The sequence below is a fragment of the Diadema antillarum genome, unplaced genomic scaffold, assembly GCF_040938485.1.
Source record: "Diadema antillarum isolate AM-2024a unplaced genomic scaffold, OU_Dant_1.0 seq00000097_RagTag, whole genome shotgun sequence".
In the NCBI taxonomy this organism is placed as follows: domain Eukaryota; kingdom Metazoa; phylum Echinodermata; class Echinoidea; order Diadematoida; family Diadematidae; genus Diadema; species Diadema antillarum.
Genome location: NW_027271186.1, coordinates 568,083 through 640,171, shown reverse-complemented (window position 1 = coordinate 640,171; position 72,089 = coordinate 568,083). Strand labels below are relative to the sequence as shown.

The 72,089-nt window shown below is 38.6% G+C and overlaps 2 protein-coding genes across 2 annotated transcripts in view; one reads left to right on the top strand and one right to left on the bottom strand.

Moving 5' to 3' along the window:
• The first annotated feature begins 33,129 nt into the window (after positions 1–33,129).
• Positions 33,130–53,058, top strand: LOC139726698 (uncharacterized). Its single transcript, XM_071637683.1, has 6 exons — positions 33,130–33,673; positions 34,211–34,281; positions 36,163–37,530; positions 38,302–38,455; positions 51,226–51,305; positions 52,070–53,058. The coding sequence occupies exons 1-6, from the start codon at positions 33,600–33,602 to the stop codon at positions 53,023–53,025; spliced, it is 2,703 nt and encodes a 900-aa protein (XP_071493784.1). The 5' UTR covers positions 33,130–33,599; the 3' UTR covers positions 53,026–53,058.
• Positions 53,059–63,873: 10,815 nt separating this feature from the next.
• Positions 63,874–72,089, bottom strand: part of LOC139726697 (peroxisomal membrane protein 11C-like) — a 9,556-nt gene continuing 1,340 nt past the window's right edge. Inside the window, exons 2-4 of the mRNA XM_071637682.1 lie at positions 70,833–71,011; positions 70,130–70,192; positions 63,874–67,239 (exon numbers count right to left, since the gene is read on the bottom strand). Coding sequence (XP_071493783.1) covers positions 67,020–67,239; positions 70,130–70,192; positions 70,833–71,011 — 462 coding nt within the window. The 3' untranslated portion in view covers positions 63,874–67,019. The remainder of the gene's footprint in view (positions 67,240–70,129; positions 70,193–70,832; positions 71,012–72,089) is intronic.

Genomic DNA, 72,089 nt, shown 5'->3' with positions numbered 1-72,089 from the left:
AATCAGTGTGTGTGTGTGTGTGTGTGTGTGTGTGTGTGTGTGTGTGTGTGTGTGTGTGTGTGATGTTGCATAGCTTTACAGTGCCTCCTCATTCCGAGCCAGAATGAATGGGGTTTACTGACACTGTTGCACACACACAGCGCACCTGGTAGTGGTGTGATAAAACCCCTTGATTGAGTTCAACTTGTGCTTGTGCCTGTGGAGTGGCGGAATCAAAACCAATCCACTCCGGCTCAGATCCATACCTTGACTGCTTGTTAACTGACTTGGATGATAGGATTTTCCTCATCTGAACAGTGAGTTGGAAAGTTTCATATGTTACCTTGCATCAGTTCTTCTGGGCTGTCTCCCCTTACAGTTACTGTATGCCATCTTGTGTCAAGTTGTGATGTTTGGTGTTTGTGTCAGAATCGGTATGGTCGGTCAGGCACTAACAGCAAGTGTGCAATACCCATAAGCCTATATGTTAGCCCAAGTAACTGAAAGGCTCTGTCAACACTGGGCAGGAGCTAGTTTAGTTAAACTTTATTCAGTAGGCTTACAGTTTTTGAGGTGAATGTTTTCTGTTCTGCAGGTTTTCAAACTTTTAACAGGAATTTGCTAACAGATGGAGTAGTCAATTTTTAAGATTAGCTTGTAAAACTCCTCTTGGTGTATGATGGAATGGTGATACCATAGTTGATGAGGAACAAGCAGGGATACCTAATGTAGAACTGATTCCTATCTTTTATGTGAGTTAGTTCAAGGTGAAGGCAAACCACAAACCTCGTTTAGAGTGTGGTAAAATGGTCATTGTGAGACGATGGACCATTTCAGAAGTCTTTTGTCAGATGATTATTCAAGGACACTTTAATATCGCTTATAGCATTGCTTATTGCTTGTGGGTTGCACAGTTGTACGTTGTGGTTCTGAGTGAGGTCCAACTTCATTTGCTCACTCATTAATATAGGGCCTATATGCCCTGTGCAGGATTTTACATACATGCCTTACAATTGCTGTGTAATTCATGTCAGTTTCTTTTGTATGTACCATTCTCTCAGTATTACTGTTGTCAAGGACAGTGCTCTTTTATTATCTCCCCCCCCCATGACTTTATAAAATTGTATTTTAGTTCCAGGCTATTATGAAATGAATGTTACAGAAAATTATACTGCCATAATAAGATAGCAACATAATATGATTACACATTATTCTCTACCTTCTCTTACCTTGTGTTTTCTTCCTCATCCTAGTTTTCTCCTTCTTGTACTATTCTTTATCTGAAATCACTGAAATAATACCTCAGGTTGTTGTCCACTTTAAAGAGGAAATCCACCCCCGGGATAAATGAAATTCAGAAGAAAGAGAAAGATATTCCCTACAGAACGATATAAAAATGACAAAAATCGAATAAGAAATAAGGCAGATAGGCATATATTGGGATGATGTTATTAGTGGTATTCCCCAGGGAAGTGTCCTTGGTCCCATGTTGTTTGTTATGTATATTAATGACCTTCCCGAGCAGGTAACTTCCAGTAGTATTTATTTGTTTGCTGATGACACAAAATTTTTAAGACACGTGTATGTTACTTCCAATAGCGATGCTGTGTTTCTGCAAAAAGATCTTGATTGTCTTATTTCTTGGTCGAACAAGTGGCTCCTTAGGTTTCATCCAAAAAAATGTTGTGTTCTCACGGTTTGCGGCAACCAGGGTAATATGTATGATTACACTATGAATATTGAAAACACTGTTCATCATCTTTCACACGTGGATTCATGCAAGGACCTAGGAGTCACAGTTGATTCTAAACTTAAGTTTGAACAACATTTTCAGGAACAAACAAAGCAAATAAAATTATGAATCTAATAAGACGCACATTTGTTCATCTAAATAAAGATAATTTTTTATTGTTATATAAAGCTTTGGTAAGACCTCATTTAGAATACGCCCATGCGGTATGGAGTCCTTATTTGAAAAAAACATATACTATAGAAATTTTAGAAAATGTCCAACGGAGGGCCACAAAATTAGTTTCTGAAATAAGATCTTCATCTTATGAACAAAGATTGAGGCACCTCGGACTTTCAACTCTAGCATACCGCATGGCAAGAGGTGACATGATCGAAGCCTTTAAATTATTTCATAAATATGATCAGGAAGTAGTGCCTGACTTGGGTTTAATAAAAAAATGCACAAGAGGACGTAGTAAAAAATTATATATTTTTCGATCACAAACCACTGCAAGAAGAAATTCATTTTACATGCGCATCAGGAAACCATGGAATAGTTTACCTAGAAATTTAATAGATGCACCCAGTGTCTTGGATTTGGATAAACTCTGGGAAAATGAACCCATAAAATTTAAGTTTGACGCCACGCCACCTGGTCACTACCCAGCTTATCTTAAGGACTGAACCTGGATCTAATACAGAGGCTCAGCCTGCGTTCAGAATCTTCCATAGGTAGGTAGGTAGGTATAACATTTTGAAATTTCAAATTTTTTCAGAAAACATTTCTTGACCAGTCCTTATGAATACTCAAATCAGCAAACTCTGTTCATGATGTCATGCTCTCACAAGTTCTTATTCATTTCATATACAGAAATGATAAAAATCTAATATTTCAAAACAAATGAAAACTCTTATATATCTAGGTATGGGAACATGCATTTACTTGTATTAGCTAAAAATATATATATATATATTTTTCCAAATTTCTTATATAGATACAACATATGAAAAATTGTGAGGGTGTGACATCATCAACTCGCTCATTTGAATATTCATAAGGACTGGTCAAGAAATGTTTCCCCAAACAATGTGAAATTTCAAAATGTCATATCTTCCTTATTTCTTATCCAATTGTCGTATTTGTATCATTCTGTAGGGAATATCTTTCTCTTTCTTTTGAAGTTTATTCATTTTGGGGTGGATTTCTTCTTTAAATGGAAAGCCATGTCGTGTTCATATGGCTTTTTGATAAAGTAAAGTCAGATGAGCAAAATGATAGGGTTCAATCAAAGTAGGACATAAAAAAAAAACTATGGAATTTTAAAGTTTCATGTATTTTGTTCAAATACCTTATGTAATTTGGAAGAGGTTTTGATGTTGTTGCATACCTGACAGCTCAAATTTATTTGTAGGCCTACACAAAAATATCAAAATACAATGTAATCTTTTATTGGTTGATGATTTCTTTAGCAACTCCAACCCTTTCCCCCAAAAAAGTAATTTTTGCTATGTTGTTACAAGACCACACTGATTTGATATGGAGCATCCTGTATACACCATATATTTCCAAGGTTTATAATCTTGTGAATTTCACAAGTCATATGCTATCCATGAATGTTAAACAATTGAAAGTATAGTTTACTTTTGATTCCGACGTGGATGTAACATGCATACATACATTTCTGCAAACATTACTGGACTCCATGATTGTGAATTCCACCACTCACAAAATTATTGGGAAGTCCAAATGTGCCAAAAATTAGACATGCAAAATATATGGGATATTACAGTACTGTAAATGTGGAAATTTTCACGGTACATTGATTTTCCCAAATTTTGCACTATTTTTGGCTGGCGTGAATTCTAAAACCCATGAAAATATCTTCACAATTAGGGCCTATATCTCCACATTTTGAATGGGCCGACAATGGCACAGTGTGAATTCAAGAACTCGCAGATATGTTTTGAGCCCCTCAGCTTGAAAAATTAAACCTGTGAAAATATCAACGTTTACAGTATAGGGCCTATAGGTCTATGTTGTTTGTCATATGAAAAAAAAAATGTGAAGATTTGTGTAGAAATCAGTGGAGGTTTGTGAGGTGAAGACAGCATCACCTCACTCATTGTGGTTGAGACTAATATCATTCTTTAAAAAAAAAAAAAACATGGAAAACTTTAGGATTCCATAACTATAATATTTTAGTCCCACTCCCAGTCTGTTCATATTATTTTCCCCTCTCCATAAAAGTTGAGGAATTGCAATTAGATGTAGTAATTTTTCTTCTTCCTAGAGAGATCATTTGCAACAAATTAATATATGAGAGACATATTGAAATGTTGTATTTAATATGCCCATGGATATAGTAAAAAAACACAGTTTTGTTTTAATACTATGCTTTTCTGTATTAGCAAATTGGTAAAATGCAGCCAAAATATTTTCTTAGGTTATAAACATTCTATTAAAGGATCTTGATACATGGGGTGGGGTGGGGGTTGTAGGGAACTGGTGCCATGGATATGTTGGGCTCTGTAGCTTTTAGAATAACAAAAACAAACACAACAAATATGTGGTGAGGACCCAATGGTCAATTTGTAGGCCAAGAGGTGGGCATGGAAAAATACTTAATGTCCTTGTACCACATTTCATTGCTGAATGAAAGTGACACATGCAACAGATGTGTACTGCCAACACCATTTTAAACAAACAGCAAAATTCTCACAGAATTCTCCCTATCGCATATAGCTCTCCGAATCTGAACGTGTGTGGCACTCTAATTTTTTTACCTGTACTTCTTGGGATATAAACTTCTGGTTATGAACGCGCGATGTGTAAATGTATGCTTAATGCACATTGAACGCCGAAGTACAAGTTGTACTAGCTGGTATTCATAGATCGTATCAAATTCTGTCTTATAATCTTGCAAATAACAGAGTTATTTTCTGTAATCTGTAGCTTCACATTTGATAAATTGGGATTCTTCTGCGAAGCAACCCAATGCTGGGCCGATGATGCCAAACGACAAAATTATGGAAAATATCCATAGATGAAGGATGTGACATGGGTGAAGTTCCCAGCAGACAAAGTTCAGCAGAGAGCGTGGAATAATCTGCTTCGCAGAAAAGACCACTTTAACCTGAAGTCAGACTCGTATATTCGTTCGAGACATTTCCAGAAAGGAATGTACGATCAAAGATCCTCAACTACTTAGGATCTTTGGTACGATTTTCCAGAACCACAAAACCAGAAGTATACGTCCCAAAAGCAATCGATCAGATATCGGGATCGTGAGGTAATATCGCTTGATGTCGGCTATGTGCAATAGGGAGAATTACTTCTTCCCCGACTTACAATGTACCATCAGAGTCTGTGATAATCACTTACCCCAAATACACAGGGCATTTAGAGCACTCGAGGAGCACCAGATCACGAACCCCTCTGAACTCTGTATGAAAAGACAATAGGGCTCAGGAGCACTCTAAACTTGCTGTAAAACCAGAAATATTCATGGCATGAAATTTTCACTAATTGGAGCCAATGGCCTTTTTGGCAGCATGAAATTTTTGCAAATTGGCATTCGATGCATATGGTATTGACAAGATCTTTCGCATGCATTGTAATTTCTTGAGCCTAGGCTGTCAGGGAATTCGCAAAATTAAAGTACAGTGGAAACTCGATATAACGAGATGGTCGGGACCGAGTCATTTTCCTCGTTATAGCCGATATCTCGTTATATCAGTAGGCATAAAAGAAGGCATAACATAAAAACATTAATTTGCACATGTGGGACTACCCATTATATTTCAATCAATACTGAACTTGATATTGTGTGTGAGGGAATTACTCACCTTTATGGGTAAGAAGATGTTTTTCGCCAAGGAAATCCAATATCAAGAATGTGTTTCTTATTAATTGTAGATGTTTGAATTTGTAAATTTATATAGCTTGCGATTGTATCAAGATCGTCTGTGGATCGGTATGTGGTTATCTTATGGGTTTGTGTTGTGTGGAAAGCTTGAATATGGTCTGCACAATGCTGTGTGTGTATGTGACACATTCTGTACGTACATTATGACTGCGTGTGTGTGAAGATGGGGAATTCCCTATGCAGAAGGCCAATCACAGCATCAGATTGCCTCACACCTGCTAAACGTCACGATTATGGCCGTCCCACAACATTTTCTGCATGTATCAGTGTGCACGCACACACACACTTATTATACACGTACAACATGCAGTGCTAGCTGGAGTGCACTGAAGAGAATGATTATGTGTGTACAAGACAGTTTTTGGCGCACACAAGCTTTACAATCTCGGAAGATGATAGCACAGGCGAAGTAAAGCCTTACCGAAGGCATTTTGCTTTACCTCGCTATCTAGCAGGTTTGATTGACTATGTTTTTCTTTGTTTGGAAGTCACAAAATTTATCTCGTTATAGCAGTTATTTCGTTATAGCCGATCTCGCTATAAGAGTAGCATTTTACATAGACTTGTGTGGAAGGAAATTTGGGACCGGGAAAATTTCCTCGTTATAACCGATATCTCGTTATAGCAGTGTTCGTTATACCGAGTTTCCCCTGTACATGTGAAAATGTCTAGTATGCCCCTCTCCAGCATAGGCTCAGGAGCAGTCCTTTGAAGCGCTTTAAATTCTTTATTTGATTTTAAATGGTCATCAGCATTTAAAGCACTCCAGAAGTGGAATGCAATGTGCACTGTGCATACAGTTTGTATGAATTAGAAGTTCCCGCGTGCACTCGAAGGTCACCATGACAGTTAAATGGCCCTCTCGGCCACTTTGCATGCAGTCTCAGCAAGCGGTTATTCTCTGTCCCCGCGTTCACATTGGTCCCCGCGCTCGGGGAAAGTCCCGAGCTGTGGGACTTTCTCCTCCAAAACCATAATGTGAACGCTCGCTGGGACTTGTCCTCTCATCCCAGCCAAGCAAGTCGGGTACAGGGACAAAATTTGGAGGGGAGAGTGAACTTGGGGCGAAATTGATAGCGTCCAGCTGTGGTCATCAAATGTGCGCATGCGCTATGCCTGGTTTCAAGTGGCAGAGCTCGTTCCAAGCCCCAAAATGCCCCCACAGCTCGGGGACAGATGAGATACCAGTGTGAACGGTCAGTCATAAAAAAGATAAGATCTCTCGTGGCTGTCCCCGCTCGCGGGGACCAATGTGAACGCGGGGTGTATGAACGGACTCAGAGGGGCATACTGTAAAGCAAAAAATGTTTTTGGCATGAAATTTTTTGTGAATTGGAGGTGATGACCATGTTCAGAGAATAACATTTTGGTGAATTGCCACTGGCATCCAGTGCATTATAGTGTAAACAAGAACTTTCGCGTGCTTTTTAATTTCACGAATCTTGGCTCTCATGAAATTAGTGAAATTAAAATGCACACCAACATTTCTGGTTGTAAAGCGCTTTAGGAGTGCTCCTAGGCCCAACTTTGTGTAAACATGGGATGACTTTTCACTTGTCTAGGACTACCAGACATACAATCAAACTGACTGTATGACATGTTGCCTTTTGGGACATTGTAGAAATATTTGTTACATTGGATGTTGCACCATTAAGATGCCAGGAACACACTTTATATACTGTAGGTCCTATATTAAATACGATATTATATATCCACAACATGTGGAATTAAATCCTCTGTAATCTTTTAAAGTTTTATTTTGAGATCCAAATTTCTGCAGTCTACTCGTGTCACAAATCACATTGCAGCAATTTGAGACATCCCGAAATAACATCCAAGTAGCGACACTAGCAAACAGATATCAAGGTTGCATGTTTGTGCCCACCAAGTTGTGTTCAAGCGGGGGTTTCAGAAATTCCAGCAGTCGAAAACAAAGAGAGGAACTCCGTACAGCATTCCGATAACGAGATTTTGTGGTAAGTTTGGGAGCCAAATGACAGGATATGATGGTTGACAGTTGAAACAGAGCAAAGGAGAGTTTTTATTTACAGAGTGGGTAGAGTATCACATTTATGACAATAATGGTGAGGCATCAGAGTGGAAACTATCCCTATTCAGCTTGGGAGACATAATCCACGGCCGTATCATGTGACGATTATCCGTTTACGTTACATGCTTATCACAATTTAGCCTTGGATTGTTTTCTGGTTATCACAGACCATTTTTCACATGGTCACAGGAGTGGAAGGTGTTTATCCACAAGGATTTGACTCCTATATAATGGATGTACTGTCTTGTTTGGGCTTGAACTACCAACTTTGCTGGCTGGTTTGAGTGTGCAAATTTGAAACTTGTGAGAAGAATACTGGGAGGTAAGAGGCATCATTTGTAAGTTTGTTGTTTTAAATAGTTAAGAAGAGCATTTTGGTATGAGAGCAACAACTTTTTTATGGCAGTAAACCAAAGCATAAGAGTTGATTAGAGAGTGTTTACTGACTTCCAAGTATCTGTTGGGTTGTTTTTCCCCTCTCATTTCAGTATCATTTGCTTTATATTGCATGATGCCACAGGATATCAAAAAAGTGGCTGTTTAGACCTATAGCTTAGAAGCATTCTGTAATTAATGCTCAACTAATTAGTGCAAGTAATAATGCCCTTCAGGCTACTTGTACATGTTCATGTGCTATGTAGATATATGTATATATTTTAATGTAGAAGTAAATGCAAATAATGAACTAATGGTTTGAATGTTTAAATTTTATTCCACTAACTTTTCTTAGCTAACCAGGGCTCAACATTAGCAGTTATCTGGTGGCCCGTTGGCCCTGGGCACTAAACATTGATGTCGAGCCACCAAATACCCAGAAATCTTATTTTTTAGTGGCCCAATTGGGCACTTATGATTCTAAATAGATTGCTTTGTTTCTATTTATTTTGGGACACTGCATTTCTTTTTCAGGCCACCAAAATTTCAGATTTAAAGATTTAAATGGCCCAAACGGCCCACCAGAGAAAAAAGTTAGTGTTGAGCCCTGACTAACAAAATACAGAACACCTTTAAATTGACAGTGTTTACTGTGGCCAGGTTTCAGTGGACTCACGTGTTCATACACTTGCTTTTGCCCCATCAGGGTGCCATTTACACTTTAACCTTGCATTGGAAAATGTTTGACGAGGGCAGTTATTTTTCCCAGCATTTGTCCTTTATACACCAGAGCCTGCAGCATTTATAATTTCATTCATTATATGTTTGGTGTTACCTTATACTGAGAAGACCTGTAGTTCTTTGACTGCTTTTGCTTGAATTTGGTAGTCAACTCCTTTTCACTGTTGTAAATACAATCACAGAATATGTCCTTATTATCCTTATCATATCTTTCAATGCAGATATCTTTTTTTTTTTTTTTGTACAGCACTGGGCTAGAGTACTCTATTATAATGGCAGATTGAAAACAAAATAACTCAAATGTGACAGCTTTACATCATTGTATTCACTAACTTAAAAAATGATTGTGAATGGAAACAAAAAAGTCTATCTGACAGGGTGTTAGACACAAAAAATTTATCCTAGATAATGGTATAGCTGTATGATGAATACGTCTGAATGCTAGCAGACGAAACAACGTATAACAAAATGACGTACCAAAATGATGGTCAGAGCATCGTTTCAAATTAGATCTCGATATTAAACGAATCAGCATTCCGTCATGTCCATATGCGTCTGAACATATGCCGACCATAGAGCAGTACTACGGGCGAGCGCACACAAAAGGTGACCCTATGAATCCTCTCACTAGCGATGACATCATGACCATAACAACATGTGCAGTAGGAATGTGCGGATCTATACAACGTTTTCCAGCCTGTCAGCTATACGATGATTGTTTACACATCGTTTCTTTATTGATTTTTGGTATAAACTGGCTTGCATCTGAACAGGGGGTGAGACGTTGGTATACTTCGCATCTAGTGCCCTACACTATTTTGTAGAAGTTAGAGTAACATTTGTAAAAATAGAGTAACATTAACTCACAAAAATTGTATTTTGACATCATTGTATGAACAGATCATATCTTTTATTACAGTTTCTCACACCTTTCCGACTTCACTGAAGCTTAAACATTGTCTAAGAGGATGTGACGTAAAAATGGAAGTTGCTGCAGAGAGAATGAAAGAAATAGTAGGAAGAATGTGAGAAGAAAAAGGGAGAGAGAGAGAGGAAGTTTGTAAGGAAATGGGGAAAATAAATAAAAAAACCTCAGTAGAGACTGCCATGTCAGCTGATAGTCATGGCCTTCAAATTGCCATGACAGCTTGAAACACAATGCTGTCAAGAAATTGAACATTTTGCCTGCCCGGTGGGAAGCTGATGTGCTTGACCTGATGGACTTGGAAAAATCGGGTGACTCAGTGCCAGAGATATTTTGGGGTTTGTTTTTAAAGGAAACCCAAAGAATTTCCGGGAATTCATCCTCTGAGATCCTAGATAATCAGTTCAAGGTGGGAAAACCTTCTCTAATTACTTGGTGCTTTCTTTTCGTGTATCATTCATCTGCAAACTGTAGAGTCTTATTGATGAGATTTAAAATCCTGAACAAACAGTCAAACGGGTATACTTGTAACTTCATTGATAGTTGCTGTTTTCCTTGTATGTGACACTTTAGTGCAGATGTCTTCATTGTGAGAAAAATTGTAAATAGCTAGTAATCTGACAGTAGGCCACAGCATGCATTATTTTTATGGCTGTAACGAATCAGTGGGAGTAATGCATTTTTGTGTCTTTCTTTTTATCTGTTTCTTTTTTATTTTTAAGGCAGTATCAGTCATTTATCAGTCTTTCTCCTGTGGATGTGAAGGACACCCACAGCATATCCTGAACAGCAGGATCTAAGGTCTGGGGTTAATTCCTCAAGATTTTAGAAAGTATCTGATTTACTGTGTGCTTTCATTGCATAATGCAGTACTTTGAATTCAGATTTAACAATTTTGAAAAGAGAGAGTGAGATAATACAAATCATTGATGAGAACCAGAAAGATGTCTACACAGTTCCAGCTTGTTATTCTGAAGGCCTCTTAATCAGAAAATTAAATAAAAAATATTAAGGTTCGTTAATCCCAAAAATGAAATCAGGTTCATTATAGTGAAGGCTTATTTCTTTGAAAAAAAAAAAAAAAAAAAAAAAAAAAACGTATGTGGTTTGTTATTCCAAAAGTTTGTTCGTCTGAAAATGAAATTTGTAATTCTGAAGGTTGGTTATAGTGTTTGCACCATCTTTACATTTGTTGATTAATGAACCTTCGGAAAATGAACCTTATTTCATTTTGGATGAGCATAGTAATAGCGAAACTTACTCCATTTTTAGATTAATGAATCATTGGAAAAATGAACCCCTATTTCATTTTCAGAATCTGATAAGCCAATATACTACTCTCTGAAATATGAGATGATTGTAATTGATGATGTGTGGCTCTTAAAAGAGGACCGTCAACTTTAAGAACCAATTATTTTTACACTGGAAGTGCATTCTTTTCAAATAACCAGAGTGCGAGACAAATATATCCATTTAACTCGTTCCATACGGGAACCTGGATGGCCTGTGTATTAAGTCTGTGAGGTTGTCAGAATTCAGTATGGAACGGGTTAAAATTCTGTATCAATTCAAAGAATCACAGCATTTACTATTCAAAGCAAGGACGAAGAGTACACTTGAGACTACACAATATGTGCTGGTTCTCCCAGGAGATGAGGTGTTGATATCTGCCAATCTGTCATTGTTGACGAACACGGAGGATGACAAGTGTCACATGATAACAATTAGATCACCAATGAGCATGTCCTGTCCAACTTTCGGTTGTGAGAGTGACCAAGTCTAGAAATAGCTGCAGGGCATGTGATGGGTCTGAGATTTTCTGATCTTTTAGATGCTTCATTTGTTTCTTGTGGGGGGGGGGGGGGGGAGGGGCAGGGAGTATGGTGGATTTTGGGACTTGAGAGAAATATGACAGTTTGGATTCTTAAAAAAATGCACCACATGGAAACTAAATATTGGTTGTTGGCATTTCTGTCATACTCTTTCTGTATACTTTTTCTGTCTCACAGTTCCCGTAAGTCTGGTTTGAGAGGAAATGATATCAAATATTTTCTCATTCTTGTTGGCAGGTGAATAAAGTTTAGAGAAGTTTCAAACATTTCCTTCCTTCCTTGTTGCTTGTGTTTATGTTTGGTGACATGGTCTTGAGAGGTCAACAGAGGCAGATATTGCACAGGCGAGTCCTACTTGAACTGTCGTAAGTGTTACATGTGATTCTGTTAATTTTTAGTGATATTTTTGAATCTTGGAGATATATGTGTGATATATAGTGTATCTGATTATTAGAGCTCAACACTACTTATTTTCTTGGTGGCCCATTTGGGCTACTAAAATCTTTGAATTTGAAATTTTGGTGGCCTGAAAAAGAAATGTAGTGGCCCGAAGTATAAGGTAATGGACAAAACTATTTTGAATTTAGCTGCCTGATTGGGCCAACCAAAAGATAGCCTTTATGGTATTTTGGTGCCCTAGGCCACTGGGCCACTGCTAATGTCAAACCAATGTCTCCTTCTTCGTATGACATAATCCCCAAATGCTTAAGCATCACATTATTGTAGGGACATGTGCAGTTGCCATTATGATTATGGATCCATCTTTTCCAGTTTTTTTTTTTAACATACTCTTGTTAAGAAAAGTTTCGATTATTTTCAGAGTCTATGAACATTTCTTTTTTATGCCTCCGCCACGAAGTGGTGCCGGAGGCATTATGTTTTCGGGTTGTCCGTCCGTCCGTCCGTCCGTCCGTCCTTCCGTCCGTCCGTCCGTCCTTCCGTCCGTCCGTAATGAATTTTGTGGACAGGGTAACTATCAAAACCTTTTGAGGTATCCTAATGAAACTTGGCATGTATGTGTACCAGGGGGTGAAGTTGTGCCTATCAACTTTTGGGTGCACATGCTCAAGGTCAAAGGTCAAAAGGTCAAGGTCAAATGCTTGAAATTTCACTATTTCCCGCATATCTATGCAATACCTGAAGATATTTTCTTGAAACTTAGTGTATACATGTAATACCCAATTAAGATTCTCTGGTGAAAGTTTGGGGTCATGAGGTCAAAAGGTCAAAGATCAAAAGGTCAAGTAAAATGTTAAAATTTCACTTTTTTCTCTGTATCTTGGAAATTGTTCAAGGTATCTTTATGGAACAAAGTATATGCATGTACTGACTGGCAGTAGTTATCTAGGGAATTTGGGGTTCATGTGGTCAAAGGTCAGGGGTCAAAGGTCAAGGGCAATACTTCAAAATTTTGCTATTTTCCTTGTATTTATGCAATGCCAGCAGGATTATTTTTTTTTTTAACTTGATGTATGCATGTATAACCCACTAGAGATTGTCTGGGATTTTTTTTTTTTTTTGCCAAGAAGGTCAAAGGTCAAAAGGTCAAAGATCAAGTGAAAGTGCTGAACTTACTTCTTTCTCCATATCTCGGAAGTGGCTCAAGTTATCTTTAAACTTAGTACATATTTATGTATGTTCTGCCTGACATTGATTCTCTTATGAATCAAAGGCCAGATGAGAATGATAACAATTTACTGTTCAATACAGAATTTGCACTTTTTCTCCATACCTTGACAATTTCTCAAGTGCGTAAACTTATGAAAGGGTCAAAGTCAAAGTTAAAGTTCTTAAATCCCCAAATACATGCTCTCCTATTCATCCAATTAAATATAGGTCAAGGAAGGTGAACATTCGATACATTTGTGACAAACATGTCATTTTAATATTTTGCCAATTTTGTGAAAATGTAATCACACATTGTCCACATGTACTATAGACCTATTAGGAGAATCATGCATTATGGCGGAGGCATATTTCTAGTTTTTTTATTCAGTTGTTTGCATCATCTCTATGTGAATGATAGGGGTACATGCATTTGTTAAAGGGGTATCAGCGAAGTTAAGGAATCCACAAATGTGGTCAACAACTTGCCTGCTGTGGATTGTTATTAGGACAGTATGTCTCCGTGAAGGGAGCATGGAGGGTTGAGAGGCAGTACCGCTGGGCTGTGCTCCAACATCGCTCCACGCTCTGGAACGTTTGTACCCTACACCACTCTGTTCCGATAAAGAGGTCAAAAGAGTATTTGTTGGGACAATAAAGCTATGGCCTAGGGGTCAGACCTTCCCTTCCCCCCCCCCCCCCCCCCCTCAACCAGGTTCACAGGCATGAGATATTGAATCCCTCCAGGCCAAAAACAATTGCTGGGCGGAGAATGTGAGAAGATATGTGGGGTAAGTGGATGGAAAGGGACTTCAGCATTGAGAAAGAATTATCATGTGGAAAGTTACCAGCAGACAAAGTTTACCCAGAATGTAAATATTGTGAATATGGGTTCCTGCCACTTGAAGATAAAATATCTGAGGTAGGACCTATATCCATTTTGCATGATGGAACAAAAAGTTATGGAAGTCCTTTCCTTTGAAGAAAAGATACTTTCATGACAGTTACATCTTTAAATTTCTTTCTGTCAGAGTCTTTAAAATATAAAAATATGTAGTCTAATTTTGTTCAATTACTTAGAAAAATACTTAGAAAGAAATCGCCACTGTATGCTGAAAGAAAATTCAGGAAAGAGTAAATAGGTCCAGCAGGTATCAAATGTTTTCATTGAAATTGGACAAATATTTGAAAATTGAAAAAAAATGAAAGTTTTCTACATTTTTTCCAAAGCAATTTCATTTCATTTCATTTCATTTCATTTCAATCATTTATTGTCCATATCATTGATCAATGATATTAGCTGTAATCACATTGCCTCAAAACTCTCCTATTGGTTTCTGTGTCTAATAGCATAAACTGATATTTTTTGGTCACTGTTTCAGCAACTACTAGTATAACCCCTTCCCCTTTAACCCGTTGATGATGAGTCCTGAGTATACTCAGGCAAAAATGCGTGCTGTGGCAAAATAAATCCGTCCTCATCAGGTTACTAAAGTAAAGTCATCATCAGTCAGTTTGATGTGAAGAATATGATTTCCTCTTGACTTCATGTCAAAAATGAAAGTTAGCCAAGATTTGTGTTTACTTGGATTAGAGACTTACGGTCTCATCTAATTTCCATATATGACTGAACTGGGAAAAGATGACACATAGTAAAACTCCATACCTGTCTAACACTGTTTTGTTTGACTTTAGTTTACAGTCAAGGTCAACTTGAGAATGGAGCAAATTTTCACTTTGAATTTGAAACAGTCTTGCTTTACAGTTGACTATAAGAGGTTATGTCAATATAATACTCAGACATGTAGGCATATAGACTTGCATCTCTTTGAAAGATGTAAAATTACTGGTAATATCGATGAAACCAAAGATAGCATCAATCAAATATTGTTGTTTTTTATGTAAATGTGGATGGATGCAGTATAGAAGATAATTGAAGATAAGTTCACATTGTGTTATCTTATCATGACATTATTGGTTATGATGTGTGTGCATGATTCCTATGTCTCACCTATATTACCTATGGTATTTGTCTGCCATTCTTTTTCTTACATTAGAAAGGTATCACATATTATGCTTGTCTCAATGCTCTCTTTTGGTGTATGTGTCACACTTTTCTTGATGCCATCTGAGCAGAGATGAAGTGCTGTAATACTATAAGGCAGCTCTCCCTGCGCTTTATGAGATATAATGCATTACCTAGAAACCTCTTATGTGATTAAAGTAAGAAATTGCATTACTTCACTGGCCCTATGCGGTAGGCTAACCTTATTTCAGCGTTCTCCTGGGCAGTGATGCAAGGAATTAACCCTGAAAGGAATAAAGCTGCTGGGATAATCCTATTAGACAAGGAGTGGAGGGATGTCTGAAAAGAAAATATGGTTCTTTTTTTTTTTCTTTTTCTCTTTTTGTTTACTTTTAAAGACTTTCTAGGTCTGTTCAGACTTTTAGGCTGTGTTTATACTTCCCCTTTTTGGGACAAAATCAGCGTTTTGACACACGTTTAGTTCAAAACATGGTTGTGTCCTTTCTCACTTTGATATAAATGTCGTTTCAAAACGCACAAATTTGTGCATATACGATCGGCGTTTCTGACTTACAAATGTATCACGTTTACAGGGGAAGCATAAATTCAAATCACATATGCATTTAAATGATGTCATTTCCATTGCCTTTCCGGTTCATGTGAAAATGCGCGCACCAGGCCAGCCGACATTTCGATTACTGCGCTACGCAATGTACAATCTGCAGGTGTTAATCCTTTGTGCTTACTGTCGGTTGGTACATTACTTTACTGTACGTACACAGACACGTTAACAGTATAATTTACCATTTGCAGATGAAACAAAAACCCAGCATCAGTGCATCAAAATAGTTCTAAAATGTGAGAGAGGGATGGAAACAACTAATGTAAAAATTTGAATCAGTATACTGGTAATCGATGTTAAGTATTGTCAAATAAATACAAAATGTGAACAATATTTACTGTATACGCTATAATTTTCGCGTACATAAATTTTCGCGAATTGCCGCTGTCACACATTTTCGCGAGTGGTTAAATTCGCGATTGGGGGACCAGAGAAAATACTCTATGAAGTGGCAAAGAAAGTGTGAATTTTCAACTTACTAGCAAATAAGAATGATACTAGTTATACACTGCATGAAAAAGACTTGCCAAACTCTGCGAACTAGTAAGTTAGAATTCAACATTTTTGAAGTGTTTAAGTCCATCGCACTAGATTTCTGACGAGTGGTCCCCTTGCGATAATGGATTGGCTCTCTACAGTATTCGTAAGTAGACATGGACGTGCGTAAACAAGCTTAGCCAGTATGGTCTGTTCGGTAAGCTGTGACATGGTATACTAGTACTGAAATGTTCGTATCATCAAGGCAAGGGATTCATTTTGGAAGGTATTATTTTCGCGTGTTGTTAATTTCGCGAATAGCTCCCGACTCGCGAAATTCGTGAAAATAAAACCCCCGCGAAATATATAGCGTATACAGTATAATAAAAATGTTTCCAGATTAAACCGTCTACAGTTACGGTTTATCAAGAAAAATACTGATATCTCCTTATATTTTATGCTTTATTGCAAAAATTGTAAATGGTAGGATGTTTTGTGATACAGCAGACCTACACATATGCATGAAATGTGATATCTTGAACATTTTTTAAATCACTGCTCCCAAAGATAAACTGGACCTTTAATGCATGAAGAGCTCACTACAATACAATCCGATTCTGTCAACAATTTGTAATAAATACCCATATTTCCTATCATTGTCTACAGTCCATACACGTGTGATAGAAATGGTATTAGACATGCTACCGAACGTGAGCAATGCACACACTCAGGCCAGAACTTCTGAAAAATTATTGTAGGTTAGGAGACAATGTTCATGATCTTTCATTGTTATGTGAACAGAAAGATCAAGCATTTATATATTGCAATAATTTTTCAATAAGAAGTTTCAGTTTTCTTTTCTAATGCAAATATCTGCTTCTTGATAACAGCTACCTTACTCACCCCCCTCCCTTTCCTTCCTTTGCTTTCAGTTTGGTGGTGGTGTGGTATATTGGGGGGGGGGGGGGGGGGTGGTAGGCAATAATTATGTCTGCAGGTGTACCCACCAATTAGCTGTTACATGCCACTGAATTGGGTGATTGACTCTGTCCTCACCTTGGCCCCACTCCACATCCAGTTTGAAAATTGCCCATTGAAACCAGCAGAGAGTGAGGTTGAACTCTTATAGAAAGGTAACCCTCTGGCCTGTCACAATGCTGGAAACGTGGATTCCCTTCCTCTTTCATCCCCTCCCCCAACATTCCCTGGACTTCTCCCTCACCATCACTACTCCCTCCTAAACCCTATTATCTTCCCATAGGAAAGGAGCAAGGGTGTAGGGAAGGGGTGCTAGAATTTGTGGTTGCCCTACTCCATGCAGGTACTGATTGAGTGCCATTGAAAGCATTGCCCTGTTTGTGTCTTATGCCAAACAAAGGATCCAGTAGAAAAAGGGGGGGGGGGGGGAGAGAAAGAGTGATGGATAGATAGAGGGGGGGGGGGGGGGGGGGGGGGGGACAAAAAAAGAGGGGGAAAATAGAGGGGGAGGTCATTGAGCAATGTTCCATCTAACCAGTGCAGGTAAGAGTAGAGAAACTATTGCAAAGTGCTCTTGTGGTGCAGACAACAATACATGTCACCTATGACTTAGCAGTCTGTGTGCAACACGCTGATTCCTGGTATTACAGAGTAAATAAAGTCATTGATCAGGTGTAGCATTCCAGGCGGGGAGCTGTTGCTAAGGGTAGGAAGAATATTGTGCTAAATAGGGGATGGATTTCCACTGCTTGAAATGATCAACAGGGGACTGTGATATGATGCTGGATTCACACTCGTATGGGAATGACTGCATGACTGCAGTTGCCAGCTTGTTCAAAGAACCAAAGCATTTTCATGGAGCCCACATGGTAACAGCATGCATTCTTGTGGTAAAGCTACGGTTAATACTTGAAACATCAAATGGAGGAAGCATATTGTGCATTTTCTCATGGGTAAAAGTTTTTTTTTAAAAAGGAATGCTTCTGTTTGTTTACACTATTGTTATTAGTCAAGTCAGGTATGCATCAACCTTATGAAGTAAATGGTGCATTATGCAGCTGTCATTTGTATGACGCACCTCTTGACCCCCGGGAAAGGTGCGTCATGGTCGCGTCAAGTACCACCAATTTGATGACGCGTGGTACCGTCATGGGAGCAAAATGTCCGTCACAATACCCATTATGTGCGTCATAGTCGGTCATTTAACCAGAGTGTGTCAAAAGGTTCGTTAATGGGACCGTCATGTAATTTTGCGAAGCTTCTTGCATGGTATCCCTCCGTAATAGAATAAAACAAACTCGCGATCGCGAGCCGGCCGAATTCAGCGGCTCCTGAAAACGCGAAAATGACACAATTTTCATTCAGTTTTATTATAACATACTGATACTCACTTCATTCTCGTATGTCTTCTTTTTCTATCTGATGTCAGACTTAAGGTCTTTTCAGAAGGTTTGAGCACAAATTTGCTCAAAAAACCACACTACCAAACACGATTTGTGATTAAAATCATCACATACAGCCCGCGGCATCGCGAAGCTCGCTATCCTTCAATCGCATTCACTGTTGTAGTGTACGTGTAGCATCGACCGTCGACCGTGAAATCTGCTGCAAAACCACGTGCGTGATGTGGACCATGTTGTACATGTATACAGTACAGGCGTACATACGTATACAGAAGACGAGGCATGGCAGAGCAGAGGCCAGGCCGCGATTATTTTTTCCGTAACCCTAACCTGCCGATCGACACACAAACGATTATGGAACTACTGAGAGTCTTATTCAAATTTATGAACAAAATATTTACGTCGATGTAGGGCAATTTGTCAATCAGTTGCAATACTGAGAGTCTATTATATTAACTTAAAATAGTAAATTCAATTCAAACACTAGCCATATAAACCATGTACCGTAAAGTTCCGTGTATAAGACGCACCCGTGTATAAGACGCACCCCTAATTTCGGACCTAGAATTAAAAAAAAAAAAAAAACGAAAATGTCCACGCAAATATTGCGTGTGTCATACATACTATTTCAGCTCAAAATTTCCCTAGAATGTAGCATGTATTTGCTCTATTTTTCGTTTCCTTTTATATTTTCTTTTAACGGTATTCATCGGACATCAACAAAATATGGAAGACGCAAAATGCGAGACTTGTCTCGGTACTCACTTGCTATTGTTTCGCCTTTCAATCGTGGTACATGTGTCATGCATATCGTACTCATGAGTGTACAGTACGATCTTTGCTGTCATACATAGCAGAGGGTGTCTCGCATATTGACACATGTCAGACTGGAAGGTTCATAACGAAAAATAAGAAAAACATCAACAAGTGTAGCAGAGGGATCATACGGCAAGACGTACGATGCGTACGGTAATTACCACTCATGCACTGTTACCAGTAACATGTGTGTCTCTTCAAGGAGCTTCAAACACACTCCTTGGTCTCTTGTACCATGCTTGTATGCACAGTGCTAGCCTTTTGCAAAAGGCAGCTCGCTATAATTTCAGCACACACACACAGAGAGCAATGGACTTGCACACACAGCGCGCAACGGGCAAGCGCGCTTCGATCCGATCGCTGTGTGCACGCGAGTCCATTGCAAAAAAGCCTCTCTGCAGCTGCTGCCTTTAGTACAGTGCAGTGTAGCTATGCTATCCTAGCTGGCCTCGCACTCGTGAAATGAAGAGCAAACGAACGACATGGATATGCATGCATGCTTCACACATCGTTCATATTTACGGTGACAGAGTGTCGATCCTACTCCGTATTTTACAGCTTTTGTCTATGGCCATATTGATACTAGTACATTGATAAGTTTTACGGTATCGGTAATTTAGTAATGATACCTGTACATCGCGTATTCCAGCTACTAGGTTGGCTGTTGGTAGCTTGGTAGACTGACATCGGTAGCATACAGCAGTGCTGTTACAGCTGTTGTCTATGGCCAGATTGATATATCGTTACTGCACAAGGCCAATGTAAGTTTATCTCGTATTTGCAGCTTTTGTGTGTGTCCAGATTGAAAGATCGCTCTTTTATCCGTAAGTTTTAGTGATTGCTTAATACCTTCCAAACGTCGATGGGCATACATGGCCCCAAGTTAGCCTTATAAAATTGAGTGTACATGACGGATTTTTTTCCGTGATTCGACTGTACCCGTGTATACGACGCACCCCCGATTTTCAACGTTTTTCAACGAAAAAATAGTGCGTCTTATACACGGAACTTTACGGTACCTAAGTTAGGGTTTAATAAGGTTCGTGTTTAAATATAGGCAGGGGCTTCAATCATGCTGTTTTCGAATCGGGGAAGGGGAGGCGGGAGGTTACGGAAAAAAATTACTGTGGCCAGGCCGTAGTTTCGCGAAACTAGATGTAGATAGTTCGAGGTCATGCCATAGCAACGTGTAGGCCTATATATCAAAACACGCGTTTCTATGGGATGTCCATGAACTAGGGAACGGTTTTGAGAAATTCGAAGTCATTCGAAGTTGAAGTGGTCTTTTCCTATGCATTTTTAGGTGATCCGAGTATCCTCTCGGATCACCTTCTGTATCTGTACGGATTCTTTCTTTCTTTCTTTCTTCTTCTTCTCCTTCTTCTTCTTTCTTTATTTCTCCCCAAAGTTGTGCAGAGGTTAGCTCAGAAAGTGCTATGCCTATCAAGTTCATACTTATACCATGTATGTATCGTGTCCCAAAGACGACAGATCTAGTTATTTTTTGTTGTTGTTCATATCTCAAAAAGTCGATTTCTTATTTTTTTTCAACTGGTATTTGGGAGTCTTGTAATATATTTAAAATGTTGATAGAAATTTCTGAATATATTCAGAAAGTACGCCTAGGCGCCTACTGTTTGGATAAACGGTAAACATGCAGTCTACGTTCGATACGAAGAAATCATTACGTCTTTCACTAGGAAAAACATACAAAACAAACAAACAAAAAACACGTACGAACGAATGTTGATAACCAAAACTTTGATAAGTAATAAGCAGTTATGATGAGCGTGAACTGAAATTGATTGTCATGATTTTGCTGTCTAACCAGGTGATGACTGCATCTCATTGAACCTACTCGTAGTGAATTTCTCTGGGCATACGAGACCTTTTTATTTCTGTGATTGCATTTTTAATTGACTGATTAATCGATCTTTTTTTTTTTAGTGTTCAGGGAACATAAGATATTCGATCAAGTACACTATATTCGACTGTTTGATGTTTCCTACTATGCGCCAAAAGAAAGGCTATAGAATCACGATATCTTTGCAATGATTCCTTTAATTCAACTAATGAGCTGGCTCTTCGATCGATATTTCCAGGATATTTACACGCTGTTTATTCCAGCGCGCGCATTCTTTCGTCTGGCACGCACCTGGGTGTGGCACCTGCTTTTGTGGAAATTTCCACAAGGGGAGAGAGGTGGGGTGTCAAGTTTCTTCGAGCCGAAGAGACTGCATTGTAACACTATCTCTTCGCTCTGATTTATTGTCATTCGTGCTTTCCCCTTATTCTTTGCTGATGTTGAACATTTAGATTTAACTTTACGAAGGTTGGTAGCACGTGGTTCTTTTTTGTTGTGAGGTGTATGTAATTTCTTTTTTTATCATTCTTGGGAGGGAAAAGAAGAGTAAGGGGGAAAGAAGAATAAGAAGGAAAGTGAAATAAAACAAACGGCACATACGCTCAGCATTCACAGTAAGCCGTCTTTTTCCACCAGCATAGTTATCATCATCACCATCAAACACCACTCAGACAATTTTAGCCTTTTCCTATCAACATTAAGAAACACGCATACAATGCAGTCCCTCGAGACAAACACCTAGGAAAATAAATAACAAATACAAAGTATCAACACCTCCCAACAACACAAATACCGGTACATGTATTTAGAAAAGACAACCCACAGCACACTAAAAGTGGCTGGTATCAACGTGACTTCGTCGCTTCGGTTCGAAAAAGTGATTGCAGCAAGCAGAAAAATCGCCGTTACGAAAATAGCAGTGCGAGACACTTGAAAGCATTACGTAAAATACTTCAAAGTACAAAGGGAACGGATAAAGTGATATAAAATGGAAGAAATCGTACCAAACAAGGTGTGAGAAACGACAGTGGAGAACAGTAAGTTTAGTGTATTAAATTTAATTAATTTAGGCCCTAGCAAAAGTTGGCAGCACCGAAAGCTACGCGAAAATAAATATAGACATTGGAAACTCGGTATTGCGACGAGATCCTTAGGATCAAGTCAATAAACGATACAAAACAAAGGAAATCAATTCATTTTGACCGGAAATAGTTTGTTATAAGTATTCTGTTATATGAGATCTCCTTTGATAGGCCTAGAAATAGGCCTACATCGAATTTCCACGATACTCGGCCTCGGGAAAGAAAGTTCGAACGCTTTTCATTTGCACACACTGCAGTGCACATCAATACACGAACAGATACTCACCTCTTCCTTGCAGAAAAATGGTGCTATAACGTTACATAAAACACACACAACACTCTAAAAATCATTTCGTACTTGAGAGGAAAGGGACAAGCGGATGGAGAAGAAGAGAAATACAAACAGACATTGCACAACGGAACGCTTCTACCCCGACTCAAAACGAAATAGGGAACTGCAGTGTAGTGGCAGCTAGCTGGCTACAGTGTCCAGCTAAGCTACTATACTCACGCTCCCCAGCCGCCCACACATGGGGATACCACGGCGATCCATGTAAACATCCAGGGTCCGTAGGCGACAGGGATTCACGCGCGCGAATTTCCGTTCGGTGCACACAGTTCGCAGGCAGCGAATTGCGTGAGCGCACACTTTTCCAGTCTGGTACATACCGCAGCATTCCAGTCTGGTACGTACCGCGAATAACATGTGCGTCAAGGGTCAGTCATTTTCACGAAGAGGTGCGTCACCATTTTTCATGGTTAATGCGTCAATGTCTCATAAAGGTGTGTCACTTTTTGTGACGGAGGGTACGTCATGGTACCTAAAAGGTATGACGCACATTGGTACTTTGACGCACCTATCCCGGGGGTCAAGAGGTGCGTCATACAAATGACAGCTGCATTAAGCCTGGATGTAACTTTTAGATCACAGTGGGAACTACATCTGTGTCCCATGTCCCATTTTGTGTAGATTAAAAGATCTTTAGTGAAGTTGTTCTCTTCTTTATTTCATGGCTGATCCACCAACAGGAATGCCACAGAAGAAGGATTTTTCCCCATTGTTACTTCTATGTGGAACTGTTACTTTTGTTATGTGATTTAATTGCTATGTTGTGACCTTGCAGTGAATGTTGTGTAAGACATACTGTGACATTACTTGTGTTCTTTACAAATGAGCATATTTCTGTAGGAGATATAACAAACCTTTGAAGCAGTTCGATCACATATAGGGCTCACACCCATAAATATTTCCCCATAGGGATGTGTGTTAAAAATCAAATTTCAAAAAATTCTGTAAAATAGCTGGGGGAAATGAGGTGTTTCAGCTTCACTAACCTGGATAAGTTAGATATACCCTTTCATCCATCAAATTCTCAGGGTGGATAATTCAGTTCAAATTCTGTCCAGGGGTCCGCAAAGCCAGACTACGAGTTCTTGTCACTCAAAATATCACCCATTTTCCGTACACGTACCCAATGAAATATAGTCCCCTCAAATTCCACCAGAAAAGCTTTCATCTTCCAACCAAAATGCAATTTGTAGAGGAATTCATACTCAATATCTACAGCTATTCAGTTTTTTGCCAAACTACATCATTGATTTTCAATTAATTTTTTTCTTCATTTATTTTGGTATCTTTGGTACGAATTTGTGAAGGGGTGTGGGACAGTCCATTGTATTTACGGGTGTGAGCCCTATAGGGCTCACACCCATAAATATTTCCCCATAGGGATGTGTGTTAAAAATCAAATTTCAAAAAATTCTGTAAAATAGCTGGGCGAAATGAGGTGTTTCAGCTTCACTAACCTGGATAAGTTAGATATACCCTTTCATCCATCAAATTCTCAGGGTGGATAATTCAGTTCAAATTCTGTCCAGGGGTCCGCATAGCCAGACTACGAGTTCTTGTCACTCAAAATATCACCCATTTTCCGTACACGTACCCAATGAAATATAGTCCCCTCAAATTCCACCAGAAAAGCTTTCATCTTCCAACCAAAATGCAATTTGTAGAGGAATTCATACTCAATATCTACAGCTATTCAGTTTTTTGCCAAACTACATCATTGATTTTTAATTAATTTTTTTCTTCATTTATTTTGGTATCTTTGGTACGAATTTGTGAAGGGGTGTGGGACAGTCCATTGTATTTACGGGTGTGAGCCCTATAAACCCTATTGGTGTCTGTGTTTGTTCGTGGTGGAAAGACAAAAGACCTGATTTTGATACCTTCTCTGAGTAACTCCAAAGCAATGAAGCTTGACCTGTGCTCCCTAGGGTCTGGCCGATTCGAGGGCTGTATGGCATCGTATCTGTTCCCAAGATAGTTGGTGGTCAGTGTCCCTAGAGCAGGACATTCAGTGACCTGGTTCAGCCCTGAATATTTAATGAGGTCTTTTGGCTTCATTGAAGAGTAAGAGTACAATTCAATAGGGAGCAAACCACAACAGAAACATGTTTATATACTCTCTGCCAACCTCCACTACAACAGCTTATCCCTTGGATTGAGGGATTGATGCGCGTAGAATTGTGTAGCAGAGTGCTGAATCCTATTCATGCATTTTGATTTCAACGGGATTATGTTACAAGCAGAAATGGTACAAAGTTAGAAACAAGGGAACAAAATGGAGCATTAATTTCAAGAAGGTCAAGCAACATACCAATATGAACTATATCTAAAAACACCTACCAATTTCACTCCTATCAAAAGACAGGAAGGAAAAAAAAAAAACAAGGAAGAAAAATTCTGCCATGTGTGAAATATGTCATGTGTCTCAAAAAGCATGCTACTCAATTGCTAGAGTGATGAGGGCATTGCAGTGTTGGTAATATAGCTACTTTCTCTTTCTCATTGGTTTTTTTTTCATAAACTCATGTAAGTCCTCACAAATGTTCTAAAGTTGCCATGAGTGAGTTAGACAGATAAGAGGCAGTTTGAGAAACAAAGGGTAGAAATGTATGTCTGTTTGTTTATTAAGCATGTACATCTGGTTCTAATGCAATGATAACTTCAGAAGTGGATCTGTATTCCATATATCTTTTTTTTTTTTAGATAACATTTTAGATTTATTAGGTAGCCTGCTCTGGACAACCTGGTTGGCAAGTAAGCCACCAGAGTCTTGTCAACTCTTCAAGATAGTCCGGAGTATCCTCAGGTTTGGATTCTGATGGGAACGGTCATCTTAAAACCTATATCATCATTGGATATTTCTGACTTATACATTCTGTGCAGTTGGTCACAACAAACACTGTTCAACATTGGAAGAGGAATTAATGAAACATGAATTTATTTTTTTAATTTTTTGTTTTTTTAGTGTGCATGCAGGTTATTTGATTCTTATTTATAAAGAAACTTCCTCCACAAGAATGAAAAGTATGCATCCTGAATGTGTAAATGGTCATATATGTGAAGTAGTGTGCAAAATTAATTTTATTAGTTTGTAAGATAACACTCCCCTGTCTACATTACATTTACATAATGTCCCAATTCCTTTGTCATATATTTGACATGGAGTCACAGAACTGTAGAATAGTTTGGAGATGGACATTGCTTTAATTCTTCCATTGCTAATATCGAAAGTCTGTGAGAAAGTTTGTCTTTTTGTGTGGGAAGAGTTCAACCACAGGGCATAATAATGACTGGAGCCCTTCTCCAAGTTCCTCGTTCTGTAGACAAAGGAAAACAAACATGTTACCCAATGAGACGGAACAGATATCTTCCCATTGTCAATGGTGGTGATAGCCAGCTAAGTATAGTGCCAGAGCAGGAAGGATGTAATACCATTATTGTTGATATATACCTTCAGGTGTCTTTGAATTTAATATAAAAGCAGATTGTTTGTTTTTATTTTTAATTTGTGATGAAAGAGAGGAGGCCTTTATTGTATCATTTGAGGTCTGGAGGTCTGGATCAAATGTTGAAGTGTGACCTTGTTTAGACTTGGACACATCCTCTCTCGTACATGACATGACGCACATAAAAGGGCTGCCTGATTTCTGCAGGAATGATATTACCTGGAGCGTGAAGGTTCTCTATCTGTGAATCTTGTCTCAGTGAAGGTATGCGTGCATGATGGCTCAGTAACACACTGTCTCTGGTGACATTGTACAATCAGATTTACATAGCGAGTCGTGATGGAATGTCATTTTGATATGTGCTGTCATTCTGTCTTGAACTGGGAGGACAGGTCAGAGCAAAGGCAGTGTTGTAATGTTTCATGAGATTCTATGTAATTAGACTGTTTCTCAGGAATCGTTAGCATGAGTTCTAATGGATAGTAAAAGTTATTGGCCTCAAAACTGAGCCTCAAAATTTAGACCTAACAGAGTACAGAAGTGATTAATAATTGGAAATGTGTGAGTACAGTAACTGAGATTTGTCATTTATTAATTGAATATTTTGACATGGGTGTTAAAAATGTATGACCTGAATGTGTTCAGACTGATAGTCACTCATTGATCTGTTCTATGACAAGCTGAAGAATATAGGCTACCTTTGGTGAAGTTTACTTCTGTCTAAGAAGTGATTTCTTTTCCATAGCCTCTCAATCATGAAATGACAGTGTTGGCATTGAATACCAGAAATCTTATTCCACATGCATTTTAAAAGTTTACCATTGCATATCGGCAATGACTGATGTGTCAGGGCCTACACACTCAGCTGTAAAATGCGTGCTCTGCTTCAAGAATCTACTCAGACAACCAATTGATAGGGAGAGATTGGTGTCCCAAGGATCTGGTTGTTTTTGAGCCAGCCTGCTTGCAGCATGGCCCATCAAAACATTCTTTCTACCCCATTATTGATAGCTCGGGAGAGTTGCATAGAGAGAGCATGATGGGAAAAGGACAAAGTGCAACCCAGCAAGACGTTGAATTGTTTCCCTCAGCGATGCCCTTTGGTCTGGAGCAGGTTGTGAAATTTTTTCTCCTTCCTTTGCTTGCCTTAGGAGTACCCTCGCCTCTATTCTCCTGAAGGGTTTCCATGGTGGCCATCAACAATTTTTGTCTTAATGTGAATTGCATACCTGTGCAAGTTTGCTTCAGTAAATAGAGGAAAATCAAGAATTCAAAATAGTAAGGCAGAATTTGGCTCAGGAGAAAGTTTTTGAGTTCTCAAGTTTCATGTTAATTTGTTCTTGATGATGATATTGGCCAAATAACATAATTTGTATGATAGATGAAGCAATGATGTTACAGGCTCACAACCCTCCAATTTGCCTTGTTCATGACATTATCTCAAGAATCATGATTTTGGTTGATAATTTAGCAACTACAACCACTTCCCCCTTAATCTCTTAATTCCATAATTTCTAGATATTTTATGAAAGCACTTGTAATTTGATACAAAAGATATGAACAGATTATTTCATTGCAAAAAAGAAAAAAAGAAAAAAAAATCATGTACAGTACATTTAAGATTTGTGTCTTTGGAGAAAATCCCAGGTAGAAAAGAATGCACAAACTGCAAAGTTGTTCTTTTGAAAATGTTTATAGCTTTGTAAGGACACTCATGTTGCTTTCAATTGCCAGAGTGACAAGTGTCTTTTCTTTGTCCTGAAACACAAGATAATTCTAAAGGACCAATATTATGTTAGCCAGCTATTAATGTCTCTGATAGACTTTGAAAACAGGAAAGACTTGTGTAATAAGACAAGATTTCCGTCATTAGGATGTGGTATTTTGTGCTGATTGGATGAAGGAAGGGGAATGACTCAGTGTGCGATTTACAAGAAAACCCTGCTGGATAAATATTGACTTTTGATCGTGTTTGAGACCATTGTTGTATTTCAGCACCATGCATTGCAAGAGCCTGTGCGTATACAGGGCAAGATTGCTGCCATAATTGCACAGAGTCAGGTGAAGCATGTTGGCACAAGTTTTTGAGGGTGCATGAATATTCTGATCAATGCTCGGGATCAATATGGAAGGCTTGTTCATACTTCTGATGATGACAGGAGCAGTCCTAAAGAGGAGTGAATAGAGTTTCAAGGTGAAGTACACTGCTGTTGAAGACCAAACATAGTTTCAATTGTGAAACATTGTATTGTTTAAAACAACAAAGTGTAGGCCTATAGGTTCTGTAATGCAAGAGGTGATCTATTGAATGGCATTATGTTTTTGATCTTGTGGACAAGCATTACAGTCAATCATCAGGCCATGTTAGGACTGCATGACAGCCATCCTGATACGTTATATTACTGGATAAGTGAGATATGCTCAAGCACAGTACTTTCTAGCAAGTTGTGTTGAGCATGTACACAAGGCATTGCAACTTTACCATTTATACTGTGATGATTTGAACGATATTTTCATGTCACATTATTTGAATGATATGAAAATAGACTGTAATATGAGTAAAATACCTCTTCCTGTGTGTCTGCTTCTTTGAGTTTGCTGGTTTTTAAGCAAAGATAATCAAACTTTGGAGGTCTCTCTTTCTCTCTTCCATCTCCCTCATCAAACCTTCCACCAAGTTGTGTACTTTTCCTTCCAGTAATAGCATTTTGGTTGATGTCATTTTGTCCTAGTGATCACTTTTTATGCCCCAACTGTCTTAGGTCTTGTCATTTGCTAAAGAATTGCCATTTTGTAATTGATTCTAGTATAGTTTCCAATGACTGAAAGCCAATGAAAAACCAATGAAAATGCAATGATAATCATGTATCAGCCCATGCCCCAATGATCCAGAGATCACATCGAGTGATGTTCAGATAAACTGAGGTTGGACTGTACATGACACAAAGTTGACATCAAATTAAAACCTGCTTTGAACTCTGCATGCTAAAATCATCAACGTGATTTTACCTTTAAGGGACATGCATGCAAACGCAAGGTTAGCTATCTAGCAATAGATGTAACTTAGCTAATTGGTCAGTATGGACTTTTCACTGTTCGTAATTTACAAAAAATAGTTACTTTCAAAAGGTCGATCAAACATATTCTATTATCAGCTTCACGCTGAACTCCTGGGTACTATTAACTATTAATCTTGCTGTGATCATATATTTCCCCTGAAATCGACATTTGAATGGGATTTATGAGAAATTTAATCAGTATAATTTGCTTATAATGATTTGACACTTTAAACTTTTTTTTTTGTTCTCTCTTGTCAATGTCCGACAGGACAAATAGGCACCATACATGCATTTCTTCTTTCCCCCCTCATGTTCCTCTCTTTGTAAATACCCCCCATCCCCAACTCATCATTTAAACTATTTGCAAGCATATAGATTGTGTGCACGGGGGTTGCAACGATTTTCAAGCTTTAAGCTTATGTTGCAATTCCTTTGCGTGTTCGTTACCTTGAATAATGTAGCTCTCTTAGAGTTGTATACTATTTCTGTAACTGCTTCTAATCAATGTATACTTATCGTATATATTCTGTCTTGGCTATATGAGATGTACTTGCATACATTTTGTATGCACTCCTATTTTGTGAACACGCATGAAATCTTGAATAAATAATAAAAAAAAAATAATAAACATGTATGACAAATCTAAAATTGGTGGTAGAAAGCTGTATTTTCTGGGGAAGAAAATTCATCCTAAGCAAGAAACACACAGCTAGAGCAGGAGAAATTTTGCTCAAATGTGGAGAGTATAAAATTTTGAGAAAATGGCCTCAAGGAGGGAAATTTCTCACTGAAAGCTCCAGAGAGAGTTGGAGTCTGTGCTTTTGATTCATTGCAAGTCCTTCAGATAGGAAAAGGCCTGTATGAGTTGTATTTTAACCCTCTCAGGACCAATGCTCAAAAATACCACTGACATTGTATGTGACAGTGATACTAGTAGTAATGAGGGAGTAGTCACTTGTCTGCACTTTGCTGTCATAAAGGTTTTATCCCCCCTATTTTTTTTACCATCATTAAAGTTTCCCTCAAATTTTATTGAAAGTTGACAAGTGTTATGAGGGGAACATAGGGGAAATGTTGATTCAAATGGCATATGATCAAATTTTTAGGTAGTATGGAGAAATGAAGAGATTACCTCATTCCTTTAACATTATTACTTTGTTGTCAAAACCCCCCAAAATTCTATGTACAGGAAATTAGATAGTTTGATTCGCATGTGCCTGTTGAATCTTTACATTATTCCTTTAAATTCCAGGTTGCTGAAGTTATAGCAAAGCAGTATGCCTAGTTATTTTATGCGAAAAGTTTTTTTTTCAGTGGTTTCCATGTGAACACTATGACTTGAAAGAGGCGTATGTGTTCATTTTGGATCTTGTATTCTGAACACATTGTTCAGTTGAGATAGCACAGATCAAATCCCAAAACTAGAGATTGTAATTTGTCATCACTGACAAATTAAGGTGATCCGATTTTTTTTTAATCAATGATTCAAGTCCTGATCGCAATAGGCATGGCCATGCAGGTTTCATCTGTGTTCAGAGACATTGGCCGTGTGATGTTTGGATTCTCATTTAGAAAAGGGAGTCATATCTGCCATCTTTGGTACCAAATCTGTATACACTATAACGAAGATACAGCAACAAGTACATATGACCTTTGACCCCACTTTGCACAACCTAGATGGCATCTGAGCAAAAAGTGGTTATTTTGTGAAATGATTCTTGTAACATGATCTTTGCGTGTGCAAAATATGGGAAAGATAAGACATGTATTCACCAAGATACAGGATGAAACATTTGTGACCTTTGACCCTAATTTACATACCCAAGATGTTGTCCGATCAAGTAGTTGTTATTTTATGAAATAATGTACGTGACATGAAGTAAACATGTGCAAAATATGGGGGTGATAGGGGCTGTTTTTCTTGAGTTATTGCAAAGAAAGTTGCAGAAACATAGAAATAGCTCAATACATCGAAGATAAGCTTTAATTTAAACCAAGTATTGTAACATGATCATATGAAAAAATAAAGGGCACGAAACGATAGCGCAAAGTCTCAGTTACAACATATTAAAATCTGAGAAAAATTCACGGAAGGGTAAGTGAACTAGTGCTCGATAAAGACAATCATGTCAATTTTCACATCTAGAAAAATTCCCTCCCATAGAGATAACACGTCATAACGAAGAAACAGAAAGAAGTACACATGACCTTTTGACACCACTTTGCACAGACAAGATGGCATCTGAGCAAAGAGTGGTTATTTTGTGAAATGATTCTTGTAACATGATCTTTGCGTGTGCAAAATATGGGAAAGATAGGATATGTATTCACCAAGATACAGGATAAAACATTTATGACCTTTGACCCTAATTTACATACCCAAGATGGCTTCTGATCAAGTAGTTGTTATTTTAAGAAATAATTTTCGTGACATGAACGAAACATGTGCAAAATATGGTGGTGATAGGGTATGTTTTTCTTGAGTTATTGCACATAAAGTTGTAAAAAGAAAGAAATATTACAATACATCGAAGATAAGCTTTAATTTCAACCAAGTTTTTTTCACGTGATCCCGACAACGTATGAAAAAACGAATGGCACACTTACGATAGCCCCACGTCTCAGCTACAACATATTAAAATCTTAGAGAAATTCACCGAAGCATAAGTGAGCTAGTGCTCGATAAAGATAGTCATGTCAATTTTCATTTCCATAAAAATTGCACTCCCATAGAGATTACACGTAAACTGGTCAAATTTGACAAGGTTACCTTCAATCCATTTTTTCGAGGTGATGTCGTCATCTAATCAAAATTGTGCAATGACATTAATGAAAGAGCATTTTATAAGCTACAACATATTGAAATTTACGTGAAAATTGGCAAAGGATAAGTGAGATACGCTCGAGCAAACTTGAAATTTGATGACGTCATTTTGAAAATTTACTTTTTTTACTTTATTAAGAAATTTGATATCTTTTAATCATTTTGTCAGCATAGCCAGCCCATGAAATGACATGTACAACTCATCAGCTTTCAGAATATGTCAAGAAAATGGGGGGTCACCGTCCATCCTGACGAGTTAAATCCGATTTAAAATTGGCGTTTTTTTGGCATAGTTGCACTGTGTATCCCCATTGACGCACGCGCGGAATTTCAACTTTGACGGGCCCGTATGACGTCATATTGAATCGGATCGACTTGAAACTTGGTATTAATATTTCTTGACATTTCGGACATCCGATCCGTGTGAAAAAATTGAAAATTTCTATTTCATATGAGCTGTGCGTGCGAATATGTGCGCGCGCGTACGCGTCCGTTCAATTTTTTCAATTTTTCAAAAAATGCTCCAAATGGTCTGAAACGTGTGCAAAAAAAGTTTTTAGCTCGATTTGAGCATACAAATATTTCAACGCGCGCGTACGCGCGCGTTTTGAGATAAAAATGAATTTTGAGAATATGAGTAAAATTCGCTTGACTTGAAATATATGTGACGTAAATTTCATTGAAATATTCTATTCCATTAATGAGATATGCATGAAAATGTGTTTTCATATAATGACGTCATAGTGACGTCACGGTCGACTGATCACTACGATTTTACTTGCGCTGTCGTCTTTGCGACATGATACATATATGGTATAAGTTTGACATTGGGAGGCAAAGCACTTTCTGAGCTAACCTCTGCACAACTTTTGAGGAGAAATAAAGAAAGAAACAAAGAAAGAAGAAAGATTCAGTACAGATACAGAAGGTGATCCGAGAGGATACTCGGATCACCTAATAAGAATATCAAGTCAAAAACCCAAGTGTATTTTGGATTTCTAAAATTCTCATATGAAAATATTCTACTGATTCCTTTTCTAACATTTAATCTTTTAGAAAATAACTGTGTTCATTGATGTTTACTATGCAGCAAATATCTAATCTTTTGTTTTCTTGGATATCATAGACCAGTCATATAATAGCAACATACAAGTAGAGACTGAGAGCAATAACCAAGAAAAAAACAAAACACTTGTAAAGGTGTTTAGGATGATGTACAACAAAAGATAATTAATATTTGAATTACTTTATCACAAAAGTTTCCAACCATCAGCATCTTTGTCAGAAAACATACTTTCTTGAGTTACTTGAAGTCTCCTGTGAAACATTAAAACTACGGTCATGAATAACATTTTGCAGTCCGTATGTGGAATGTGGAGCATTCATGTGTTTATCTTTGTTTTGTCTGCTCGCAGACGCACACCCCCGTTGAAATGATGACGCGGCCAGGCTAAAGGGAAGGAGGAAAGAAAGGGCTGAGACTGGAATCATGGCTGGGTTGGTGAGGAGCTCCTGGCAGTGCACTCTGCTGGCCTTCATCATCGTCTGCACCACATCCTATGTGTGAGTGATGATATTCTTTAAGCACCTACCTCTGAGAGGTTGTTCTGAGCTTTTGCTGAGTGTGTTGACCATGTGGAAGGAAGCAGTAACTTTCCCAGCATTTGCTTGGGTTTCATCAAACAATGTGGTCGTGTGTCTGTGGAGGCGTGGTTTTGGAAGTTGAATTGCAGAGATTGGGATTACATGAATTGATGAATACTAAATGATGATAATTGATACAGGCAAAGAAATGTAGCAAATACACAAAAGGACAACAGGGAAAAGGGGTAAAATGGGGGAGGGGGCTAAGAACTCAGAGAAACAATTCAAATGTCAACCTTTTATCATAATCAAACATCCATCTATTTTGTAGCTTTTTTTGCCTTCTTTCCCAGATCATGTAAGGAGATACCTTTACACAAATGCACCTTAGACATGAAACTTTACAGTATTCATAGTTTTACCATATGTGTGATCACTGTTAGACCAGAGAAAATGAGATATGTCTTTGTGCATGTTACTGTGCTGATTTTTCATTTTGTGAATATATTCCTGCAGAGTACAAGCAGCCACCATGGAATGCCACAGTATCGTCAGGGCAGGGCATAGGTGCAGATGGCCAGACGAAGGTGAGAAACCACACACATATGCCAATGCAAATATTTTGCCGGCATTGGTATGTGCGTAAAGTTTTGGTTACCCATTTATATTATGCAGTATATATCTGTTTGTGTGAAGAATTGTATGTTTGTTGTTGTTGTGTTTTGTTTTGATATTTTTTTTAGTTTTTATTGTTCTTTTGGTCTGGGGAATCCCCTTCCGCAGTTGGCGATTCCATACATTTGGCAAACAAGTGCTTGAGAGTGAGTTTTGGTGATGACAAGTATGCTTGTCAATTATAAACCTAATCTTTCCTTTTTCATGTATTTCTGATTAGTTTAAAAATTTATTTCCTGAAAGAGATGTTTGTATAAGAAAAATACTTGAAAAAAAAATCAAAAGGTTTGAGTAAATCAGACATTTAACAAATGTTTGTAGACAAGTGAAACTCTAAACTGGCTGTTGTACATTCAGCTGGAAAGTAAAACTGGCTTTGGTTTGTAATGTCATGTGAGTAATTCTTATTAGTCACATTTTCTCATACATATATTCTTTCAGCAAAAGATGTTCTCAGGCACTTTAAACATGTAATCAGGCCAAAAAAAAAAAAATTGTTGCATTGGCGTAACATGAGATTTTCAAATAGGGTCGGTCGGGCGGATTTTTTTTTTTTTTTTTTTTTTTTTGCTACCTGCATTTTACGTGTAAAACTCGTGCTCAGCTCAGTAAACAGTTACAACTGCTGCACCGAATGTGCTGTGTGCATCTATTCTACAAATCATTTATGAGGCCGATATTACTGGAATTATACCCCTTCACAGAATTTAAAGATGTTGAAATCCCTATCCTGAATGTTTTCACTTCATATTTTACTATTTTGACTTAGATAAGATAGATGCAAATTGACCCATATGTACGATCTTTTCATCGCACACGGCGATCTCTATTACAGTCCCACATATACAGATTCGTGTAAGTTCTCCACACAAGAAACCTATGGCAAAACTGTGCACAATACATCGCAGTCTGAATGCTACGTATACACTGAATAAATCTTGTTAGAGTACGTGTCCGTGTTGGAAACAGATGACGTACTGATCAAGGAAGGCTTATGCGAGGCGCTAGATCTCTCCCTCGTACATCCGATATCCCCAGAGCCGTTTCCACTTCCGGGTTTGTGCGATCGCGATCGCAATCTATATACAAGATATTTGATATCGATAGCAAAAAAATAATAATAAAAAAACATGGGGTCGGCGGAATTTTTAGGGTCGGGCAGGTTACGCCAATGCAACAATTTTTTTTTTTTTTGCCTCATTTATTATTTTGAAATTACAAACAAAGGAGTTGAACATATGATGGCACAATGACTGCAAGAAAACATATCATCTAGTCATAAAGTAGATATAATGAGTGATATTACAAATGGTAATAAGTTTGGTTAAACCCTTGGACATGTCCTCATAGAAATGTCCCTGAAGCCAGACAAAATGTCCTGATGATGTGACATAGATTTGTTTTTCAAGATCTGTGAAATTGGAAATTTTATGATCTGTTGTTAAAATGGTAATTTTTGCGGTGTTGAAATTTTAGGGCATTTTGCACAACCAGAAAATGGCGCAAAAATAAAAGGATGCAAATATTTTTGCTTGCTATATGTTCCAGTAGTTCATGTCTTGATTCTGTAGAATTAAAAGCATGTGAAACTCATCTTATCCAGCCAAATGCCAAAAATTACTAGTATATTGCGAAAATATCCACTTTTACAGTATCCTTTTGTTTAATGTCTCTCAAAATCCATCTGATTTGCCACTTTGATATTATGGAATTTATTCATCGACATTTGAATGCCATTCCAGAGCATGATTGGATATACTTGCATAAACTTATACACAATGTTTTTCTTCTAGGATTTGAATGTCACTGCATTCCAAACGCTGAGTGCTCCCTCGGTACAAATGCCTGTCGTTGCCTGCCTGGTTATACGGGTCCCAACTGTGAGCGCTCATGTCCGTACGACAGGAACAACCAATGTCTGACCAGCTGTACGGACGGTCCATTCTACCAAAATCTCCCGTCCTACCAGCAAGACAGTGGAGTGTGTCTCTGCAAGGATGGCTACTCGGGGAAATACTGTCACCTGTGTGACCACAACATCTGGCCAAACTGCACGCTGTGTCCACATCAGACGTGTGAGAACAATGGGAAGTGCGACCTGTGGCGAGGTGGGTGTGCCTGTGAAGATGGATACCAGGGAAGCTACTGCTCCCTCTGCTATCCATCGCTTCACCCGACAGGATGCGGAGAGCACTGTGACCTGACGTGTGTCAATTCATACTGCAACACACACACTGGGGCTTGCGAGTGCCCGCGTGGATTTGACATGACGAAGAACTGCAGCTTGTGCGACCCCACCAGGGTGAGTGATGGCTGCATGCGCTTTTGCAGGACCATTTGCCGGGCCGGTGGGCTGTGCAACGTAGAGCAAGAGCGCTGCATGTGCAAGGATGGGTATGTCGGCGATGACTGCCGGCTGTGCGATCCCCGTGTGCACCCAACGGGTTGCTCGGACCACTGCTCCATGCATTGCCACAATAATGGTTACTGTGATGTGTTAACCGGACTATGCCTGTGCCAACCAGGGTACGAAGTGACATACAATTGTGAGCTGTGTCGCCCGTCACTGCACAGCGAGGCTTGCTTAAATCATTGCAATCCAACTTGCCGGAATGGTGGTGACTGCCTCTCCAGCCTGGGTTTCTGCATCTGCCCCATTGGATACATCCAGCATGACTGTAGTGTCTGCATCCCATGGCAGCAGGCAAGGAACTGCACAGACCATTGCCCTCCCTGTGAGAATAAAGCCACATGTAACACTATCACAGGGGAGTGCTCCTGCACAGCTGGGTGGCAAGGTGTGGCCTGCTCAGACCCATGCCCTGTAGGAACCTTTGGGCAAGGGTGCCAACCCTGTGACTGTGGCAACCACCCGTGTGATGTTCGTACCGGTGCATGCCTCATCCAAACCACAACGCCTGTCCCTACAACTACAACACTACCAACTACCACCTCTCAAATCATCACAACTGTTGCCACAACAGTAGCAGCAACCACAATGCCGATCACTACAACTCCTGTGGCTACCACAACCGCAAGTGTCACAACTAGTTCACCGACTGCTGAACCTGCCAATGTCGTTGATGTTTCCTCTACAGAAGGCAAAGAAGGGACAACCACCAGCGCTGGCGCTGGAATGGTTCGCACCCAACAGAGTCCAGGTAATATAGTGACTAGAATTGCTCCACCCATTCTGTTCATGCTTCTTCACCAGGACCCTTTTGCATTAAAACTATGATCACTTTACAGTTAATTGTAACTCATCAATTAATGTTAGCCATCAGTGATTTCTTGGCTCAGATTGTCTGTGGAATAGTGTGGCTACGGCACTTACCATTGTGGAGAGTTACCATGAATTGTACAGTTACCATATCTTTTATATGCAATGGAGCCCTGATTTGCTAGGGTAGTATTTATGGAAAAGCTAAAGACAGTATGCTATTGTGACACGAGAGTTGTACAATTCTTGTAGTTGACTCGTGCCTGTTCCCAGATTTCTTCAAAAATTTATATCCCAGTTGTCATATTCTTGGTCCCTCTTTACAATTTACTTAATCTGTAAAGCATAACCGTGTGAAGAAAGTAATAGGAGAACTTCACAAATGTATTTTTTATGAAAAGTACGCATTCCCTGAACGTGTTACATTGGTGTGTTGAGGCTGATATTATTTTCCATGCCTTTTTTATGCTAAAAAGAAAAATTAAATTTAGATTCTTGAATACACAATCATTTTGTATTTATCTCAAGATCACAGAGTTAAGCCAATATGTGTGATATTCACAAACAGAGTTGGTTTACAAAGTGATTCACTATCATATATGGAAGATGCAATAATTGTCACTACAATAGCAACATGAACAAGGCATGTATGTTATTGAAGAGAGTGTTGGCATGTGACTGTCTTCATCCAAACCTGTTTGATGTGTTGCAGAAGAAATTGCCAGCCTGGGACCGGGACTAATCCTTGAGAGCCGGCAGAACTTTCCCTCCTCCTACGTCATCGCCATCGTCGTCAGCACCATCATCCTCATCATCCTCCTTTGTCTCCTCATCCTTTACTTGGTGAAGGACCGCAGGAAAAGAAAGTAAGCATTTATTGTTTGTTTTGATTTTGTCTCTCTCTCTCTCACTCTTTTATTTTCATCATATCACTTAAGACCTTTTTTCCCTGCAAGTCAATATGTTTCAGTACTCCTGGACATGTAAGTTCAGTGATATGAATGTTTGTAAAAGATGAAATGTGCAGTGCTGTCATTAGTATGCTGCCACTGTCGCTGTGGCTACTGAATGTCATGATGATGATGGTGATGACAAAGATGATGACAAAGGTGATGATGATGATGACAAAGGTGTGATTACAAAGGTGATATTAATGACAAAGGTGTGATTACAAAGGTGATATTAATGACAAAGGTGATAATGATGACAAGGGTGATGATGTCAAGTTGGTGATGACAAAGATGATAATGATGAAAAGGGTGATGATGCTGTCAAAGTTGATGTTGACACTGGTGTTAATGATGACAAGGGTGATGGTGTCAAAGTTGATGACGACAAAGATAATGAGACCAAGAGTGATGTCAAGTTGATGACAAAGGTGATAATGATGATAGGGGTGATGATGTCAGGGTTGATGATGACAGAGATGATTATGAGGACAAGGATAAGGATGATGTCAAAATTTATGGTGACAAAGATGATAATGATGACAAGGATGATGTCAAAGTTGATGATGACAAAGGGGATAATGAGGTCAAGGGTGATGATGACAAAGGTAATAATGTCAAAGTTGATGACAAAGGCAGGGCTCGACATTAGCAGTGGCTTGGTGGTCTGCTGCCATTAAGAATTGATGTTGGGCCAACAAATTTCCAAAAAGGCTATCTTTGGTAGCCGATCACACACTTGAGATTCAAAATAGATTGTTATGTTTCCATTTAGTTTGAGCCACTACATTTCTTTGTAGGGCTACCAAAATTTCAGATTCAAAGATTTCAGTGGCCCAAACGGGCCACTAGAGAAAATTGTTTAGTGTGGAGCCCTGACCAAGATAATGATGAAGAAGATGTCGATTAGTAGAAGTAGCATCATGATCATGAATAGCTGTTATTTACACCTGTCAACGGAAGGGGAAATATGTTAAAAAAAAATAAATTGAGAATATGCATATTTATAATGTTATCACATTAATGATCACTGTATTTCATGAGTATAGCTGAAAGTAAGGTGAGAGAGCATAACTCAAATTGGAAGCCTCAAGAGGAGAATGACTGTGACTTACGAAATACAGGTCGACCTCGATTATCCGGCCATGTCGGGACCGGCGCTCATCCAGATAAGCGAATTGGCCGGATATGGGAGACACAATGTTAATGTATATAGCTGCCGTCCAAGCTGCCGTCCCAGTGCACTGGCAGCTAGGCAGGTAGCGTACCCCGCAACGGTGGTGTAATCCATGCTAGCCTGCAGGTCACATGCACTGGCAAGGTGTATGACGTGACAATGCTGTGTGTTGTGTCTGCGCTCCTAATTTTTCTGTTAGCTTTCTCAATGACCGATCGACTGCACCATGATTTACTGACAAGTTTTCCATCCATGTTCTTATGGTGAATTTATAGATCATGACTGCTTACTTTTACGATGATAATGTGGTGTGAATTTATGTTAGTTCTGTCGGGAATATTGTAGGTAAATTGTGTGAGTTTTGTAGAAATTTTACTTGAGTTTAAAGTCACTGTTTTTTTCTCAATTTTTGGATGAAAAAAAAAAAGTCCTTCACTGCGTGAACGTGTCCGGATAATAGAGATTTCCGGATAAAAGGAGACCGGAGAATCGGGGACGAACTGTAGTGTGAAAAATACAAAACAGAATCTGATTTAGGAGAGGAGACACAGTCTTGTATCATCACATGACTACCCCCTGTGAAGCGGTGTTTCATATCTCCCATTCTCTACAACAGCAGTGAGGGTGAGAGAGATAGAGAGAGGAGGTATACCTCTCTCTCTCTCTCGCCCTTGCTGCTGTTGTACAGAAGGTTGTAATCTTATGCCACTGAGAAATAGACATAATACCTCACCTTCTAGAATTGTTGGGTCCAAGAATGCAAGAAGGCGAGATTTGAGATCTTGTTATCTCAACTTCTTGGGGTCCAAGAAGGCAAGTAGGCAAGTTGTGAGGTCTCGTCTTTTTGACATCACGGGTCTGAAAAGGCAAGAAAGTAAGATATGAGATCTTGTTTTCTCACCTTTTGGGTCCTATTAGTCGAGACAGGGAGGTCCAAGATCTTGTAATCTCATTGTCGTGGAGGAAGAAGGTGCAATATGACAATGAGCTCTCATCGTCTTACCTTCTCAGACCCACAAACTCCGAGAAAGGAAGATCTGACACCTCCCTTCTCGAACCCAAAAAGGTCAAGAAGGCGAGAAATTATCACGTCTTCTGGGGAGCACTTATAAGCTTCGGTACCTGATCCATCTATCTAATTCTGTGCCTATTTTTTTTTCCTTTTCTTCTGCCTGTTCCCCTTGCCCTCACACCCCTCCCCGAAGTTAGTCTGCTTGTGCAATTATACCCACCCTCCCTCACTTTTTCGTGTTCTTCAGGCCTGTCAAGACCACTGACTAAGATTGCAGATGATTGTGTGCATGCATGATATGCTTGCCATTGTCTGGCTTTGATGGGGTTAAGCTTTGCCACCATGTGGTGCCCATTATAGTGGCTAATAAGGAACTCATTGGTGGCTTATTCCTTCGGGCATTATATTCTCTGATGAGTGATTCATGTGCTCCACGTGCACCCATCCTCAAACAATTTCCTCCATTAGTGGAAAGGATTTTTTTTTCTTCGCTGAGGAGTCTTCAAATTTGTAACAAGTCACCCTTCATTTATATTGGACACTTCTCCTGCATTGAAGAAGCAATGTGTGCTGGTATAGTGTCCTGCACAAGTAGATTATTGACAGGAATTCCTTCTCGTAATTGAGCATCTTTGAAGCATTGAAAGAAAATCTAGCTATTGTTTATAAACATTAGAGTCCTACACTACACTTTGTACATTCCGTAAACTTTAAAATATTCTCGATATCTTGTATTTTTGCATGTTACGTCACTTTTGACATTGATGTACTGTACTAAAAGCCTATGTTATATTTTTGGAACCCACATCCTACAAGCTTTGCTTTTTAGTGGGTTCCTCATATTACACGTCAATTATACGTCCTTATACATTTGTGCAATTTTGGTTCAAACTGACCATTGTGTTAAAAACATTTCTTTTTCAAAATCAAATGGAATATAAAACTTGTATGAAATGTGGAATGTGGAACATGAATTAAAAAAAAAAAACTGTGAGTGTCAAGATGAGATGTAAATGCAAAGGAAGGATTGAGTGCCGATGTGTTTGCTAGGGATGGATCAGATGGAAATCAGAGATGTGGGTATATGGGTCCCCAACCATATGTTTCTTAGAGGGGAAAAAATAAATGCTACTCCTTCAAGGTAGTATTTTTTTTTCCTTCAGCATTTTAAGTTTTATTCCTGCATTAAAATTGATTGTCAATGCTGAGTCATACTTCACACAAGGACAAAATGATTCTGATGAAATTGCCTATGCAAATCATTCGTCTCTTCTAGGGGTTGATACCAAAAACTGGTGACTAGAGTCGTTAAGGGCACCAGTAAATTCTGGCACTGCTCCAGACTCTGGCTCAATTTAGATGTCCTTGGCGTGACTTAGATTTGCACTTCAGGTGCTCATATTTTGCTCACTTTGCCAAAGTCTGATGTACTTTTCTACTTCTTGATAATGGGAGAAAAAAGATATTAGGGTAATGGCCCATTCTGCTGAATGGGGTTCCCAGTGTCAATGTATCAGTAATATCAGGCAAAGGGCACAGAATTCTTATTTGAGTGTCATTTTTGAATGTACTGTACTAGATATTGTGCAGAACTTTTGCATATTCTTGCTTTTAGTGATGATTTTTACACACAGAGATAATGCTAATGAATATTTACAATACCCTTTTCTTATTGCTAAAGGAATGGTTTATGAATGTGGTTTGATAAATGCTTGTAATAAAACAAGTTAAGTACTATTTATATTTTTAGTAATATTTTTATTTTTGTTAAGTCTGTGAGCAAACACTCATCCTGTTGCTCCCTAATATACAGCTCAGCTTAGCTTGACCCTGTGTTTTTTTCTACCAGGCCCATGATGCATGCATTTGATATACATACTTATTCTTGCATGAAAGTTTATAGAGAATTGTGTGTTTGATTGACAAGACCCAGAGGTTGTTACACTGCTCAGGGAGGTGTTTTCTTCACACCTCCCTGCACTGCTGTAGTAGTCTAGTATTGCAAGTTGTTCACCGGTGCCATGTTTAACTCTTTATGTGCCATGGTGGAAACCCCTTGTGTGCCACGTTATTCTGACAGACGAAGGTAGCCATGCTTTGAGAAAGAATTTTGTTTTTCCAATTTGCATAACTTCTACAAATTTCTGTTAAGTTGGACACATAGTGAGCAAAGTTCAAGAGGAATGCCAACCTTTGCTTTGATATAAATCGTATGACAAACCTATTTTTAATTTGTCTTTTGAATGACCAGTTGCAACATTACTGTAAAGGCAAAACTTTAGCACAAAACCGTTACAGAAACTTAGAATGAACACGCAAATCTAGTTGGGAACACCGCTTGATAGTCAATCACCACATAGAATGCAAGCCGTATGTGAGAGGAACAAAAGGGCGCGAAACGCTTTCATTGTGCCACGGGATTAGGCGATTTATCGATCGGTTTCGGCGGCTTTGTGTGTTTGAGCAGAATATGCGAAGTTGGCACGCCGTCGACTGAGTCGGACGTGCGAACGTGGCACATAAAGAGTTAAATAGACCAGTGCAAGAGTTGTAATGCACTGACTTTTGGTATAGGCCCACTATCACTGCAACTCAGAACTGTGTAAATGTGAAATTTCCAATTATGTTTGATCTTAATGAAACTATGTCTGCTTTTCTGTAACATTGCTGCTTTCAGCAAGGTTAAAGGAACTGTACAATAATGGTTGAGGTGAAGATTCAGCTTGTAACGTTTTGCAAGATATTTAGAGACCACTCAATGAAATGTTAAAGAGCATACAATTCTAAGGGGAATCAAAAGTTTATTTGATGAAAATTCGGTTTTGAAATGACTGATATATCTAAAAACAAGGAAAAACAAACAGATCCTACTAACAGTTGTGACCTATCAATTTTATTAGGATTGCTTTTTTGGATATATCTCAGCCATTTAAAGGCCAATTTTCAGCAAATAAATATTGAATTGTTTTTGAAATTACATGCTCTTTCATATTTCATAAGAGGTTTCCCATTATCTCACCAAAAAATTTTGTAAACCTGAATCCTCACCTCAACCAGTACTGTACAGTCCCTTTAACTTTACCATGGAGTAGAGTTTTCCTTTAACTCAGGATGTGTATAAAAGATGTGCTGCACAATGCTACTGGCACAGGACATTTTCAACATTGCCCTTGGGGTTCCTCAATAACATCATTGTCAATGCGACAGCTGTTAGGAAATGTTTCTCCTGTATACTGAGACTGTGTTTGTGTTTGAGTGTGTGAGTGTGTATGTGTGTGTATTTGTCTTGTTATGCTGATTCTGGCCCCTCCTCCCCTTCCTTCCCCCCCCCCCCCCCCATGATGGGGAAAATCTTTGTCAGTCAGGGAATGGAGGTATTCCTCGTTTGCAAAGCATCGTGGGAGAATGATGGCTCATAGTGCAAGACGTTTCAAAACAATTCCTTGAAATTATTTTGAAAGGTGCTGTATAATTTTTTTTTTTTGCTTTGGTTTTCTTTTTTAAGTTTATATTTGATATTAACTTCCTGTACATGTTTTGTTTTGTTTTGTTTTGTTTTGTGTTTTGTTTTGTTTTGTTTTGTTTTGTTTTGTTTTTTTTTTTTTGGGGGGGGGGGGGTAGGATTTAGGCCCCAGGAGCATGATTAAAGAATTGTTTGTCAAAGAGATGTAGGTCCTATTCCCATTGATGGGTATAGATAATTGTTCTGAGAGTGTAGTATGGGGACAAATGCTCTTAGAGCTAAATCTTGTTACTACTGATCATAAAAAAAAAACAACTAAACAATGTTAAGAGTCAGGATGATACATATTAGGCCTATATCACATCCACTATATTTGTGTGTTTCCTTGTGTGCAGTGCTTAGTGTTGAATGTATAAACAGGAAGGTGGGAAGAGATCCTTCCCACCTCCCTGGTATAAACTAGTGAAAGGAGAGAGCTTGATACAGCTGTTAATAGAAACATGTCTATGTGATATAGACTAGCAAGCTTGTCTGCTGAGCCCTGGGTTCAGGGATTTTCAACTATAGGGTCAAAAGGGTGTTTCAGACTACACAAATCTCTTATTTGTTACAGCATCAACAGCATCATTTTCAGTGCCATTCTAATTATGTTTTAAAGTATAACCTGTTTTTTATAGGCAGTGAAAGGAATCTATCTTTTCGTCATTGACTCTAGGCAAATGGCATTCCAATTTCCATGCAACATCTAACCTTATGTAAATTCCACAGCCTCTTAATTAAACATGCTACTCCAAGTACACATGCTTGCATGAGTAGACATGTAAACATTGTTTGTATCATTGTATTGGCAGACATGCTTCAGGACCAAGCAGAGTTGAAAGTCTTCAAACATGTTTGAGAGGTCAGACTGGTCAGTTTACAAATGTCCACCCTGAGTAGAGCAAATCTTGATTGGAGATCACTGTTTTAGCTCAATGGGCTAGATATGGTCTGACAAATATGATTTGGGAGAAAAATGCTAGAAGTGTGTTTACAGACCCACAAATATTATGCAACTGGCAGAAATTGTGTCTGTAGATATGTTCTCAAACAAGATCTTTTGTCAGTCTAAAGGGGCTAAAGGGAACCAGTCAAGCTGTCAACCAGTGAGCTGCCTTACTCCAGACAGCTAGCACAATTAAATTATCTCTCAGTTTTGTGGTCTCACAGGGTATAATTCTACTTACCTCCTTCTTAACTGTGTACATTGACCCTATGCATATTTTGTTCTGGAAAAGAAACTACCCCCCTCAGATGAAAGTCTGAAATATGAATATCTTGCTTTTCCACCTTCTTGGATGCCAGAAGTTAAGACGAGATCGTACAACCCGCTTCCCCCCTTTTTTTTCCAGCCCCAAGAAGATGAGGTCTTGTACATCTTGCATTTTGGTCTTCTCAGACCTAAGGAGTCTAGAAGATGAAATCTCCCATCTCTCCTTTTCACACTCGTGGACCATAGAAGTCAAAGAGACAAAATCTCGGATCCATATGAAAAAGTTGCATGCTTCATCTGCTCCTATGAATCAGAGAGAATGTATCATTAATGAGCTCACGAATGCACTCAACCTCTGTACTCAGTGCGTGTATTACTTTCTGCATAGTGTTTTTAATAGGGTTAAACTTTTTCATATGCACCTTTTTGCCTTCTCATATTCAGTAAGGTTGAGGAGGTGAGGAACTGTCATGTCCTCTCATTATGGCACTCAAATGCGTCTGCATCAGAGCAAAATTATGGAAGGGGATGCCATCATGTTTTCAAATCTTGGCCTGTTTGATCCTAACAGCATGTGATGAATCATAATTTTCTGAGAAAAATATGGGGGGGGGGGGGAGTGAAATGACAGTGTAGGCCAAGATGATTTAAGCACGAGGGTCAGAGGTCATGCATAGAGCTGAAAAATACATTTTTATGGTCTCCTCAGGAACATTATGTGCCAGCCTTTCTCATAGGCAGATGATATGTCCTCATTGTCCTCATACATATATTTCTATTTGTATGTAGATCCAGGTATCTATGTATGTCTGTCTTTCCATACATTGTATGGTATGCATTTTTATGTGTAAAGTAATCTTGCGTGCAAGTAATGTGTTAACTATACCCCAGCATGCATGTTAGGGCCTACTAATAAGCTAAATGTACATAAATCTATGCGTGCCTCCTTTATATGCATGCACATACAATTGTACACATGCTGAATGTGACCAAGTGGGATACGAATAGATGGGACTAATGGTTGTTATTTGTGTGAGAAAACTAAATATTTTCATGTTAACATGTATTACAAAAAGTCTTGCAGGTTTTATATGTTGTATGGTCTTTCTTCAAAACTCTTTTTCACCTTCAAAGAGATGGTAGGCCTATAGTATTGGTGGAGATGCTGAGGATTGGGCTTTTAACTTTTTGTGAGACACCAAGAAACCACATATTGAATAATACAGAGCATACCATTTTAAGAGGAATTCAAAGTTTATCAAATGAAAATTGGTTTTGTAATGGCTGAGACATCCAAAAACAAAGAAAAACAAAGGGATCCTAATAAAGGGTGGGTCCCACCTTTTATTAGGATTGCTCTGTTTTGGATATCTTAGCCATTTTAAAACCAATTTTCATGGAATAAACATTGAATCCCTCTTGGGATTACATGCTCTTTCATATATTATTTCATACAAGGTATCTCATTATCTCACCCCAAAAAATGTTAGAAACCTGAAGGTAGGTCTCAACTAAAACTATACAATCCCTTTAAATGCCTGGCTGTCTGATATTGCACTGAATATAGAACAATGGTCCTATCGGAGGAAGTATTTCGGTTGATGACTCTTTAGAAATGCCAAACTATTGTGAGATGACTGACACTGTCAACCATGCAGGAAACAATAAAACCATGATGCATGCAGAATAACCACAGCCAACTACTAGTATTATAAAAAATGAAAGGGCATTCCCCTATGAAAAGTTACAGTGTTTTCTGTACACATGCGTCTGTATTGTATCTGTATCACTTGAAGTGATGGTACAGAGAACATATAGGTCTGATTAGGGCCAACATGTATCATGTCTGTATTTGAGATATAGTTGTAGGCCTATATATATACACACACACATGTACATGCATACATATAGGCCTATACATTGCAGACCTATATAATCACACATTACTATTCTTTTCTCCCTCACAAAAACTTAGAGAGAGAGAGAGAGAGAGAGAGAGAGAGAGAGAGAGAGTAGAAGTTTTGAACAAATGTTCATATTTCAGACTTCAGCTATTTACAGTCATTGCAACTCATGTAAGCATCTTTTTCTTCTTTCTGAGGAGCAGTTGCCATTAAGGTTGTCTACGCTTTTATTTGATAGCTTGTGTAGGCAGTGATAAATGCAAAGAATTTTTTGATGGAAGGTAGGCGAAACAAAAGTGGTTATTGAGGTATATGAGCTGTACCAAGATATTTGAGGATGGATATGCTTTGTGTGGCTGTGTCAGATTGCATTGCTGTTCTCTTGAGATCATGCTTAACTTAATGAATGATATTTGTGCCACATGTATTAATGAGTAATTTAGTTTTAGTATTGATAAGTACGTAATTGATGTGTGTGGATGCATGTATGCAGATATTCACTGATGTGACTCAATCGTGTATCATTTATGCATATTTCTTATTTCAAGAAATAGTTTCACAGTAATGACAACCTTAATTGAATACATGGGCCAAGCTTTTGTGTATAATGGTGTATGTCCTTGTTCTATTGCTGAAAATGATATGAAAAACAGATCTCTTCTTTTCACTTCGGAGAAGTCCGTCATTTCCCAGACATTTGAAAATGACTCATTCCTTATACCAATCCACTCTCTGGTTTGTGTATGAAAACTTGCCCTGGTCAGCCCTTTTGACAAGTTATCAAGCTTGAACTGGGAGTGGGAAAGCCAGCCAGAGAGATATGATGTCAAGGTCTACATAATTTGCTCGTGCTGTTAAGGGCTTTTTACACTTGCAAATTTTTGCTTAGTCCCGTACCAATGGTGGGGCTGGGGGGGGGGGGGGGGGGGGGGCTTAGCCCCACCATTGATACCGGACTTTCCTTAGCCCACTTTCTGTTTACACTTGTTTTTGCGAAAGTGGGCTAGCCCCACCGATAATCCCCTACTATCTGGCCCAGCAAAATAGCAGGGTTAGCACCGCAATTGCGGTGCCAAGCAAGTGAGTGTAAACAGAACGAAAAAATAATCCAGGGTTAAGCGAAGGAGATGAAGTCCGACCCCCCACTGACCAATCAGAAACTAGGTAATCAAGTTCTGCCGGTGTGTGCGTGTACTTGTACAGTGCACAGCGTAACCATGAATATTCATGTGGTTTGGAAAGTATGGGGCTAAGAAATATGAGTGTAAAAAGGTCAATTTTCTCCTTAGCCCAGGACAAGAGCTTAGTACAGGATTTATTGGCGAGTGTAAAAAGCTGAAAAAAAATGGTACGGGACTAACGATAGTCCTGGGTCAGAGAAAGTACGGGGTTAAGAAACACAAATGTAAAAAGGGCTTTACTTGGCCCGTTCTGCTCCACTCCCCCCCCCCCCCCCCCCCCCCCCACCCCACACCAATGTTTGATTGATGGGGAGAGCCATTGATATGACGTGGCTTTTCCACTGGAGCATGGATCCTTTCACAATTGTCAACGCCAAGCTGGGGGGAGTGTATTATTGTGTGCATAATGGCTGGATTACAAAACAGAGCAGTATCAAAGCCAGTGCCTCTGTAGTTAATACATCGTAGCCCTAATGTCATAGCCCTGTAAATAATCCTGGGTATTTTTTAAGCGTGGCACATGCTGGCTTTCGGCCCAAATCTCCACTGATCTCAGAATTTGATAGAAGCAATCTAGTGCAAATGCGATGTATTGGGGAAGTTATTTCTGCTTCTATCCCTTTCTCATAAAAATACTTAAACTTTCGTTTTCATTACTTGCATAAATAAAGATAAAAGATAAGGCCTACAGATAGGCTTTGAAAGACAGCAAGTTTCCTATATATTATAGGCCCACACACTGTAAGTATGTAGATGGATAAATATATAGATATGTAAGGTTGGAAATAGAAAAGGGGGATATGTCCACAAGATCTAGAGATCGAGGGTTTTGAAGGTTTCTACTTTGTGCATGCGTGGAGTTGTAGAAATGTGTGACTGAAAACAAAATTGACATTGAGAACAAATATAAGAGAGATTAATATGGTTAGAAAATGCTATTTAGTGAGATGAGGATTTTGAAAGTCAAGTTAATGAAGGAAGGAGGAAGATGAAAACAAGGAAAAAGAAAAAAGACAAAGCAGGAAAAAAAAAAGAAAAGGCAGAAAAGGAAAGAATGTAGCAGTACCAAATTACACGTGGTAAGCATCAACAGTAGAGGGAACCAATGAGGAACAGGTTTTTTTTTTCTTCTCCTTTTAAGGAGACAAAGAAACATGAAGTCGGGGTCAAGTTTTGTGACTGGAAGGAGGAGAAAGAAGGAGGGGGGGGGGGGGGGGGGGAGAGTGTTAGGAGACAGGTATGTCAATAACAAGGCACAGCTTGAGATCCCTGCTGGGATGTAGCCCCTGATACCAAGCTGCACTCCTCCACACACCTGCCTGGTGGAACTCAAACTTGAGACCCCCTCGTCTCATTGGAGACCCCCTTGTCTGATGACTTCCATCCGCCTGATGTTCTCATGGCCTTAGAAGGGGTTCCAAGCTTTAAAGATACTTGCTTATGGACACGTATTTAGAGACATATTTTTAGGAATATGTTTTATCCTAAATCATAATATTTAGTAAGTCTGGGAGCAAACTTTAATTAGTTTATCTGAAATACAAAATTTTGCCAGTTGAATGTTGTGCAGCTCTCCATTCCATTTTTAGTACAAAAAAAATTTCATTTTCCCCCTCCTTAAAATTATAAATCATCTTCAGACCTGTTCTTGATATTTTATTAGAGTAACATGTGTTTTGCGTATTCTCCTCAGTGGATAAGTTCTGTCTGTGCATAAATATTTGAGAAAAATCAAAATAAGATAATTTTTGTATTCAAATCAAAAATCAAAAAAAAATCAACACCCATGTCACCTGGAGTTGCCAATTTTTCTTACTTTTCACAATTTTACAATTTGTTAACTCTTTTATTGTGTCTGATTTTCCCCCAGAATTTTGAACTGATCTACTTCTCTATTTTATCTGATTTCATACAGAGCAACATAATATCAGGATGGAATTTCCCTTTAACTTTATAATATCTGCTATGCATATGCTAATTCCTTGAAATGCATGTTGATGTGTTTCAGAATTATGATTTCAAACAGGTTCTTTTGTAATTGATATAAAACCATCATAGACTTGTAGCATACAGTCTGAGCCATTCTCTTCTTTTGTGATGTATTATTGCTTCTGCTCTGTTTGGGTTTCAGGAGCAGTTTGTGCATGTATGAGAATTTATGCTGACATCAACCTACCCCTTCTTGTCATCAGCACTGCCAATTCATTTGAGGCTCATCTTTGCATTACTATTGAACAGCAGTCAGATCATGATATTCCACATGAATTTCAAGTTGGAAGAAAAACATGTTTTCAACACAAAAATTTTGTGGCAGCTGAGAACATTTCTACAACAACTTCTCATGTGATGAGACATTAACCAGTGATTTCAGCTACCTTGATTTGGCTGTTGTCTAAGTTGATTTAGGTTTTATTTGTGCATATGTGTGTGTGTTTGTGAGTGAATGTGAATTTGTCCAAGAAAAAGATATTGTGAGTAAAAGCAAGTTTGTACACGAAAGCAGGTACATGAAAGCAAACAGTACATTTTGAACTATTCATAGAACTTCAGACATTCATTTAAGAGGTTACTATCTTACCTCAACATCTCATTCATCACTGCACCATGTTAGTGCTGAGTGTTTTGTATTTCTCTTTTCTACTTCAAATTTGATACAGCTTAACATATTTATTCGCTTCTATTTTATCTTCTTTGCTTTAGACGTCAGCTTCCTGACAATGGACCAGAGGAATTCCCCCTGAACAACACAGTGACCAACAACCTTGAGAATAACAGATCTAGTGAGTACATTTAGTTTTTTGAGATACCCCTTGTGATTGATGCTAACTTTAATACTTGTCATATGGTGGCTAAACAAGGGCAAAGCTTTTGATATGGAGAGAACTAATTTGTGAACAATAAGTTAATAATCTATATATTGATTCATAAGTGATTAGGATACTGAACTTCACTCGCATACATTTCTGTTTTAACAACTGGTATATAAGGGCATGGCACAGAATTATATATCCGTGATAAAAATGTATTAAGATATCACTGGGTCAATACTGTAAACAGCGCTGCACACTGGCATTGGTCCAATTGTCTCTGACCTGTAAAATTCACTGACGGACCAGTAACTTTTTCAGGAATGAACCAGTAAAAAATGGAAACCCGGGGTATCTACTGGTCCTACAGACAGGTCGGACCAGTAGAAAAAATGGGTTAGTGCTGTAAAAGTGGAAATTTTTGCCTGAGTTATTATCATTTGTGTGTGTGTGTGTGCTAGGTCAGATAAGATGAAGTTTGCATGGTTTTGATTATGCAGAATCAAAATATATAACAGTATTACATACAACAAACAACAAATAGGTATGCATTTATTTTCATGCTAGTTTCATGTCGCGCAAAATACATACAAATTTCCACTTTTTCAGTAGTGCAAAAGTACATGCTGTAAATGGTGTGTGGGTCTTTGCAGAGGAGTTCAGTAATATTCTGTTAAAAGTATAACTACTCAATAACTTTAATCTCTACACATGGTGATCCCCAAATTTTGTTGCAGGTAATATCTACATGGATTCAGTTCACCCTCTGCTAGCTGATGGAGAGGAGCCAGTGGATGGTGCGTGTGATAACCGACGTTCCCTCTCTGAGGAGCAGGTCCAGCGACTCAGCAGGATATCTGGAGACCTAGCTTTCTTTGTCAAGGTCCCCAATGCCATGGCAGCCAACAAGGTTCCCAACCCAAACGTCTTCAACGAGATCCCAGGCAGCAAGGATAAATTCAGTGATGTCGCTGGCACAGATGTGGCAAAGCCAAACAACAATGACCCTGATGCGATCTGCAAGCCTGGCTCCAGCGCAGCTGGGCAGGATGACTGTGGCAGCAGCAAAAAGGGGTGTGAGGGAGGAGATGGGGATGGGGAGGACATGCTTGGAGCGTGTGGTGGGATAGATTCTAAGCCGGGACCAGGTGCCACGTCGACGCCAATCAGACCTAAGAGCGCCGATGGTCGCGTATATGAGGAGGTCATCCTCCCAAACCTCGGAGCCCGCGACCCGACGGAGATCCGCAACCCCCGCATGAGCGGCGAGTACTACTTGCTGGAGCCGACCTCCACTTGGGGTGGTAGCGGTCACTCCAGTGAGGTTGAGACAGACCCCAGCAAAGCATTCCAAGAGGACAGGTTGAGTCAGGGGACTAACCCGAGGGTGAGTGCCGACAGCGGCATCGAACAGGCAGCCGCCCCCATTCTCTCGCCCCACTACGAGCAGCTGGAGAGACCTTTCGACTTGGTGCAGCAGCGGTCGCCGACGCAGTCAAAGTCAGAGCGCAGCGACGACGAACGGGACTCCGGTGTGTACGCCCATCTTTCTCGTGGACAGTCGGGAAAAGGATACAACAGGCTGGAGTTTAGTCCACGGAGGCAAAGGAAGGCTCTCGATATGGATGTATACAGTGATAACCCATATGGACGGCTTCAAGGAAGCAGGAGCGATGACAGTCAAAGTGATTAGATAAATCACACACCACTTCCTTTGATAACCAGTGATGAAAAAATGCCTTAAATGTCTTTTATATTCTCTTATTTAAGAAACAATGAAGTTCATTTTAGAACTGGATACATTGGTGATGGTGTCATTTTTTTTCCCATTATTTTGAGCTTGTCTGCTGTAAAAAATCTTGTGTACTTGTGTTTTCAAAATCAAGTTTTATCAAGCTGTAGAAAAATTGCATATATAGAAAAGATGCTATATTTTGCTGGGAATCGCATCTCATTCAAGACAATGTCTGTCAGTGTATATGTTGTTGTCACCTTGCTTCTCCGCAAAGACGTGTTCTTGTACTGAAACTAGCATGTAAAGATGTATGTAGATTAACACAACCTTATTAATGGTTCTCTGCATATAGTGAAAAGAAACAAACTCACATGAAGACTTGTCCTTGTTATTCACAGCGGTTGCAAACAAAGACATTGTATGTGTTTATATGTGTTATGGTAATATTGTGACAGATACAATTTGTGCATCTGTACAATACCAAATAGTATTGCTGGAAAAAATGATGTATTATATTCCATAGATTTTTATAGAACTTGCATTAAAAAAAGCAGTCATCCATAATTGGTGCTAGTAGCTTGTTGAATTATGGTCTTTAGCAGGGTAGGTTTGTTATTGTTCCTTTTTTTTGTTTATTTAAATGCTAATTATAAATGGTCCATCATGTTTTAATTCAATGTGAATGAGTCTGCTCATTTTGTGATCAATTGCTGGCAATAAATTTGGATGTTTTATGTAAAAATACATTTCAGTTCCAAAAGCTCTTGAGAAATGAGAATGTTGTAAGTGTGTTTATTAATGGATCAGTAAATCTATCAAAGAAAATTCATCAAATGAAGCAACTTTTCCACCCTGAAACTTTTCTGGCTTTTTCTCTTTCCAGTTGAGTTACACATTGCACCCATCCGCAGAAATGATTTTTTTTCCTTTTTTTTTTTTTTCTCTCTCTCTCTCTTGCTGTTGCTTTGTGGAAGGTTAAATCCATATCCAAAGCCTGTTTTTTCTAACCTAGGGATTGCTTTGATACATGAGAATTTTCTTTTTTAATATAAAATAAGTGTTCGTGTTTGGAACCAGTGACTTGTACTTACAATGTTTGGCATATCTTCAGAATGGAAGTCAACTTAGGTCAAGTGAGTGGGGGGAAAAAAATCACCAGATGTGCCTGAAATGTGTAACAAAGTTAATTCTATAAGATTTAAACATTGTAGGATTTTTTTTGTCTCATTTGAGCATAATTGTGAACATACATTGTCTTCCTTTATTGCCTGTGTTGAGGTAGTTTGTTGTTTTCTCACCAGTTTAAGATCATGAGTTGTAGAGTGATGTGTGTTTTGCAGTAAACGATACGTCCACACAGTTTCTGTAGTCATAGGATAGGTGGAAATGTCATTGATTTTTTTTTTTTGGGGGGGGGGGGGGTGGTCATTACAAAGCATACCAAAAATCATAGAAAATTCAAAAAAGATTTGAATAATTCAAAAGAAAATGAAGAAAAATATATATGTGGCCAATTGTGAGCCCAAAGATATTTTAACCTGTTTCCATTTTTTAGTTTTTGTTGCTGTTGTGATGTTCATATAGTTTATTTCTACAAATTTACATGACCTTACATAAAAACAAGCAAAAAGAATACTTTAATGTCAAAGGAAAGTCAAGAAATTTATTTTTTGTAGAAGATGGTGGAACCCAACATTCTCTAATGGGACTTGATCTCAGACATGGCCTTCTGAGGTTGAAATCTCTACACATACAACAGTAGATTTTATTGGTTGTTGCTTCAGTTCCTAGTTGACATGGCAACATTCATAATTTGAAGAATGCTTAGAATGACTCATTTTTTGATATAATGGTGCTCAATTTTACTATAGGTTTCATCTGCAAATACTCTTGACCAGTTTGATCACCATCCAGAAGTTCTACATGAAGTGGTGTCAACTGCTGTTGTTTTTGTTTAAAGAATATTCTCTGAGCCCAAAATGGGGTTTAGATGAACATTGAGTAAGGTATTTTACTACAAAGATATTCAAATATTCTTTTCTTTGTGATTTCTTTTTTGTTGTTGTTAATTTTATGCACATGGAAAACATCTGCAATGACTGAAATTTGTCAGAAAAGACATTAAATCAGAACAATTCTGATTAAAGATTTGTACCCATGAAATTCTATTGTTAGGCACATGGTGCTGTCAATGAGTATGTTCTTGGTGATATCTTATTCTGAGAAAAAAAAAAAGTTTGATGTGTGATATGTGAATATTGAATCAAATCCAGCTATTCATTTGTATTGTTCTCCAGCATTATATAATGTTTGCCAGAGAAGGTTGAAGTTTCTTTAAAAAAAAAGAAAAAAAGAATCTTTCTGATATGCATCAGAGCATTTAGAAGCAGTACTAGAAGCAGTTGTAGCTGTTCAAGTGCTGGCTTTGTGACATATTCCATTCTTATTGATGTTTGTAACCCCAATATGAAAGCTAGTAGTGGGCTGTTCCCATCATGCACTTGTGATGAGTGGGTGCCGTGATCATTCCATTGTGGTCCATTCCATTTCAACAGTGAAATTAGTCTGGGATGCAGGAATCTGTATGAACAATTCAGCGTGCATGCGCTTGGCAAGGAAAATCTCAGGCAAATTTAAGATAAGCCTTGAAGTCTTCATGGATACCTTTCACAGTGGAAAGTGCACAGCACATTAATTCATTTTCAGAATGGCTGCTCGATTACTACAGATTTACAAACACCCTTTGATTAGAAATCTGATGTCTTAATATGTTGATTATTATCTTTTTCTCTGAGGGGGAGGGGGCTACTTGCTAGGGTCCCCATTTTTCATGAAATAAGCTAAAGGAGACATTTGAAATGTATTTTTAATATCCATTATGACCAAATTTTCCTCATTAAACAAAGTAAACAACATTCCTCAGGAAAGAAGACCAAAATGATCCTTCCTAGAAATCCATGCACAGTGTGAGGTTATGCCGTTGAAATGTTCTCATAAGTGGCTTACTTGCTATTTTAAGTGTTGTGCCTATTTTCACAATAGAGGTCATCTGTAACAGCTGTGGAGCTTGTTACAGGCTTGCCTAACGTAGCAACAACTTGAACTACAGGACTTCTACTGATAACCAAACTACTACTCACAAAGACTGTCAAGATGTACCATCCAGCAGCTGTTAACATTTGTGGAATTCATCTTGGTGTAACCTCAAATACATGTCAGTAATGCTGTGATGTTACATTACATGTTTTTGATTGATTATGGGAGACATAACCCATATATCATGAACTGAGAACTAGAAGAGCATTATCACAATTTTGGGGCAAATTGAGTAATTGGTACATTATGGTGTCAATTTTGAATTATTTTCATTTTCAGTAAAATGTTCAAAAATCAAAACCACAAGGGTGCTATTGTAGCCAATGTTTGGAACAATGCTTCTACCCGCTTTTGATTAAATAAACGTTTTTTGTTTCAGTTTTATTTATGCTAAAATCTTAGATTGCGATAGGGCCCTTCTGGTTCTGAAGATATTGCTTTTCATCATTGTTTGTTTTTAACCTGATTCCAAGACCATGAAGTTCTCATGCATGAGAATAGGTGATCGGTGATGGATGCTTGCAGTTAAAGGATAGTTAGTACTGTTTTCTTTGAGGAACATTGTTAAATCAAATGATGAGTTGCTGTATCATTTGACCAGCTGGAGTGCAAAAGTTTGTTCTCTCGTTGATTTTCATTGGTTGCACACAAATATTTTACTTGATATTGGTGCTGAAAGTTTCGATAATTTTACTTTTGTAATTGTGCATTTTCTATCAAAAGTCAATCCAACTATTTTGTCTTAAGAGTTACTGCTTAAATTCTTAGAGAAAAACAAAGGCTTGCTCAATGTGCGTAGTGATGCAAGAGTAGCTCGAAATCTTATGTGTATCTGTCACAGTATTGTGAAAGTAAACTAGCTGTTATACAATGCAGAGTGGTGATACGGTGAAACAGTTCTACTTGTACAGGCAGTCAGCTGGGGCAGTTAGCATTCTTTCAACAGTGTTTCATCGACTGGTGCAGTGAAAAACAGTCTTGAGATCTTTAAGTTCTGATACTAGGTATCTTTGTAACCCCGGGGCACTAACTAGTCATGAACATGTGGTTAGTATCTTTGATGTGTATGCTGGTGAAGAGATGAGGCAGAAGGCCTCTGTGACATCCGTTGTTTAGCAGAAGTGTTTGAAAATGAAATCTGGACAGCATTAAGAATTTTATTGCTGTAGGACCATAAGGAAACTATGGCACATAGTGGCACTAAAACCTGTGCAAAAGGATTACCCAAGAATGTGTAGATGTTGTTGAAGAACATGGGGATTCTTTTGAGAGAACAGAGAAGGGGTGCGTAATAGGTACTGGTCATTTGCAGTGATGTTGTTTTCAACATATTATGCCATGATATATATTGAAAAGTAAATTTAGCGCTTTGTAAACCTGACCAAATCTTTTTGTGACTGTGTAAACAGCCTGATATGAAGCAATAATCAATGTATACGATAAGGCAGTGGGAACATTCAAACATATTTCATTTACAGATTCTGTTTTATACTGACCAAAGAGCTACAGTATGTCAGACACATTTTCTAATGACTGTGTTGTAAGGTCTTTGATTTGTGTTTAGAAAGCCAAATGAGATATGTTCTAAACATTTTAGCTGTAATTTACTGTCTTTTCATTCTAAAGTTCTTTTGCCAGTGGTGTCTGGAACAAAACAAAGCATTTTCATCTTGAAATAGGCAAACTTTGGGAAGGATTTAGAAGGCAAATTTAAGTTGTGCAAGGTTTTTAGATAAAGGTTTGAGTTGCTATGAAGCTGTGGTGGCCAAAGGTTGGTATATCCTGTACAGTAGTACTTACATTGTGAGACCCACTGTTTCAAGGGGGTTATCTATTTCCTTGCATGCTGTGTTAATGGGTAGACAAGGGCCCAGTCACACATAACACAGAAGACCATACATTTGTACAAGTTCCTTTTCCCTTGCCATTTGTGCAGAATATATGTGTTACAAGAGTATAGTTCTATAGTGCTATACATCATCAAGATATTGAATTGTGTAAAGCTGTATCTTGTGGAGATAACTTTATTTGTACAAGTATTATAGTCAGTTGATCTTTATCTAAGAATAGATTCTTTATAACTTAAAACAGCACATTGATTCTCTTAATTTAACTTATACAATCCACATTTAAGTGGAGTTATGTACGAGACCAAACGGCATGATTGTGCCGAGGTAGTGTGTTATGCCCTTGATTTATACTTACTTGCTAACACTTATTTGTTGTTCTCCTGCGTTCATATTTGTTGCATCATATGTTATGCATTGCTGTATTGGTAAAAGACAAAGCAAAATGTGCCTTGATAATGTATTTTGTCTTTTTATTGAATATTTGCATTTTTTGAACAACTGTATATGTTTATAGCTCGCAAGATGAACTAAGTATTCTCAAATGTGTTTTTGAGAAATTAAAAGGAAAAAGACATTAATACTTCTGTCATGATTATCTTGTTAATTGTCTCTTTCTTCATTTTGTAGGCCTACTGTAAAGTCTATTGACTTACATAAACTTTGTAAGCAAAAATATTTTTTGTAATGTGTTCAAGCTCCTTTTCCTGAGGTGAATCTAATTAAATAACAAAAATGGCAAACATGTCTCTTTCATTTAGAAATTATCAAATAGTGACAATGTGAATAAGCGTAGCTTTTCTTGGATATAATCCATTGGGACTTTATTTTTATTTTTTTAAGTTTTTGCGGGGGGGGGGGGGGGGGGGGGGCAATTGCGACCCTGGTGTCAACTGCACATATAAACTTTCAAATGTAGCCTATTTAAAAAGGAGGAAATTACACTGTTTTATTATTTTTTCTCTTGTAATCAACTTTTCTCATAAAGGATGTCTCTTATTTATGTTGATTTAATTCATGAAGTGATAAAAACCTAAAATGGCATTTATAAAACACTCTATCCTGGCGAGGAAAGTGCATGTTTTAGAAACAAGACACCAAACAGGTTAGTCATCGCATTCTTCATCAGCGACCAGGATGCGATGTGATATATATATATAGCAGAGAACTCCTTCCTTATATGTGTACAAGTTTGCCACCCCCACCCCCCCTTTCCCCCACACAGTCCATTAAGTTTTATCAAAATGTGCTAATTTGAAAAACTTTTTTTTGACTAAGGCAGCACAAACTGCCAATTTGGTTGGCACGGAGGGGAGAAGTTGTATACACCAATTCCCTCAAACATCACACAGCAATTTCCTCTTTCATTTTGTGTGACAATATCCTCTTGAATTAAAAAGAAAAAACTACTGTTGCATCTTCCACTTAACCTCAGATAAAAGTAATGAATACATTTAAGTGGGTATATTATGGAGTTGGAGACTAAGTGGCGACCAGGTGTTCATTCCTGTAATAGAGGTCAATGAAGACCAATTCTGTCTGTCACTCTTTGAGTGGTCTACCATGTGGGTATGACACAGGGACACTATTGATGCCAAGGCCGAACTGGATTTGGAAAGTGGGCTCGGGCTCACATTAGAAAACTAAAATGAAAGAGAGAAGAGAACAGGAAAGGTAATGTGTTCAGAGTCCCTATAGAAGATGAATGTTCCAGGGAATGTGTCCTAGAAAGTGTAGTTGGCCAGAGTGTCAAACTCTATTTGGACCCCAACCAGCAACAAGCACTTGATAATATAGATGTGTTGTATTTATATGGGAATCTGTACACTCATTCCGCTTGGGTCATACATTCACTTTTTGTGTCGCCGTCTACACGAAAACTTGCATCTTTCCATGAAATGATTCAAGTCACAGAAAAAAGAAAGAAAATCTCCTGAGGCGAAAAGATGTGCACATACACACACTCATTGTAACATTTTTGTTCTTCATCTTCTGTAAAACGAGGAACTTTCGCATGCTTTTTAATTTAAAAAATTTAGCGAGAGCCAAGATTCGCAAAATTAAAATGCACGCGAAAGTTCTTGTCTACACTATGTGCATTGAATGCCGATGACAATTTGCGAAAATTTTGTGCCGTGAAAAAGGCCATCGGCTGCATTTCGCAAAAAATTTCAAATATATTGCTTTACAGTACCTCATACACAGCTTACAATCAAAGCACATGGATACAGGGGATGCAGTGCGAAGAGAAGATCATGTCAATAGGGGGCGCTCTTAATAGTGTAGATCAGATTTACCTCTGAGCTGGTCTGAGAGAATTTTTTTTCTGACGCAGGGCTGTATCCTTTCTCGTGTGCAACATGACATCTGCCCCCATAAATATGCGCAGGCGTGTTGATGTACCTGCGCATCATTAGTTTATGTATACTTGTATTTAAAGTTCTGCTAGTATGCCTGGTCTATGTGTGACATTCAAAATTATGATGAACTGTAGTGATAAAACAGATGGGTAATATGCATAGACTGCACAGTGTGCACTATTTGAATACATTTGTATTAGCAATATGAAACATGGTCATCACCAACTCACCTCTCTAATACATGTGTTCCCCCTGTATTAAGGCCACTTTTATTTCCCTATACATCAAAGTAAAGATATTGTTAATTCCTAATATCGCTGTGTTTACTCTCTAACTTATTGAGATACACACTTGCTGCTTTTATTGCACATCTTTACAATCAAGTGCAGACAGCATTTGTAAATACACCTGAGTAAGTTTCCCCAGAATATCAGCTCTGATTATCACCAATGGCACCTGTGAAAGACACTTGAACTTTACCACACACAACGTCATAAAAGCATAAAGCAATCTGTATCCACATGTAGGAAAGACTACAAGGTGTGCATGATCTGCTATGTGCAATGTCTTCATGTTTATTAATAGAAAATATATTTCAATATATTGCCATTCAATACAAAAATTTAACCACAAACAAATTAGAAAAATTACATTTCGTGCTACACACAAGTTCAGTACAGGTCTCATCCATCACATATCGTAATATTTCTCAGTGCACTTCTTGATTTTACCCATGTTCTACAACACCTGCTGTTGTTACCATGAAAGCTGAGGTAATAAGCAAAACCATATATCAACGGCCATACAGCCATTATAAGCATACACCTTCAAGAGTTACAAATAGATTGTACAGTATATCTTAATACCCTTATGTATTACTAACTCTTGCTTTCAAAAATATTTGACACTAAAATGCACCCTCACTCTGATATCAATGGGTTGCATGTATTCAACAATGATGACAATGATATAATTTGAATAAGATAATAAAAGAAAATAAAAAGGGACAGCGGAGGACATATTTGGGCAGTGATTTAGAAATTGCACTTGGCTTCACATTAGTAGTATATACGTATATAAAATATCAACATTTTTAGCGTGAATCACACAACAAATAATGAACATCTCACTACACAATACTTTATTGATGCCCTCCTTGCAAAAGCAAAACAATAGATACAACAGTGGAACCTTGCTATAAAGAGATCATGTACATTAAAAAAGCCTCTTATAACAAGGCGATTTTGCAGCTGTTGTACCTTGATATGGTGAGATACCTCACATAACACAGTGACAGTCATTATTTTAGATCCTTGTTGTAACAAGGTTCCCCTGTGGAGATGTGAAGTATAAAGCACCAGAAATTAGTGGACCTCTTGACCCAAAGCTTAATATATTGTTATTCCTCAAATGACTGCTACTAGATAATACAGAATAATATGAAAAAGACATAAGGTGTATTACTTTCTGACAACAGCGTGTCCTAAAGTTCTTTACTGAGGCAATTTTACAAACAAAACATCACACATGCTTGCTGCAATTAGACACAGACCACCCCATCACAACTTTTCCAATAACTGTGACCACAAATCTCAAAAAAGAAGAAAAAAAAAAAAGAGTATATGCTGTCCTTGTTTTATTACAAATAAGGTAAACATGCAGTTTAACATGCTGGTATTGCTTTTCAATGCATACTGTCTATTATCAGACACAGAAAATATGAATTCAGAACCATGACATGCAAGTATTGGATAAGCGGAACGAGGGAAGTTGTAAGTCCAGACATAAGGTTGTAAAACTTGTCCCCTCTTTGAAATAACATACCAAAACAGAAGATTGTCACATTTCAGTATATTCACAACAACAAGAATGATAAGTACTGTGAGAATGCAAACATGTTCTATCTCAAATGTTCTGTGGAAGCCACTATCATAGAATCATAACCCCTCAGCAACACTCGGCACAAGTTTAAAGGGTGTGTACAGTTCTGGTCGAGGTGAGGATTTAGCTTTTAACGTTTTGCGAGATATTCAGAAACCACTCTATGAGATGCCAAAGAGCATGCGATTCTAAGGGGTATCAAAAGTTTATTCGATGAAAATCGGTATTGAAATGGCTGAGATATCCAAAAACAATGTGAAACAAAGAGATCCTAACAAAGTTGTGGCATGTCGCCTTTTATTATTATCACTTTTTTGGATATCTCAGCCATTTGAAAACCAATTTTCATCAAATAAACATTGAATCCTTCTTAAAATTACATGCTCTTTCATATTTCACAAGAGGTTTCTCATTATCTCACTTAGGAATGTTCAAAACATGAATCCCTTACCTCAACCAGTACTGTACAGTCCCTTTAAGCCTTGAGTACTGAGTATACCCAATCGTCTATTGTTACAAGTATATTTCCGACAAAAAAGATAATCTTCTGTTGTGAAACTTGTCACTCCCTGATATATTGTGGCATGTCAAATCTGAAAGTTGTAACATTTAGTATGTATTCCCGACAGCAAGAGTGATTTTGAGGAGAAGTGCAATTGTACTGTAAGTATGCATACAATTGTACCTCCCCACCTTCATTAACACGTGGATTGAGTGAATGCAACAATATAAGTAGAATACATCAGTGAAAGTTTGGGCAAAATCTGACAATCCGTTCAAAAGTTATGATTTTTTTCAAGTGTCTGCACACTCATTGCTGGATGAGAAGTCTACTACAGTGATGATGTCACATGAGTAGAATGATATAAGGGAAATATAAAGAGAATTTCACAAAATTTTATTCTTTTTTGGAAAAAAAAAAACACATTTCCTTGATTTGTCACTGACATATGTTATGGGTGATATTATTCCCCCTGCCTTCTGAAAGAGGCAAGTCAGGTATTCTTTATTATGCGAGAGAAGTGAAAACATGTTGAATTTTCTTTATATTTTCTTTACATTGTTATACACATGTGACATCACAAGCTGTAGTTGTCGTCTCATCCAGCAGTGACTGAGCAGAAACTTGAAAAAAATCCTAATTTTTGAATGGATTGTCTGATTTTCCTCAAATTCTCACTGATGTGTTCTACCAATATTGCTTATTTATGCTATCCACAATCCATGTGTCTATGAAGGTGGACTTGTCCCCTAATATTGAATTTTCTGTCGAAGCCACTACAGGCGACTCCCGCTATAATGGAATAGTCAAGACTGGCAGTTTTCTTTTGTTCTATCAAAATGTCATTATAGCCGAACAATAAAGTATATTACACAAATAATTTATGAGTTGTGAGTGCATTGGGCACGAATATCGCACGAAGCGCGAGATGAGCCACTGGTCTATTAAACAAGGCGCATAGCGCCGCGTTGAATAGACCAGTGGCGAATCTCGCGCCAAGTGCGATATTACGTGCCCCAATGCACGAACAAAATCATAAATCATTCTTTTTATACAACACCTTGTCCATAATCACAATACTAAATCAGTGACCGGCAACTTGGGAAGGCCCCAAAAAAAATGTAACAATTAGGCCGAGAATTCTAAACCACCCAGTGTATTAAAACACTCGCCATGATAAAACCACACAGTCACAGGAATCGCAAACTCTGTAGTCTATACCCATTCTACAGTAACGTTAGATCGAGAACGTTCTAATGTTAGGCCTACCTTAGGCCGATCTGAGATGTCGGTAGATCTAACACTAGTAGGTCTAGACTATGTCTATTTCCGACAATAATTTTGCATAAAAAGCAGAAAAATAATCAAATTACGGTTTCTCAACTTTAATTGAAGTCTTGATTTTGAGATCACTGTGGTCGACGTAGCAGATCCGAGTCAAAACTAAAAACACAGCCGTAAAAAGGCCAGCATACGCAATACATGCAACTATAGTTGCGCGCAACATAACGTTGCAGTACCACGCAGCACCTGGCCTGTGAATGAACTTACCAGCGCATGCAGCTAGCCAGCATGTAGTTTGCTGGGGCTCTGCTAGTGAAGTCGAGCGGCCGTGCATTAGTACCTGCAGAGCCGTGCAATAGTACCTTCGAGCCGTGCATTAGGCCAACGCCAGGGGCCTAATGCACGGCTGTCACTCTCAATGAGTTTGATAGGTATTTTCTAATGAATGTCATGTGACATGTTCTTGGCCAATCACAATTTGACATCATTCTAAGGTGTTGTATAACAAGATATATAAACAATAATTTTGCTATCTGACTTTTCACTTCATGGAAATAAGAGTTTTGTTTTAAGGCCCCAGTCACATACAAACATGGATCCTAAAGGATCTCACGGTGATCCGGGGAGATCTGGGAAGATCCAGGAAGGTCCGGGATAGTTTCGACCTCGATGAAGTGTCGACGAGCGTTGATATGACAGTAAGACCGGAAGAGCGCGGCGTCTACACGGATAAACACGGCATCTATACAGCAGCCACACGGACCATCCCGGATTGCTCTGCCAACATGGCAATCCCCGGATGACGCTGGATGTATTTGACGTCCAAAAGTTACCGTGTTTGACTCCCGGATGTCCGCGGATCTACGCAGACATACACGGATGTCCAAGGATTTCCAAGGCGTCAGCATGGATCTCTCCCCGGATCACCCAGGATTGGATCACCTGAGATGTCTATGTGACTGGGGCATAACCATGTTTAATATGACGGGAGTGTATCATAACATAGAATCAAATACCTCAGCACACACAAGTTTTGGCCTCTGTGTGCTGAATGTGTATCCAGTCTAAGTTATACAAAGCTACTTTATACCACATTTTTGTGCATGTCATGAATTGACAGTCAGTCAGTCCTCTCTACTGTAGAGAACATATGTGCATTAATCTAACTGACAGTGCTAAATATGTCATTGTTTAACCATCTGGTGTTTCTCCCACACATGATGCTCACATGAATTTGTTTTCCAAAGGAAGAACTTCCTGCCTACGGGCAAATGGAATAAACAGTCCACTATTATTTTATCGTGCTATCTCCACAGCAGATTAGTACTTGACTGACCCATAAACTATCAACCAGTGGTGCCAGTAGCAATCGTATTCAACACAGACTTTGACGACAAATGCTCTGCGTAGCCAATAGAGTGAATATGTACCAGTCACCTCCTGAGCTGTAACACGAATCCACTTTTAAAACAAGACATAGCTACATGTTACTTATCAGATGGACGAAACTGGAGTGAAAGTACTGTGAGAATGCATACCTCCATCTTGAATTTTGCTGTGAAAGCCACTACCACAGAATCACTATCCCTCATCAACACACAGCACAAGTTTAGGCCTTGAGTGCTGAGTATACCCAATCTTCTATTGTTACAAGTATACATTCCCAACAACAAAGATAGTCTTCTGTTGTGAAACTTGTGCCCTCCCTGAAATACCATGTCAAAACTGAGGTTGTAACATTCGGGGATATTTACGACAACTAAAATGATCTAGAGGATTAGTACTGTGAGTATGCATACCTCAATCTTCAACAGTTTTCTGTGGAAGCCCTATCAACAAATCACTACCCCTCATCAAACACAGCATGAGTTTGGGCCTTGTGCACCCAATGTACCCAATCTTATCACTGTACACGCCATATGTTTAGTGAGTCTAATTTCTCACCATTCGGGGCTCCCGACAATTTTGCGAACGGTTAAATTTGGGACGGTGGAGTAAAGCAATGGAGAGAAAATTGGGAAGTGTGCCCATCCATTTTAGCAGTGGGCACCCCAAGACTTAGGACTACCGAAGTGTATTATCATGCACCTTGTTAATGTACCATGTACTGAGTACGAGAACATCAATGCACGCATGTCTCATTCATGTCGGGATCAGTATTTCTGTGTGCTGTTAAATTTGCAAATTGCACCCGATTTGCGCAATTCACTAAAATGAAAACCTCACAAAATGATACAGCGTATACAGTATACAAAGCTACCCTACATCACAGCTTTGTGCATGTCATAAATTACCAGTCACTTAGGACTGCTCTTTACTTCTGACACCCCGAAAACAATACCACATGTCAATAGACATGCATTTCCCTCAGTAAGTTTCCTTTAAGACAGGAAACATGTTTCCGATGACAGAGTAGAAAGAGTTCAACATTATGTCTTCTCTTTCGACAGCTTGAATGCCATGAGTTGACACTCCAGATATTTCAGTTCAAAGTCATTTGCATTACATCAAATATCATGCAGCAAAAAGAGTGAGTGTATTAGACAAATCACACATAATATTTTTGATCATCACAAGATGGATGGCTGGAAATTTGTCTCTTCCCCTTTGGGAGAAACCTGTTTCCTCTTGATTTTCTTCAATGTCAAAATCTCAGGCGATGAAAGACAATTTATCATTAGCACAATACCTCATATTTGGGTTAATAAGTAAAAAAATGGTTGAACGCAAGATGAATATCTCAATATGAATTTGAAAATGCACCCTCTGGACAGAGGAAGAATTAATTGAAAGTAAGTATTGCATACGTACAAAAAATATAACTTGGCAATGTACTGAGTATGCTTCTCACAGCAAATCATACCAGGCACGTATGAGCAGGGCAGGGTTGAGGCGGAATTGTTGATGCTTTCTTCTCGTCCTTTCTATTACTTCTCTCTGCGGTGACTCAGCCCGCTGCCGCTCCAAATCACCTGGGCTCCATCATCTCTTGCTCTGCACAACCAGGCCGAGTTTGATGAGGGAGGAGATGGTGCCAAAGAGCCCAATCCAGTGGTTTGGCAGCTTGTTGGCCCACAGGAAGCCCTCCGGCATCCAGTTGACGGCGTTGCAGAGGTCGCTGGCATCGGCCAGTATCCTCAGGAGGACCACGGTCTGCTGCTTGGCCAGCTGTATGGCTTCCTGACTATGGCCACCATGTAAGCTGCACAAGTTGAAAAAAATAATAATTACAATAGAGAAGCACTCTTAGAGCGCAGACCTCCGCCAAGCATGCAGCTCATTTCCACCACAGATCTTGTTCTTCCATAGAGATATCAGTGATTTCCACTCATACGTACATTGTACTTATAGCATTGTGTGCTGAAAGTCGCCCGATTTCCGAATATAGAAGCCTTTGTTACGTCATAAACCCTCAGCTGCATGGCGCACCTCGCCCTAGCAGAAACTAGAGCACGCACTTTAGTGCGCGCATGCAAACCTCAAATATGCGCAGCCTGAACTCCCAAGTTCATTGACCCTACCTGCCAAAATATCAAAAATCCTTCATAAATTCCCCCCAAATTCTTGGATCACTACCAAAAGTTAATCGTTTGTTACTTGTGTCATCCTCAACCTTTCCTGCAAGTTTCATCCCAATCCGTTAATTACTTTTTGAGTTATTTTGCACACGGACAAACTAACTAACTACCTAACTAACAAACCAACGGTAACGAAAACATAACCTCCTCCCTTGGCAGAGGTAATGAACAGTGCATATATAGCGCATGACACATTGTGCATATGTCCCTATGCGCTCAATATAGCAATGCCATATACAGTGCACTCCTGTTATAACGAACACGGTTATAACAAATTCCGGTTACAACGAAGTAAAAATTCAACATTAGCCACTCCATGTATTTATATCGTTTATTTGTTCAGTAATAACGAAATTTTGATATGGTGTAACAAAAGAAAACTGCCTGTCCCAAGGACTTTGTTATAATGGGAGTCCATTGTACCTGTAATCAAGATATACTATTATACAAAGCAAACTAGTCAAATTGACTACAGTAAAACTCCCTACATCCTATTTGTAAGTTGACTTGAACAAATAAAGGAATATCAAGAGAATTGAAATGGTAAAGGCATCAATTAAAGGGATGGTACGGTGGAGCTGAGGATTTGGCTTTTAACTTTTTGTGAGATACCAAGAAACCACTTATGAAATGGTATAGAGCATGCCATTCTAAGAGGAATTCAAAGTTTATTTGATGAAAATCAGTTTTGGAATGGCTGAGACATCCAAAACAAAGTAAAACAAAGCGATCGTAATAAAATGTGGGTCCCACATTTTATTAGTATTGCTCTGTTTTGGGTATCTCAGCCATTTCATAACCAATCTTCATCAAATAAACGTTGAATTCCTCTTGGAATTACATGCTCTTTCATATTTCATAGCGGTTTCTCATTATCTCCCCCCAAAATGTTAAAAGTTAGGTCTCATCCAAAACTATATTGTCCCTTTAACCTCTGATGTTCACAACCAATATCCACCTATGATAAAGTGGCAATGTCACCAACACAGCATAGAAATTCCATGTGACCTCTATGCTTATCTTAACAAAATTTCTTGATAAATCAAAGAATCAGTGATATCAATCAAATCAAGGGATTGTGAAGTTGCAATATATAAACAACAACTATTATATAGTTGGGGATAGAATTATAAAATCACTGACTAAAAACATAATAGAGATGGTCGGGACCGAGACATTTTCCTCGTTATAGCCGATATCTCGTTATATCAGTAGGCATAAAAGAAGGCATAACATAAAGACATTAATTTGCACATGTGGGACTACCCATCATATTTCAATCAATACTGATAACTTGATATTGTGTGTGAGGGAATTACTCACCTTTATGGGTAAGAAGATGTTTTTCACCAAGGAAATCCAATATCAAGTCAAGAATGTGTTTCTTATTAATTGTAGATGTTTGAATTTGTAAATTTATATAGCTTGCGATTGTATCAAGATCGTATGTGGATTGGTATGTGGTTATCGTATGGGTGTGTGTTGTATGGAAGCTTGAATATGGTCTGCACAATGTTGTGTGTGTATGAGACACATTCTGTATGTACATTATGACTGCGTGTGTGTGAAGATGGGGAATTCCCTATGTAGAAAGCCAATCACAGCATCAGATTGCCTCATTCCTGCTAAACGTCATGATGATGTCATGTATATATTATGGCCGTCCCACCACATTTTCTGCATGTATCAGTGTGCGCGCACACACACACTTATACGTACAACATGCAGTGCTAGCTGGAGTGCACTGAAGAAAATGATTATGTGTGTACAAGACAGTTTTTGGCGCATCAATCTCGGAAGATGATAGCACAGGCGAAGTAAAGCTTTACCGAAGGCATTTTGCTTTACCTCGCTATAGCAGGTTTGATTGGCTATGTTTTTCTTTGTTTGGAAGTCACAAAATTTATCTCGTTATAGCAGTTATTTCGTTATAGCCGATCTCGCTATAAGAGTAGCATTTTACATAGACTTGTGTGGAAGGAAATTTGGGACCGGGAAAATTTCCTCGTTATAACCGATATCTCGTTATAGCAGTGTTCGTTATACCGAGTTTCCCCTGTATTAACTATATTTTCTTGTAAACCAATAGGATGAATGTGGGGCAATGACATAATTACTTCATTCCATTGTGTACATCATCTTACTTTGTAGATGTTGATTTCAGATTTTAATGAAAATACAGCAGTTCAGATGACTTAATAGTATGTTTTAAGTCAATATGAGCAAAGTGATGATTTCCTCAAATTGAACAGCCTCTACTGAAATGCATGTTCCTAGAAAACAAACCATTTGGAGTAATTTGTAGTTATATTGATCACCAAAAGAGAATCAAACTGACAGACTGAGAAAGAGAGATGGTCAGATAGAGGAAGAGAATGAGAAAGAGCCCTCTTTCTTATTCTCCCTATTCTAACTTCTTGCCAGAGAAAGTAGAATTAAACTACAAGTCAATCAAGAGATGTATCCCTCCGTTCATTTTTGGTCCACTCATATTCACACTTTCTTTCTGCTCACCTCTTTTCTTGTTTGAAAACCATTCTCTTCTGCTCCTGCAGTTCCAGTAGTGTCCCACTTGATCTATGCATGTAAAAGTGCACAGAAAATACAGAATATTACAAAGGCAAAGCAATCAAACATTAATACATTCAAGTATTATAGACACTCTTTCAGAAGCGCCGAGATTGCTTCAGCAAGTGTGCGGATTGAGACGGTGTCATGCACATGTGTTTTTTGAATGATGCGAAAAGTTTAAAGAAGGATGAGAGGACGTGGAAGATTACTGCAGCAATCTCAGCACTTCTGATGGAGTTTTCCCCAACCATACCAAAAACTTCAAGTTTGTTTATTGTTCTGTGCTCATTGCTGAACAACCTGAGACAGAGGATGTGTATATAAAATTAAGTAGAAAAAAAAAAAAAAACAAATCTGATTACTCAGGTGTACAGAGCTCAGATTACAGTTACATACTCCAGATAAATTACTTTGAAGGTGAAACCTCTAAATTTGAAGTTCATGTTTGAAATAAATCTTCTATGTCGGCAGTCCCGGAACTTTTCTGACACACCTTGTATGTGCATAGAAGCTTTGATTTGTGATAAAGCAACTCATAATTCATTACGGGGATTCTCAAATATATCCGAACCAGGCCAGCCCTCTTACTCCATGAATCCCCATGCTACCAGGTCTTTGAGGATGAAGGCCTGGGGGTCAGTCTTACTTGATGATTCCTAGACAGAGGGCCGTTAGCCATGCTGTGACCGAGAGAGTCCACCACCTCCCGGGGGGAATGTCAATGAGCTTGTTGTCTGCTGCCCAGGCTATGTGCTCTACGGGAAAGAACAGCTGGTTGACGATATTCTGCAGAACGCCGATCACTTGCATCAGTGAGCTCCTTTCCTGAACCATAGAAAATGAAAGTGAAGTTTGATTTTGAAAATGAGAACACCTAGGAATATCACTAAGAGGAAAACAATAATTGTACATGTATCACCTACTGAGGAAAGGTCCTCAATCAAATACAAAAACTTTGCAATTTTTCTGATGGTAATCTCAACAATAACAGGTACTCACAGTAACATGGTAAATACATGTCCTCTTGTAGGATGAGGACTAATGATTCTATCTGATGTGTTATCTGTCCATGTCCACCGTTGCAGCATAACTGCGAAACACAGCCCGAACGCCAAACACGCCCAGTATAACTGTGTACAAGGAGCGCCCGGGGTTACTACTGTAGTTGCAGCACTACTTAAAACTCAGGTTTCTCATCAAAACAAAATCAAACAAGAAAATAAAAAGTTTTCCTCATGCTCCCCTTCTGTTTTCACTGCCTGTGAGCTGCATAATGTATCTTTACACTCTAATACTCACAAAATCTGTGCTGCATCTGGTGATGTCAATGGCTACATTTTCTTAATACCTTGTCATCAACAAATGAAGATTACACATACATTTGAACAATAAAACCACTGGAAAAAATGACTGAATTTTCAATGTGCTAGATAAAAAGTCAGATCAGTAAAATATTGAATTTTAGAACAATAGGTACACGCGGCCTCATTAAGAACACCATCACAACAGCGACAAAAAAGAACCTCACAGAAATGATCACTCATAAGCCCTCACTCGCACTCTGGATACATTGGAGCCACAGCAACCTAAAAAATACTCTAGAGGTGTTCTTCTACTCCTTGAACCCTCCATCCCATATCATCCATGGCATCAGGCCTTGTTGATACATAGCAAGAGCCTAACTGCGACCAGCCCCAACGCGTAGCGTGATGGGGCTGCGCACTGTAGCATTCAGGATCATGACAGGGAGGAACCTGGGAGAACGACATCTTATATGCTTATCTGGTCAATGGATTTGAAATTTGTGCGCATGCGCTGGCCGTCAGTTCAGTGTAGCTCTCCCAGGTTCCTCTCGACCGAGTCACATTAAGTCATTAATTCGAACAGAAAGGGACTATTGGAA

What these genes read in the sequence shown, in the direction of transcription:
- LOC139726698 (XM_071637683.1), top strand. Translation starts at nt 33,600, where the DNA reads ATGGCTGGGTTGGTGAGGAGCTCCTGGCAGTGCACTCTGCTGGCCTTC. An exon ending in GTCTGCACCACATCCTATGT is followed by an intron (nt 33,674 to 34,210) that starts GTGAGTGATGAT and finishes ATATTCCTGCAG; the next exon opens with AGTACAAGCAGCCACCATGG. An exon ending in GTGCAGATGGCCAGACGAAG is followed by an intron (nt 34,282 to 36,162) that starts GTGAGAAACCAC and finishes TTTTTCTTCTAG; the next exon opens with GATTTGAATGTCACTGCATT.